Below are 60,948 nucleotides of genomic sequence, written 5' to 3'. Positions count from 1 at the left end.
TCGTGGCTGAATAGTCACTGAAAGGTTTCATATCACTTTCACATTCTCCTAAAAAGAGAACCGGTATAGTTTCAATCCTCCTGTTTCTCGGTGAGATTTTGTCTGTATTTCGCGCAGTGCTCTTAAAGCTTTAAAACTCTCAAAAGGAGATTTTTACAGCGCAATTCCGCAACGTGCTCAATTAAGTTGGCATTAAGTAAAGTATAAAAACTATTAACAAAAAAGAGAACATATAGTATAAAGAGGTTTCATGGAAATTGGACCTAGATTAGAAGCTTGTCTTTTCAAGTGTCAGTTTTCAGTGTCAGCTTTTGATATCAAATGGCTTTAGACGACGATAATATTATCGTGTCCTCGCAAGTGTCCTATTCACTTACGCACAAATATTACTAGATTTCCCGTTTTGACATGAAAGTACAAAGAAAAAAAATTACAGATCTCTGCATTATTATCTTTTTTTTTTTGTGCGTCTTTTTTATGCGTTGTAGTAATGTATATAGCAATGACAACTTCTGGCGAGGAAAAACTTGTCATGCGTCAGTTGCTAAATCATAAAGCGTATAATTTTCATGATAAAGTTGCGAATAAACCTACGGGAATTGCTATAATAAATATCATCGTCATATCAGCTAATTTGCCTATTACATTGTGATTGTACCGATATCACTGTTACGCAGTGAAATCATGGAATTGTAAAATTCTATACTAATTCCATATCTCAGTCCGATTTTGATGAAACTATCAGTCTGTTCGTCGTAGTTTTCCTCTGCTTTGAGCGTGGTGATCCTACTTGGTATATTTTTTTTTCTGTGCTTCTGGATACGCAGTGCTCTATCTGTCAATGAATTAGTTATTACATATATTCATTTATGTCCATCACTATTAAATGTTCGTTTGCTTGTTTGTTTGCTTTTTTTTAAAGTAAGTGTTTGAGTATACCATTTTTTCGCAGGCTCCCACTTAGTCATGACACTTATTAAACGGTTCACAGAAAGTCAACATATTGTTTCTTTCTTTTACGTTTACACGAGAAAATCTTATGAGCAAACGCAGTTCTTTTAGTTTGTTCTCAATTGAGGAAAAATGATTGAGTTTCTGCAAGGACAGCTTAAACATGATGACACCCACAGAAAATCACAAACGCTTTGCAGATGGGGTTCACTTGATTTAGTAACATGCGAAGTATAAGCATGGATTCGCATTTCTGACCAATTATCGTAAACAGAAGCAGTCCACACTCGTGAATGGCTCTATTGTATAGGCCCTGTAGATTTTTGGCGCGACAGGAGAGAATAAATAAAAATCTCCAATGTCACGCTCTCAAACAAAGCAAACAAAAACCAGCAGGCAAAACTTTAATAGGTCGCCGCACTATGGAAACACACTGCATCGATCCTCAGACGATTGTCCTTGACATTCGGGTAGTTTCTTGCTAATGTGACTTCCCATTCATTTCAAAAGTAAACGCATGGCTGCATTGTGTAACAAAAAAGCGGCTAAGCACTTGTATGGCGTACAATAATGTTTGTCTTTTCTTTCCCACAACTGCGTGCCAAGGCATTGTGAACTCAACACATGACTGTGCCTCACCGCCACGTGAGGTCACACTTGTCCGTCAATTTTACAGTCGTGGCGCTTGAAGTTCCCCGAATCAACAAACCAAGGAGCATAACTGACCACCGCACCCCTCCCAAAACTCATTAGGTCTTGTTTTTTAATACTCAATCCAAAAAAAAAAAAAAAAAAAAAAAAAAAGATATATTTATACATTCCTATCATCTCAATTGAAGGACATTTAAAAAACATGCATATTTTTACTAAAAGTGACGGACAAGATTACAACTTGTTGAATATGAAGATTTGGTCCCTGTGATATGGGAGGATCTGTGAGAAATGTAGAAACTACTGGTAAACAGGGGCGGATGATTGTGTTTTGTTTTTTGCTTTTTGTAGGATATGGGGAGCACTGCTGCCTGGAGGGAAGTCAAATTGTGATTCGTTTGTTACATTTTCTTTTCTCAAAAGAACTAAAAGTACAATGTGTGGGGCTGCATCCCCATGCGCAGTGCATGAAATGATGAATAAGAAAAAAAAAATTGTTCATCCACTCTGTGCCTCTGCCATGCCAGGCAAGGGCCACAGAATGTTTTTTTTTTTTTTTTTTTTTTTTTTTTTTTTTTAATGGGTGGCTAACTAACTGGGGGGGGGGGGGGGAGGGGGTCTCCAAGGTAGCGCTTGTGGTTGGGTCAAGAGTCAGTGCCAACCCTCATATAACCATTGTGGTTGTTGTTGTTGTTATCATTATTATTGTTATGATGATGATGATGATGATTATTGTTATTATTATTATTTTTTTTATTATTATTTTTATCATTATTATTATTATTATTATTATTATTATTATTATTATTATTATTATTATTATTATTATTATTATTATTATTATTATCATTAGTATTATTATTTTTATTATTATTATTATTATTATTATTGTCATTATTATTTTCACGCAACCACCATAGAAAAAAAATTCTGTTTGTCACATGTTCTCTGTAGTGTGTTATGCATACGCTGTTCTTTGAACAAGTGTTATTTATCTCTTGTATGTAACGCTGGTGGAAGGCACATTTCCACATTTGTACTTGTGGACTATAAAATATTCAGTTCAGTTCAATTCAAATAAATCATTGTTATTCCTATCAATTTTTCTGCTATTGTTATCATGATCATTCTCAAGCTTATCATGGGTTGTTATTTAGATAACAAGAGATATCTTTGACTTTTTATAGATTTGCCTGAAGTGGAAGCAACTGATTTGTGCAATTTGCATTTGACCTATTAAATTGGCTATTTTATGTTGATTTCAGAATATTACAAGCACAAAAAGTTGAATACAATACACACAAAAAAAGCTCACTGCTTGATAGCAATCTCATAAATCTGTCGTAATGTGAACATCATGATAAGTACAGATTTCATATATATCGGGTACAGCTCCATCACCCAAAATTCACAAAAAGATACTTTCACACAAGTTTTGAAATGGAAGAGTTTGATTGCAAAAACAGATTAAGTGCCATTTTGAAACAATTTAAAGAAAATCCATCATCACACAGAGCAATATAAATCTTTTCCAATGATCCTACACTTGTGACATAACAAGAAATATTCATGGAGATATCAGTGAAGATATCCCATATTATATTTTTATTATTTTCTTTGTTTTTAGCAGCTTTAATCAATATCATATTCACAAGAATGGTGTTAACTCATTTTGCCATCAAACTCGATTGTCGAGGGACTCGTGAGTGATATGAATGGGAAAAATAAAGGGGTATTGTAATCTTGGTTGCAAAGAATAAAACATGAAACATAGATTTTTCTTCCTTTTTTTTCCTCAAAATTTAATTACACTTCATGGGTTCATATATACAATATATTCTCATACTCATGTGATAAAGCCTTCAAGGCTGTAGTATAAAGATGAAACATGCTGAATCTTTATTTTTATCTTGTCAAAAGTTGCTTGGTCATGTAAGACAAAAGATTTGAATACCATGCTCATGTTGAGTCATTGGAATAGCATTTGAATGCACATTGAGAATTATTTACATCTTGAGATATAGAGTAAACAGTGGTGAAAAGGCTATGCATGCCAGAGTTTCATGAATACATACAAAAATAAATAACACCCTCAGCAAATGGTGGTATTGGTCATAATAAATTCATAGAATGTGTGCTTGTGAATACACATGCATTCTTTTATGTGCACTATAAACACAACTCCATCCCTATGGAAGCTTTTCCCACTTTAAAAAAGGAATAGATAGTCAGTTCCTACTCTTATATAAATTTATACAGCAACTGCTCTTTTGCATGGTCAGTCAGCTCACACACGCATCATGTTCGCACAACTTGCGAAAGGTGCCATACTTTCAGATCATGAAGTCAAATTGCATTTGAACTTACACACATCTGCAATAGATACGTTTCAAATAAGCATCAACATTTGAAAAACTAGTACACATTGTCTTCTCTTTCTTTCTTTTTTTTTTCGGTAGAGCAGGATGTACATTATCTAATTTTTTGCACAGTTAATTCCATAAAAAATGAAAGAAATGACAAATTTCTATTAAACCTATCCTCATTCAGAAGTTGATCAATGCTGGTAGTATTCATAAAAAATTTCAGGAATAATCATAGAAGAAAATAAATTCCTTTTCATCTGGGCACACAAATGACATAGACACAATGGCAAATAGGTAAGAAGGCATATTTACTTTCATTAATAGATGTTTCTTATCGTGACATCCACAATAATATAAAATATAATGGTAAATACACTTTGAAATGTCACACATATACACCTAAAGACAAAACTTTTATCTGAATTGAGTTCCAAAACCTTCTTCGATCATTGGGCACTGTCTGGAATGCTCATGTCATTGTCGACTTAAGTGGAAGTGTATGTCCCAAGTGGTTCAAATTATCAAAGCACATCTCATACTGCAATCACTGGAAAAAGTCAAATCAATGTCAGAAACTGATAGATATGACACCATGCCTGTAGTTATGTGAGTTATGAAATGGATAAAGTGATAACTCTGTGGTGTGGAAACTGAGAAGCATCAATAACTATTATGTATATATTTACAGTCATGCATGTATATACATAAAACAGAATCGCTTTTGTAACTGGCAAACTATGTGGGTCTGACCTAGCCACACAGTGCAGATTACAGCTGGACGAATTCAGCTTCATTTCTTCTTGCGTCATTTTTTCTTTCCATCACACAGTGTTATGATAAATGAGACAAAATATGCTTTACATGTCCTCACATCGTCTTTGGGCTAAAGCCTCAGTAATCCTCCAGAACTGCTCTTCCAGGGGGCATACAAAAGATGCAAAATTGTCCTCTTTTTTTTGGATTGGTTCACTGCATTTCCTGGGCTACTTGTAACGAGCCTTCTCATTGGCCAGAGCCAGCCGCCTGATGTTTCCTATGCAGCCAGCTGCAGCTTCTTGCAGGGCATGGTTCTGGGAGCCAACCATTTTGACCAGGAGCTGTGGAAAACATTGACAGGCAACGAGAGTGAACAACACATAACATCTTGTAGGCTTGAAAGCTGAAGACACATCTTCACTGAATTGTAGATTTTGAATATCACTAATTTACTTTCACTATTTCATATGAGTCAATCCAAAGGGGAGGGTTATTTCCTTACAAAACAGTTGGTCTCAGGAATATGACAAATCTTAATGAAACAAATATATATTCAGTGCTTGAACTTCACCTAAATCTATTGTTTAGGCTTTTACTTCTAAAGAGAGAGAGAAAGAGAGAGAGAAAAAAAAATAGGTCACTGACTGGTTGGAAGCCACTTCCATACAGTTTCACATTTATTCGAAATTAATATGTCCTTGAGTACATCCAGTACAATGATATACAATTGTATGATGCAGCCGCTGATGTCATTTATGCTACACTATACTCTACCCAACCATGTTACTGATTTATTTTATATCAGCATCTATACTTTTCATATTTTGATAGTGACATCATGCCCCTCATGTATTGTAAGGAGAATCCATAAAGATATTTTTTCTGTGTGTTTCATGAAGTAGTAGTTTATCTCTTTGTTTCACCATCATCACCATCATCACTATCACCATCACTACCACTTTCATCACCATCATCTTTACCATAAACATCACAACCATCATCACCATCACTATCATCAGCACCATCATCTTTACCATCACCATCATCATCCCCATCATCATCATCACCATCATCACCATCATCATCATCACCATCATCACTATCACTTTCATCACCATCTTTACCATAAATATCACAATCATCATTACCATCATCACCATCACTATCATCAGCACCATCATCTTTACCATCACTATCAAGATCACCATCATCATCCCCATCATTATCATTACCATCATCATCATCATCATCATCATCACTATCATTATTACCATCATCATCACCACCATTATCATCACCACCATCATCGTCATCACCATCATCGTCATCACCATCATCATCACATCATCTTCATCACCAAAATCACCATCACCATCACCTCCATCTTCACCATCATCATCATTGTCACCAGCATCATCATCACCATCATCTTCTTCATTGTCATAATCATCATTATCACCAGTACCATCACCACCACCACCACCACCACCACTACCACTACCATCATCATATCTTACCTTCACAACACCACTCTCATGCATGGTGATGCAGTTGTTGGGGTCTCTTGACAGCTGGTAAAGGGCCTCTGCTGTGGCGCAGTGGACCGCAGAGTCCGGTGAATTCAGGTAGTGGACCAGCGGGGCCACGGCCTGGTTCTGGCCAAAGGCAACGCGGTTGTTGCCCCACATGCAGCACCTCGCAATGGCATCAGCAAGATGTCTCCTCAACTTGTCATCAGGCTGTTGTGGGGCGGGAAGGTGGGATGGGTACATACGGAAGGAAAAGTGAGAAATATAGACATTTATCTCATTGAATAGATTGCTTTCATTGTAATATTACATTGACTTTGCTTGTCATAACTAAGTATCACTGGTCATAGCTTTGTTGATTTTCAATCAACGAGCTTTCAGTTAACCTGCCCTTCACTTTGACATATTCTACAGAAGTCTTTGAAGGCAGGACACTAAATGTCTTCAGATTATGATTACTATTATGCAGAGGTATTGGTAGAGCAGGAGAGTCGCATGAACACAGCGGCTAGCTCCTTACAGTGACAGCTTCAAATTTAGTTCTAAGGCACTGGATGATATAAAAGTGGATCACAGGATGGGTCATCAACTGACCGTTTTTGCCAGACGGGCAAGCATGGGAACCACTCCGTGGTCAGTGATGACGGCCAGATTCTCCTCGTCCTTGGCGATGTTGGCGATGGCGGCGCACACGCTGGCCAACACCTCCCTGTCTTCAGACTTGAGCAGGCTGACGATGAGCTCCAGGCCCCCAACAAAGGAGCGCACCATCTCACCAGCATCCTAGGTGGAGTGCAAAAAAGGGGTAGGGGAGGTGGAGAAAGTGAAGCAAGACATTAAGACCGACGCAACAACATAGGATGTGGAAATTTAATACATCATTCCCTTACATACTGACCATCTCCACATTAGGGAAACCTGTAATAACAACTACAGTTCAGAACACATGTTCAGTGTGACTATTCAGTGCCTGTTTTCTGTGTAAGCTGTTAAATTACACAATTGTGTAATGTTACATTTAATCATGCCATATGCTATAGAGAAACCTGCATTTATCCTACTTTGTACACAAATCCAAAACTCTGAAAAGATGAAGAAGTGAAAATGATTGGTAAATAATGTACCATAAAAGCACTTCGCCCAATTATCTACCATAACATAAATGAAACTCAATATTCCTAAGAATCAGTTTTAAAACAAAACAAAACAAAACTAAACAAAACAAAAAACCGAAATGCAAGACTTCTTTCAGTAAAAAATGAATTCCAGAGAAACACATTTGGTAGCATAAACAGCATGCGCTTCTACAAGATGAGCTCATCAGTATTGGAATGTAATCCTAATGCTGGATATTTGAACGACAATGGTCTGTCCACCAAAAAGCTAGAAATCATCTTTTGTAAATAACCTCCTCTCCCCACCCCTCCCCCCCCCAAAAAAAAAAAAAAAAAATCCACTGAAAAACAACAACCTAAACAAGAATAGAGCTTCATTAAGTTCATTAATGAGATAAAATCTTCAATGACAAATGAGTTTAATGTTGTCAACATGCTAAAATGTCTATATGCTGCACATTGTTACTAAAAAAAGTTCCACAAATACTGGTCTATTTTAGTGGTAAAGATCATGGGGACTCTGCCTGGACAATTGGCCTTCCATGGAGACAATACCAATACAGTATGTTGAATCATTCCCTATTTCTTCTTGCAGATATCCAAGTGATCTATGTGCTTTAACATAACAATAAAATCCAACAAAGTCATATTTTCTTTTCTCTTTTAAAGGGATGGTGTAGTTTTGGTTGTGATGGGGATTCAGATTTTAACTTTTTGAGAGATAATTTGAAACCACTTATGAAATACAAGCATACAATACCATTCCAACAGGAATTCAAAATTTATTTGATGGAAATCAGTTTTGAAATGGCTGAGATATCCAAAAGCAAAGTAAAACAAAGTGGTCCTATAAAAAGTGGGTCCTACCATTTATCAGAACCTCTTTGTGTTTGAATATCTCAGCCACTTCAAAACCAAGTTTCACAAATAAACTTAGAGTTCCTCTTAGAATAATACATTATTTCATATTCCATATGAGGTTTCTCATGATCTCACAAAAAGGAAAAAAAAAAAAAAAAAAAGGTTGGAAACCTGAAGCCTCATGTCAACCACAACTATGAATTCTTTTAATGTTTCTACCTTGGCATTTTCTATGCAGGGACAGATGGCCCAAGCAGCACTGGCCTGGACTTCTGGGTTCTGGTTCTTGAGGAGTGACCACAGCAGTCTCACACCGTCCAGCCGGTCAATGATGCTAGAGTCAAAATAGAAACAAAATACAATTGAGGCATTCTTTTTTTAGATAAGAAGACTCATGCAAGGTTGCGGCAATCTTGAACGGGAAGCGTGGAAAGTGTAGTGGCAAGCCTATAAAGATCTGCTTGATAGATTATATCACAAATACTTTGCTTGTCAGGGGAAATATGCAATGAAGCCTCCCTATAAGTGTATCCCTTCTTGGTGTGATGGAAGCCATATTTTACATCTCTCTTAATGGAAAGACTGCAGCAGTGACATTTAAGAAACAGCTGATCCCGTTTCACGGTGACATTTCAGAAAATACCAACACTGCATGCAGTAGATTCCTGACCACAACTATCCCTGTTGTGAGCTCCACATTTGGGAGAAACAATACGCCTGCAAGCATACCTCACACGCATGTGCAGATTTATGAAACTGATAGCTTACAAACAAGGGCTACTCCTTTTAATGAAAGGCATGTAGTTCGTAGCATACGGTAAGAAAACATGAAACAGTATCATCAATCAACCTACCAAAATTGTGTATTTCACAATACCAAATGTCTTTACAATATGAAAGTGTTGCAGACACATCCCTACAAATAGCTATGCTATAGCTGTGCTATATAGCACCTCTCAGGTGCATGCATACAGATTGTATAAACTTGACACTTTGGAAATGTGATCTCTGTTTGATAAAGTTAACTTATTCGTCTTAGGTGCTTCAAAATGCTTTACATGACATCAAGTTTGAAGTCTGATTCTTCGAGTATGGCCATACCCCATGTTATCTGCTTCTGTAGCGCATGCTCCAACGGCTTTGGTAACATTGACGAGTAGAGCCTGGTTGGTGCCCGTCAAGAGGTTGACCAAGGGAGGAATACCCCCTGCCTTGCGGATCAGCATTCTATTCGAGGGTTCCTGAGCTGCACATTCTCCAAGAGCTCCGACCACGTTCACCAGGACCTAGGCAGATATTAGTAAAAGGAACAGAGAGATATGGGCAATCCATTCCCCTTTTGCACGGACAGGTATGTATTTTCTGACTCAACAACGAAAATTCAAGATTATCAACAAGCAAAATAAGATGCTGTCATTGCAGATACTAGGGAGCTTTAGATTTTGACGCGCGGACATTTGAGACGAGGAGTGCGCTGGACGTTCTCCTCTCCCCTGCGTCGCGTTGAAAAGTAGCTTTAGATTACACTGGGATGCAACGTATAAAAAATAAAATCGCGCCCCCATACGATCAGTGCATGAAGTAGCTCTCTACGTTGCAAACTGTGCGGACGTAAAAATAGCCCAGTACGCGTAGTGAAAAACTCAGGCGACGCACGCTAAAAATAGATCGACTTGACGCGCGCTTCTGCGAACGCTCAGAACATGTTTTTTTCCATCTGAACGTCCGTGCGGCTAAAATCTAAAGCTCCCTATTTAACCCGTTGAAGACTAGTCCCTAGTATACTCGGGCAGGTGGCTATGGAATATGCGTGCTATGGCAAAAGCAGCTTGTCCTTAATGGGTTAAGTAATGTCAATCCTTGCTTTAAAGCTATGATGCCTGCTGGCAGAAACTCAAAATAAGAGAGTGATTTGTATTTGTGCCAAGGCTATTTGTTTGAATCGTTTATGATTCACTTTCACTCATTCTCTGCAAAGTTCTGTAGATTCATTACCACACAATGGCTGCTGAGTTACTGCATACAAGGACACCCATTCAGAATATGACCCTGAACTTTTAATCGCATGAGCTAAACTGTGAGACGTATATGTTTAGCATAATACTAGTAGATTGTTTTGTCATCTTTCATACTTGTACTTATGTGGGCTGAATTTAGTCAAGTGCTGCAGAAATCATCCTTCAAACTGTAAAGATTCAGTCTCCCCATCACAGGATAATGTATAACTCCCAAAATAACTTTTGGCCGAGTTGTGAAGCCAATAGACAAATACGTAGAAAAAAAAGGGCACAGTAGGAATACACAATGAGAGTTGGGACAATATAAAAAAAAAGGAATTCTATATGCGTCTAACAGGGTATTTTGGAACTGTAATCATTATGATGCTCGCTTAGTGCTGCTCATCTGTTCTGTACGAAATGAGGATTACTAAAGCATTTCCAGCAATGCCTCTGTTACGGGATAAAAAGTATTGCACTTTCCCACATTACCAAAAGACAAATAGAAAAATCACATCTTTTAATCACGGTGTGGACACAGGCAAGCGAGAGGGAAAACGGATGTGTGGAAATACAGAACGTAATGTAATATGATATCATGACATTAACACTGTCATAACTACTTTCCACTTGCTGGTCGGATTTTGCTCAAATCTACTGTGACCCTTTGCTTTCATTTGCTGTTTCTCTTCAAAACAACTTTCACGCGTGCCCACGATTCTCACCTCCTCAGGCTGGTCGTTGAGGAGTGCCACGAGTTTCTCGATGGCCTTCAGCTCCTGGAAGCGCATGACATTCTCGGGGCTCATCGCACACTTCCAGATGGCGCCGGTGGCTGCGGCCAGGAGTTCCTTGTTCTCCGACTTGTCCAGGAGGGACACCATGGGGTCCAGGCCCCCGTAGGTCCGGACCAGGTCCCGCGTCTCCTTCTCCTCGGCGCACTTGAAGATGGCGCTGGCACAGTGCATCTGCAGCTCCTGGTTCTCGCTGTGGAGGTTTTTGACCAGGTCCTCGATCATTCCCTCCGTGCGGATGGCCAACCTGTAACTGTGCTGTTGAGTGCAAGGAGAAATAGAGCGAGCGTTGAATTCATCCATAAACAGCATAATGAGCATCTTTGGAGCTATTGTAGAGGCACTGAAGAGCAAAAAAAAAAAAAATTGTTTGAGAAATGACAATGGAGATCTCCAAAAAAGTGATAATAATAAAAGGCAACAGGCCACGCCTTTTATTAGGATCTCGTCGTTTCACCTTGTTTTTAGATGTCTCAGCCATTTCAAAACCGATTTTCATCAAATAAACTTTTGATACCCCTTAGAATTGCATGCTCTTTGACATCTCATAGAGTGGTTTCTGAATATCTCACAAAATTTTAATAGCTAAATCCTCACCTCAACCAGAACTGTACACACCCTTTCATTTCGCGGTTGCGAGGGTGTAACTGAACTTAGTTATTCGCGCGTTGTTATTTTCGCGGTTCAAAGGCGATTCGCGAAATTCACGAAAATAAAACCACCGTGAAAATTTCAGCTCGTACATTATTCAAGTGCCTTACTGAGATCCAAAACCTAAGATTACGTTGAAAATGCAAAGGCCAAGTCATCACAAACAAAAACAAAACAAAAAGCCCTCATGCTTGCTATGCCGTGGTCTTACCTCAGAGGCACATTCTTGCAGGGTTCCCACGACAGGGATCAGCATGTTCTCATGGGAGGACTTGAGGAGACGCGCCAGGAGGGGGATGCCACCAGCCTTGCGGATGGTATGCTTGTTCTTGGTGCTCTTGCTGCAGCTCCACAGGGCCAGGGCCCCACTGCGGGCCACCTCAATGTCCTTCTCCAACTCAGCCAGCACCTGGGGAGAGCCCACGGGGGCTGAGCCCAGAGGGGCACAGTCCAAGAGCACAACCTGGAAAATTCAAGTTGATGTGTTCACACAAACTGAAGAATGCACTGACTCAAAAGTAAGAGCAATTACAGGGTTCACCACTAACTGTTTTTTCCTGATGTTCCTTTCGGCCACTACAATCTTTTAATCTGAAATTTTGATAGTCCGATGAAAAAATACATTGGCCAAAAATAAAAGGAAACGTAACAATCCATTTTCAAACTCAGTTACCCAATCGGCCACCAAAAGATTATCTTTTTTTCTTTTTTTTTTTTTTGCTGGCTCGATGTCAAGTTTTAATGGCCCTTTGCCAGAGCTAATGTCAAGCTTTGAATGATTCTTTTGATCAATCTGAACTTGACTTCCCTTTACTTTCTAATTGACCGATAAAAAAAACCCACATATTTCCCCTGACAATACTAATGATATCAAAATGTTGCATTGTTGTAAATTTCTTGTCCAATATCATTGGGAAATTTAACTACTACTGCAGACTGATATCAGTCTTAACTCACTGACTTACAGTGATCACAACATTCAACAACAAAAAAAAAAATGCACATATTGATAACAAAATACAATGAGCAGACAGTTTGTTGTACATAACTTTCAGTACACTATCACTTGTCTAAATTTGCTTGTTCGACTGACAATACCGTTTGCACATTCTATTATATTCTGACTCAACACAAACATGGCACTTTGGAATAGGTATCTCAGAACAAGAACTTCATGTCTCTGGAAACAGGGCTCAAAATATGAAGAGTTTGTTCGCAAAAACCGATAAGTCCATATTTGCCAAATGGAGATATTTGCGATTAAAGGTCAAGAAAAATAAAGAGAATAATAAAAAAATTGTTGCTTCTTTTGACCATAACTTCAAAAATGTACCTTTATATGTAGTGAACAATATATCATTTAAAAGGTATTATTTTGTACTTTATGACAAAGACCGTACTTCAAAATCTTCAAAAATGAACTTATCGGTTTTTGCGAACAAACTCTTCATAAATTTCTATGAGTCAGTGCACACTGAACAAAAATTCTATCCTCATAGTACATTGCTTTGTATGAAAGCATAAAATTCGGTGAAGCAGATCAGCGAGAATTAAGAAGAACTAACACACACATGCACACAAACAGTTATGAACTGTAAACTCTGTGATCTAGGTGTTGAGCAGCTTTCTTTTCGGTTTGTACACAAAAGTTACCAATTTTCATTGTTCTGAGAAAAATTTTCTTCACACCTGTTCCTGGTATACAATAAGAGTGCTGCATTTTTGCAAGTCCTACTCAGCAAAGAGAAGTTCTGTCTGTGCTCATATGTTTGAGAAAAATGAAATTAGCGAAATTTTACCAATCACTCCTTGCAAACTTTGGTGCACAGAATAACCAAATCCATGTGAACAGGCCCTGCGGAAATACTCCTGGAAAGACAGCTAAAAAAAAAAAAAAAAGGACGCATAGTGGTTGCTTTGTTTTGACTATCGTCTGCACAGCGTGGATAGTCTCGAGTTGAGACGATGTAATTACCAGTTTCCTGATCCCACCATGCTGCCGCACCGTCCTGCGGGCACGTCGAAACTTGGCTACGTGGGCGATAGTCTCCGCTGCCAGGCACCTCAACTCCTTGTTGCTGGACTTCAAGATCTTCACCATCGTCTGGAGGCCCCCAAGGTCAGCAATGGAGCGCCTGATTTGTGTGTTCTGTGAGATCTCCTTCAAGATCTTGAGGGATCCAATCTACGGAGGTGCACAACAGAGGGAAAAACTTACTCATTTCTTCTTTATAAAAGAGACAGAGCAAAAAAGGACTTGATAGCACACTACAAGTACCTTTTTCCTACATGCAAAGTATGCCGCTGGCTCTCCTAAAATCACTTTAAAGAGAGAGACAATAAAAACGAAAGTACATGGCCTTTTCTCTGCCTCTCATCACACTTATCACTCTATCTTGTAGCCATCAGCATACGAACAAGAGAGCAAAACGCACTTTGTGCATTAACAACACAAAGTCTAACAATATGAGTTTTTTTTAAAACAGGTGTCTTGAATCTTCTGACTTCTTACTTGAAATTACTCTCTTCACAATGTCTTAATCTGTAAAACACTTTAGGGGCCCGTTTCATAAAACTTGTTATCAGTGACAACTGCCACATTTCTATGACAAATTTGCTCTCAGCCAATCAGATGCAAGGATTTCAGTAGCTTGTCACATCTATGACAACTTGTCACTGATGACAAGTTTTATGAAACGGGCCCCTGAACTTATCCATGGCCCAATGCACTTGGGACCAGCTCGGATGTGTAAATGATGAGTTACAGAGGAAATCCACCCCAAAAATACATAAACTTCAGAAGAAAGAGAAAACTATTCCCTACAGAATGATACAAAAATGACAAATATTGGATAACAAATAAGGAAGATATGGCATTTTGAAATTTCAATATATTTCCGGAAAAACATTTCCTGACCAGTCCTAATGAATATTCAAATGAGCCAGTTGATGTCATACCCTCACAATTTTTCCATGTATGTTATATATGAAATTCGAAAAAAATTGTTATTCTAAGCTAATACAAATAAAAGCATGTTCTCCTATCAAGATATATCAGAGTCAACATTTGTTCATTTTTTTTATTTTGGGTGTTTTTAAGTTTAGTTTTATATTCATACAGCTGAAATATGAGATTTTTGTCATTTCTGAAAATGAAAAGAATAAGAAATTGTGAGAGCATGACATTGTCAAGTTGCTAATTTGAATATTCCTAAGGACTGGTCAAGAAATTATTTTCCAAAAAAAAAAAATCGAAATTTCACAATGTCATATCTTCCTTAATGCTATTCCAATTTTTGTCATTTTTGCACCGCTCTGTTGGGAAGAGCTTTCTCTTTCTCTGGAAATTTATTTATTTTTTGGAGCGGATTTTCTCTTTAAATTAAGAATAATGCCTTTACGATAGCTCATATCCATGACAACAGGAGAACACCTACCATGCACTTGATCTCTTGTGTCTCCAGAAGGTTGATGAGAACCTCCAGACCTCCCACATCCCGTATAGCCAACTGGCATGTCTCCTGCCCCAGATTGAAATCTCTGGTTGCACACAGGGCAATGATAGTGGCTGTCGGGTTGCCTCCCTGCAAATCAAATCATGACAATCACACATGAACAGCTACACTGATTTCCAACAAAGATACCCATACGTGTGCATGCTGAAAATCGCCCATTTTCCCAATATAGAAGCCTCTTGTTACGTCGTAAACTTTCAGCTGCATGGTGTGCCTCACCCTAGAAGAAACTGGAGCATATGAAAACCTCAAAATGTGCAGCTTGAACTCCCAAGTTCATTGACCCTACCTGCCAAAACATCGAAAATCCTTCATAAAATCCATATATACCCGATCACCACCAAAATTTCATCATCTGTTCCTTGTGTAATTCTCAATAAGTTTCATCTAAATCTGTTTGCAACTTTTCGAGTTATTTTGCACAAGGACAAAGAAAGCAACAAACCAATGCCGATGAAAACATAACCTCCTCCCTTGGCAGAGGCAATAAGTGGTGGGTAAGTATGTTACACAGGTTGATTCCCATTTTTACTTGTGTTTCTATATGAAGAGTGTAATCCTGAAATCAAATGGTATTGCCAATCTTGCATAGAGAAGAGTGTCTCAGCAAAACAATACAGCAATGACAATAGTGACTACAGCTATCCCTGCCCAAAACAGAATGATGCTCATGGAATCGCTGATGCAATAGGTCAGGTTTATGCAACAGTTGCTCACGCAGAAATCCACTGAAGGACAACTATCTTGTAAGTCTTTCTCAACGAGTTGCTAATCAGTGCAGAAAACAAGCAGTGGGGGTTAAATTGTGACACCAAAGTAATTTCAGAGTTGGAGCTCCTCAGATATTTAGCCAAAGGTAATCAACTGAAATGAAATATATGGTAGGCAGGGAGACGACACTAAATCTTGCACTCATCTCTGCTGCATTAGCAGAAGTGGGATAAACAAAAAACAACACCAACATGCTCACATGGTGCCCCATGGACAGAGATCTGATTCATACCTTGAGGTATTTGACGAGTTTCTGGATCTGCCAGTACTCGGAGGGGAGGTCCGAGTTCTGCTCCTGTCTCCGGTCTGTTGTCTCCTCCTCTTCTTCTGACTCTGATGAGCTGGAGGAGAAATCATCTTCCATTGCTGGTGTCTTGGATTTGATGCGATCACTGGGAAAGAACAAAATGACAGAATCCATGCATCATAATGTACCATATGTTTATTTCACAAAACACAGAGAAGCAAAAAAGAAAAAAAAAAGGCAAATTAAGTCTACAGTCTTTTCATTGAAGTCTAGATTAATAATGTAACTACAATGTTAACATTGTCCAATTATAGTACCTCTATTTGTTCTGAATTAAATGTAACTTCTGTAAGAACAGAATCTCTAGTGTAATCAAAATTTGTGCAGGGCCAATGTTAGTAAACTCTGCTTGTTTATAGCTTCAGACATGTTTTTATTAAGGTCATTATGTCCAAAAGTATTTGTGCACTACTATTTTCAAAACAGTTCAGTCCAGCATGAAATTTATACAATTTTTTTTTTAAGCTGCAATGTATTCCATGTTCACTTTATTTGTCTAGGTTAAGAACAAAACCTGTAAGTCATGACAACTGATCTACAGCTAGACTCACACCTTTTTTTTTTTTCTTTTTTTTTTCTTTTTGCTGTTTGACTGATGGTTTGTACATGAATTCACTGTCTATCTAAATAGAATATCCACAGAATGAAACCACTTCAACGTACAGCACACATACCTAGACATATCACTTATCAAATGATTGCTGTTATACTTGAGGTGGCAATAGTCACTGAACATCTCAGAAATTCTCCGTTTCAGTTAACTCGAGAAGAGTTGAGAGCCATCAAAAGGAACTGTTCTCTCCTTAATGATTCATACAGGTACTTCAAGTTGACTTCAAATTACAGTTGACTTCAAGTTACATATGACTTCGAGTTATAGATTTGGGGGTTTTTACCTTGTCTGCCTTGAAAGTTTCTCCGTTTTCTCTTTCTTCTCATTGTCAGCCTCCTTGTTCTCTTCATTCTTCCAGTTAAGGGTGGCTGGCATGCTCTTCTTGGTCGGCTTGGTCTTTTTACGGAATTTCCTCTGCCAATACAAAGATCAGTGAGAAAGAGTGAGCCTGAATTTACAAATCTATGATTTTTTTTTTTCTCGCACACAATCATGTTAAAAAGCACTTCCCTACTTCTTCGGACAGAACACAAGAAGAATGACAATAGAAAGATGTACTGTTCAATTCAAGAAGATATGATAAGGATGGATCTTACATGAAGGCCCAATCTTTGTGAAGACATGATATATGTGCAGGCAGTGTAATGTTGAGGAAAGACTTCTGGTATTACGTGGTAACCAGTAGCATTACGAATGAGCTATGATCTTCATATTTATGATAAATCAGTGGTGTTGAGAGGCAGTGCATGATACGATATGACATCCTGATTTGGTCACAACTATTTTAGTTTGTTTCTTTGTTTAGTTTGTTTAGTTCATTTACTACATTTGCTTGATGACGTGCACAATGTCTGTTACTGCTTGAAAGAGAATTGTCATAAACATGGTCATAAAGAAGAAACAAGCAGATGACAGATGAAAAAGTTGACTTCACATTACTTCAGCTGTTTCCCACACCCCTTACAATGATGCACAAACCAAATGTCCACATCAGGTGGATGAACACGCCCCTTCCAGAAACTTGAACCCGGAATTGTGAGCTTGCTTTAAAAAAAACAAATAGAAAACAAAGTCAATCTTACCTCTTTCCTCTTCCCTTTGCCGCCTTTCTCCTCTTCTTTCTCCTCCTTCTCTTCACGTGCTGTTCGTTCACCACCGGGTCCGTCTTCCTCTTCGAAGTCCTCCTCGTAGTTGCTGATCTGCTCCACACGGTCGTCACCGTGCAGCTGGAATTCCTTGCTGTCGATGACTTCCTTGAACTTCGCACTCTTCGCAGACAGCATTGCCACAAGGTTGCGGTAGACGTCGCCGACTCGCTCGTAATTGATCTCCTCGCCTTCCTTCTCTGAGCCCTGGGGTTGGAAAACATGGGGTCTGGGAAATCACACTACAGGCCATGGCTTGGCACCATACCTTTGAGTCATTTTTACTAGCTTTAGACAATGACATGACCTGAATTCAATTTGGAATACTGCCCTCATTTGTGCAAAAATATTGAAGTGCTCAGAGTAAGATTACATCTGAAAGCAAATTGACAACATTCTTGGGTAGCAACAGTGTTGATATTACAAAGTCTACATTCTGTTTCGCACTGCACTTAAAGCTACCACAAATTACGTTATGAATACACTATTTCACGTTACAGCACTATGCCAAATTCTGTAACTTATTTTTCCCTGTATGGAGACTGGGAAAGTGGGCATCAATAACATACAGATACACGCAAACCTTACTACAGCATACATTGTAAATGACAAGTAATAGGAAATGATGAAAACCTAGCTCATAAACCACCAAGTCGGTGCAAAGTCCCTGGGGTGACAAGACCTTGCATCTCAACTGGCATATATTCTAAAGCCTCCAAACTCAATTTTGAATATCAAATATATACAGATTTGAGTTTCAAAACATCACAATTACTAATGTAACCTGAAACAATGTTTCTACATTACTTGACGTCAACACTGATGTTATTTTGCAAAATCGTTGCAAAAAAAGAAGTGTTTTCGTGCTACTGAAAATTCATCATTTGTTAGATACTCAGTCGTGTCATGCCAGTGAAAATAAATGGATCGAGGCTCACCTTGTTCTGGTAGACACCCGATGTACTGGCTGTGATTGAGAGCTGATCACCGTCAAGGGGCTTGACGAGGAGGTAGCCGATATCGCCGTGCACCTGGCGCCAGGGAGGGGCGTGGCAGCCATTGTCAAACTGGTAGTCAGAGGTGAACAGGATGGATTGTAAGGCGCAGCCACTGTCTTCACCTGAGAACTTCTGGAGGAGAGCCACTTCATTGTTAACTTGCGCAGGTGTCAGGCGAATTTCTCTGTAGGCCAAAGAAACAAGATAAATGCTGACATAAGATTTCTCAAAGTAAAAATAAAGTCTCCCGAAATTACAATAATGATAGACAAGTCAATAAATAATAAGCTTCCTTTCCTAAAACAAAATTATTCAAAACTATGATCTTTTCAATCTAAAAGCACCAATGATTACTGGCTTCACAGTGTGAACTCAATAAATCAACCACCAACAGCACATTATATGACTGTCAATATCCATCCCCCCCCCCCAAAAAAAAAAATAAAAATTACAATTTAAGATATTAGTGATAACGTAAGTGTTTTAAAAGCATGGGAATTCATGTAATATCAAAATTGTACATGATCAAAAGACATTCATAGTTAACAGCAAAACACAAAAGATGGTGGTCACCATATCCAAAGCATCATAATCATAACCTGTTGTGACGAAATTAAAACTACCACAAAATGACACGAAATTGTAATCTCTTAGTCTTTGCAAAGTTGCAAAATTTCCCTATAATTGGGAAAGGACATATAATTTGCTTAGAAATTTGCAGTTTTGATGTAGTTTTTACCTCCATACTTTTGTTACCTTTGTAAAGTTATGAAATTGCCTACTATTAGGAAAGGGCATAAAAGTTGCTCACAATTTTGTGGCTTTGTAGCAATGTAAAACCAGAAATGTTCACATGCACTTTAATTTTGCAAATTTTGCAAGAGCCAGGATTTGCAAAAATTAAAATGCAAGCATAAGTTCTTGTTCTACATAATGTGCATTGAGTGCCAGTGGCAAATTGCCAAAATTTCATGCCACGAAAATATCTGCCTTCTACCTTCAAATCGAGAATGACATTTTTTAAACCAATTTGAATTAAACAGAAAAAGTTTTTGTTTGTAATTTTCTTGTAAGTAAAATACAATTCCACAAGAACTTTACATTTGTAAAGACAAAATGAACCATGTCAGGATCTCGTGAAGCACTGTCTCTTACCCAGACACATCTGCCAGGTACTGGTTCATGAGCTGCATGTCAAAGTCTTTGATGAGGAGCAGGAGTTTGACCTTGGTCCGCTTCTCCCTGGCCTCGTCCGACATGTCCTTCTCAGTTTCCTCCAGGAGTCGGATCGCCGAGTTGTCCTCACCCTCCACAGAAGCAAAGCCCTCCCCAAGGATCTTGGCCAGAGGATCTCGGTTTGCTGCTCCCCAAAGAGGAGTGACGTGAGGTAGGAAGCAAAATGCAATTGCAATGAATGATCAGACACAAGGGTTATTGCTTAATCAAACATATTGTATAGTTCCTTGATAAAAAAAAGATCTGACAATGAGCATGAAGCAACTGCTGTGGTCCTACTTAACGTTGTAGGTGTTCCTTGGAAGAATGTCACATTTTAAGCTGATTTATCACGGAATCAGTTCTGAGGACAATTTGTTTTTTGTTGGACAAAATGACCTTCTTTGCTAGCCAGCATTCAAATGTGTAAACAATGTCATCAACTGATCAAGTAAATGAGCTTTTGTATAACTGCAACCACATTCATATCAACATTGCACACTCTTTCTTAATCAGGACTAGATTCCATTTCACAATGAGCCTTAGCTTTGAAGTTAGACTCCATTTGTGTGTGCTTGTCTCAAGGCTAGTTATATCGGCAGCAATGAGTGTACATTTAACAGAAGAAAAAGAGTGTGCATGTCCGAAAACATTGGCAGAAATATTAACTGATCTGATATCTCACGAGTGACTACAGCAATACATAATTCTGCTTCTGAAAAATGTGGCCATTCCGTCAACTCATCATAACAAAATACCCCATTATTATTGTTGCACAACCTAAGAATGCAGAATTTGATCCATTTATGGTGCCTTTGAAAGTCAAAGACAAGATTCTAGTGACAATGACATTAATATCAAAATACAGTTCACAGTATGAGCTTATTTCAGCAGCAAACATTATGAAGGTTTCGGATTTGTGTGCATTTAAAATGCTATCATTCATCATAGCTGTCAAAATGAATTGTTTTACACATATGCTCGACCAAAATAATTTCATTAAATGTACCCTTCCTTTTGAAACAACTATCATAACATCAAATATTTGAATTCAGACTCACCTTCAAGGATAGTCCTGGTCTCTGACATCTTCTTATCTCCAGCATGTCTCAATACCGAAGCCAGCTGGTCCAGGCTTCTGACAGTGAGCTTGGAGTGAAGCTCACCCAATTTCTCCAGCTGAAGTAAGGGCTGGTCTTCTGAATCTGTGGCATGCGACTGCACTCCATTATCACTGTGGAGGATGGAAGCACATACAATTGTATGGAAGAATTGCTTGGGTGAGATTTACTGTATTATCAAAGGATTCCAAACTAGAAATGTCGCTACAGCGACTGGTTATACCCCCGCCAAACAACATTTCATAAGCTTTGGTCAAAACAACATTTCATAAGCTTTGGTCAAAAAACTGAGGAAGTACTTAAATCCGCAAGATCTTTCCTTGATCTTCTGCCATTAATATGCCGTTACCATGGCAACGTACTTTCGGGTACTGTCGAAAAATGCGTCTTGCACATCTACAACCAAAGGCACACATCTGTACCAAGTTTCATGGAAATTGGGCAAAAACTGAGGAAGTAGTTTGCAACACAAAATTTTCCATCATTTTGGCCCATAATATGTGAGCTGTTACCATGGCAACATACTTTTTGTCACTGTCAAGAAATGTGTCATGCTGACCTATATCCTAAGACAAACATTCAATATGAATTCCATGAGAATTGGAAGAACACTGATGAAGCAGTTTTGCCATGAAGCATTTTGCCCTATATTTCACCAATAACATGCCGTTACCATGGCAACGCACTTTTTGCCACTGCGGAAATATGTGTCTTGCACATTAACATAATCAGATGAACATCTGTACCTAATTTCATAAAAATTGATCAAAAACTGTGGGAGGAGTTCTCAACGCAAGATTTGTACCCATTTTTGCCCATAATATGCCGTTACCATGGCAACGTACTTTTGGGTACTGTCAAAAAATACGTCTTGCACATCTACAACCCAAGGCACACATCTGTGCCAAGTTTTATGGGAATCGGTTGAAAACTGAGGAAGTAGTTCGCGACGCAAGATTTGCAACGGACCGACCGCCCGACCGACCGCCCGACCGACCGCCCGACCGCCCGACCGCCCGACCGTCCGCTGATTCCTATATACCCCCTTCAAACTTCATTTGGCGGGGGTATAATGATCAGTTCTGTTACATTGCTCTTTTTTTTTTTTTCTCGCAAAAATTATAATTTTCTGACCATCATACATGTAACTGGCAATTTTTTTTTTTTTTTTCACAAAGAAAATTTATTCATGTAAACATTCAGGTACAAAATAAAATAATGTCACATGCAGTACATAAAGACAAATGATCGAAATTTGACAGGTAACTGCGAAACAGTTAAACAATGTAGATACGATTCCAATCAATATTAGATACAAAACCTTCGGTTTTCTCAGACATATATTCGTCTACTTTCTTTGCTTGTTTTAAGAATTGACAAAATTGGCTAAAATGTAACGATTTCTTTTTATTTTTGACAGAAAATATGAAGTATTTTGCGTACAAATAAACCACGTTGTAACATTTTGGATTTTCTGTCGAACCAAGTATAAAGGAACTTTTAGTAATTTGAATTTTATTCTGTAACATAATTTCTTGTATTTGAGCGATAAATCTTTGGGTAACGTCACATTCCCAAAATAATAACTGGCAATTTGCAGTAACTGTGCTGGTGACATGCTCTCAGAAATCTTTTGTTGACATGTACCGGTACCGTAACACAGCTCTTTTAGCATCCTCCTCCTCCTAATCATGGCCGCATCTCAGCCTTTTCGCAAATGTACGTGCCTCCGAAAACACTGAACCAGGCAAAACAATGGTGTCACCTCTCTACCACCATTTTAATAGTCCTCCCAAGTCTTCCTTTCTGCATAATGCTACAGCTTGGATACAATTCCCGTAATATTGAGTCCTCAGCACATCTCACATACTTACGTTTATCACAGATTTTCTCTACTTAACCCTTTCTTTGTACTTAGACTGACAACTAACTTGGAACTAAACGGATTTCATGCAACCGAAGCTATGCCATTTATGCAGCAATGATCATGGACAACAGTGACTAGTAACTAGCAATTTACTTTGGTAAAGAACATGGAAAATTGGTCTGAGAGGTATTTTCAAGAAACTTGTCAAAGAGTATAGTTGAGTGACCCGCACCTTGTCATAGTTAATGTTTATGCATGTTTCAATCACATTTTGTCACTTAAATTCTATGAAATCCCATTCACATACAGGAAAAATGCTGAAGTTTCCAATAGAATCACAAGTTCATTGATCGATACCGGAAATTTGCAGCTATCGTCCTCAAACACAAACGATGCGGAATAGTTGTGCGCTAAGGAAGGGGCCTGCAACTGTCACCAGTGTAAAGCACGTAAAAGACATGAGCGGGTGCCCTGATGCTCCCATACATTATAGACAAGCATGTAAAAGATATGTGCGGGTGACCGTGATAATACTTATATTAGTTAAAGCACATATTTCTGGAGTAAATGTCCCAGTTCGCGGCCACTACAGCATATTTGGTAATACAACGCTGAACACAGCAACACACTTTATACATGTATACCACACATTCACTAACACGCTGCCATTCTACAAAATTCAACCGATGACATGGAAAAAATCTCCAACAAAAATGAAATTTTCTCACTTAAATGATGACATCTCGCATCAAAAACTTCATTTTCGATACTTCTTAACATCATAGTTAAGGATCAAGGGTCTAAGAAACTGGATATTTTGTTGTTTTCCCGATGTTTGTGGATTTTGAATACATGTCCTCACGTAGAAATAGAACTTTCTCAAGCCGATGTGGGCCGCCATTTTTTTCCGGAAGTGGATGTTACGATCGAAAAAAATAGGAAAAACATGAGAAAGACAACAATAACACCGTCATGCCTGTTCGCGGTCGGTGCAAGCGCGCAAGCCCTTTTCACGTGCTTTCGCAATGGGACTTGGCGCTTATGCAACGTTCGCGAGCCAAATGAAGTCGTTCAGCAGAAGATCGCAGAGCACGTGTGTATCGCATAGGAATTGTACATCAGGCCGCAAACCGAACTACCACGGTCGCGAACTGGCGGACGCTGTACTGGATCGCGGTCATGGTCATTTTTTACTATCGCAATGGACATTGGTCTTGCGATTTTGATAATATTATAAATTGGTAAGTGGTCAACCTCTATGTTATAACCTTGGTTAAAACAATTAGCAAGTTTGCGTTTCAGAGTGGAAAAACCCTTATGCGGCCACGAACCGGGACTTTTACTCTTATAACAGTTTGTTTGTGGTAACCCTGCCAGGTTTCAAGTTTTTTTTAAGGGAAAGATCTACTGAACACAGTCCCGGCATAAATTTTTGTTCAGTGCGCTTATACATGTAACAATTTTAAGCGGGGTGACGGTTTTTGGGCCCCTGACAAAAGTGCGGGCACCTCGCTTGCTATAACTGGGCATCATTTAACATTAATAAGTAAAAAGCATAAAAAACATTAGAACTATTATGAAAGAAGGCAATATAATACCGGTACATTGTACCAAACTTCTGAGCGCAGTATCCATGTAAAACACATAGGCCCTAAAGACAAGTACATGTAGCTACTGCCTTTGCCCTTATCCTTAATTCATTAGTCTCAATATTTGATGGGCCGGCTTACGTGTGATCATAATCTCCTGAGAAAGCAGATGCCTCCAAACTCGTCTTCCACTGGATTGGGTTCTTGAACACCAGTGCAGCCTCATTGTGGTGCTTGTTAGGGAACAGCTCAACGAATTTGATGATGTTGTTGAGGAGGGCCTCATTGACCGGTGTGAACTCCAACTTGCCCTCACCTCCATCGCTCGCTGACGTCCACTTGGCTGCTCTAGTGAGGGTCTGGCCCATCTTTCCTCTCCTTTCTTGTTCTTTTTTTACTCTTGAACACTGCAGGGGGGAAACGTGGTGGTTCAATATAGACTCTAGACTCTACATATAGAAAGGTCTAGACTACAGCTGCGTAACATCTTAATCAGATGGACATCTGTCACAAGTAGGCCCTAGTGAAATGGAAAGACTTGAGTTGAACTGGCAAGACAGTTCAATCAATGCAGAAAAGCTGACTCCAAGTCTTACTGTAGAAACAAGCTCAGCTCAGGGACCTGGGTGTAAACAATCTTTGCCACGTTAGACTTCACAATATTTACACCAGTTAACACATCACAATGCCATGACTAATTTAATCATGGTCAATGCTAACGTTGGTCTAGACAGAAGTGTCGAACAATTGTGTTATATGACTTATGACTTATCAATGAGGTTCTGTGAGTGTGAAGTCCTTGCTCAAATTCAGACAGTGTGGTCTAGGCTAGACAGAAAGATCCGTCTGTCCGGAGGACTCTTTTTATATTTTGCCATTAACGCTGTCCTCCGGAGGGGATCCGTGAAGCCAGACGCAGTCTCCGCGGAACATTCCCCGACGGACAGATACAGACCGATCTTTCGGTCAAGGTCTAGGCTTGACCTTTTTTGGCCTGGTAGACTAGATACAAAATGTATCACACTACAAATCAACTTACCTTTTTAACGATGTTATTCTTCGGAAAACACGATTCTCTGTAGTTTAGCAGGCTATAGTTACGGGTAAGTTCTAGAGAGACACATACGATACTGCCCTGTACCTGCAACACGGCACTCACACAGATTTCCGTACAGTCCCATACATTCACAGTGTACACAAGCGCTGTATTTGGGTTTGGATGGAGACGACATGCAGCTGGTGTGGTTGCTATGCTGTCAGCGCGCATGCGTTGTGGCAAGATAATCGTTAACTCGACCCCAGCAGCTCGCCCATAACAATTCGCCCTTAATGAGCAACGTAACAGTGTAGTGTCCAGGCGAGAGAAAGAAAGGGTGAGGGGAATAGATTAGTATATATACTCGTAGTTGTATAAGAAGACTGCTGTATAGGTAAAGGAGAGATAGATGGGTAGACGGGGGAGGGGCACTCTGTTTATCAAATAGTTAAGCTAGGGACAATAAAGACAAAAATACTATTTAGGTTGAAGAACGTATAATAAGAGGTAAATTTAAACTGATGACGGTAGACAGGTTTATTGTTCTCACACTTTTAAGTGCACACCATTATTATTACTGAGTATATATATTTTTTCTAATATCGAGTCAAAAGGGGCCTGAGCTTTCGATCCTAGCAGAATCTTCGTCAGAGGCAAAATTTTGCCTCTGACGAAGATTCTGCTAGGATCGAAAGCTCAGGCCCCTTTTGACTCCATTTTACTCCATTGGCTCACCTTTATTGGATAAGCAGTTTTCAGCAGCCTTTTTTGCTACATTTTTTTCTAATATCCTTACATTGTACTATTCATCAGGGAAGAAATACACCTACCTATATAAATGAATGAAGTTTTTGATATGCAATTTCAAATCTGTTTGATTAGCACTACATTAAAACGTGCCAGCATTGCATGCTATCTCTCAGATGAAATGACAAAACAAAAACAATAAGGTTTTCACATAACAAACGATGAGAGCTTGGACTACAGTACTCGCTTTAGCTCATTGAAATGATAAGAAAATGATCTTTGTGCATTTGAATAAAAATGCAAACTATCAGACTAGAGCAATTTTCGTGGTTCATATTAACACTGTCAGGAAGGCATGCACGTCTTTCGGGTGACCTGGAGGCTTGAACTTCTTCACGGATTAGCTTTGTGAGTCACGGATCCCTGACACGGATGATGCTACATTGATCTTCTGTAGAGAACACTGAGGATCCCGAAGGTAAAGAATGATAAAGGTTGATGTTGAGTACAAGAAGCCTGACGTAGATGGCGCCAGACTCAAACAGGTGAAAGCAGTACTTGCACAAACGTGCATGAAAGCTGTCACGGGACCGGTACCTAAATATAGTTTTGCTGCGTGGAAAATTTTATGCTTTATATTAATTATGCTGTTCTTGATTATGACCATTATTTGGGGTTTTTAGGGGGGGGGGGGGTCTTGTTAAATATAAAGGATGAATCTCATTCCAAAAATGTATTTTTTTCCTGTCTGTGACTGGGTCTTTTTCTTTTGCGATATCGTACAGTTTTCCTTTGTGTTTGTTTGTGTTTTGTTGGTGCTACAATTCTTATCATGGGGATGTCGTTGTTGCTGTATTGCTAGTTTTAGTTTTTTTTTTTGTTTGTTTTTTTACGTCATTTTAAGTCACGTTCATTTTCTTTGCGTGCTTCCAGTGTCACAAGTCCAACACATTTGTTGCTTCCATATTGGTTTCTAATACATTTTCGTGTTCGATATTGCTTATCCTTTGTTTGATTTAACGTTCATCATTAGGATATGAAATGATTTGATATAATTTGCCATAAATTGTAAAGAGAAATGACAGAAAATGTTGGACAGGCAATAAGACGAACGAAGAAACAATGGCTCAATTGTTACTAAGTAACTAATTTCCAATATATTTTCGTGTTCAACATTGTGTTGTTGTTTTAAAGAACGAAAGAAGAGAGAGAGAGAAAAAAAAATGGGGCCCTATACAAATAATTTGCCCCAGACAGCACTTAACATAAAACAAAAATTATAAATCTTATAGAGATATAAACAAGAATATTAAATATATACCAAGTCTCCACGAGGGAGCTCATATTGTCTCCACGAGGGAGCTCATATTATCTCCACAAAGGAGATAATATGAGCTCCCTCGTGGAGACATGTTCAACATTGCTTTAAGCCCTTTGTGTGTTAGATTTAATGTCTCTTGCAAGATTAAAGTTAAACTTTATACATTTGCCAGGTTTGTGAAGAGAATAATTAGACGGGAAACTCTTAAACAGGGATGATGAAAAATAAAGCAACGGCTTGTTTATGAGCAGCCAACAATCGACTTTGCTACTGTTCCGCTTATCCCCCAACGAAAGAAAGAGACAATCACTTGAAAAACCAGAAATGTATTACGAGATCTCTTACACATACACAATAGGAAATACTTTCAGTTATATTTTCAACATTATGCGGTAATTGGCATGTATCTATTTCTTCCTGAATTTATTTATTTTTATATTTCAATTATTTCGGTGGATGTATATTGATTTTCTTTTTTTTTGTGTGTGCTATGTTTTGTACACTGACACTCTTTCTTGAAAATGAAAATAAATGAAAGAAGAAAAAATAGCTTGCACGGGGAAGCTCTTAGGGATAATATCCGTTTGTGAATGAGAAATCATGCAAGGGACATTTAGCAGTACACAAAATAAAAAAAAAAAAACGTTAAATAAAATTATATACGATTACAAATATCGATATCAGTTATGGTGGGATAATGCGTTGTGCTTTGCCTAAATTCTCTTAGCTCTATGAATAAACATTTAGTAAAAAATTCGTCAAAATACAAATAATTATCTGTACGGACGTTTTGAACAAACACTTTCCCATTCGCTTACTACCTTCTCTCATTTTCTCTTTTCCAGTTGACCTGTTCATTGTTATTTTTTCTTTGTAGTTGTAGATAGTCAGACATGCAATTTAGTCGACTAATCAAACTCGCAAAAGATCCAATTAAGGACTACCTGTCATTTTCTTTCCTGTATTTTCTTTTATTCATATTTATCATCATCCTTATTATTGTTATTGTTCTTCTTCATATCATTATACTAATGGCGGTAGTAGTAGTGATATCATTTTCATTATTTCAATTCAATTCAATTCAATAGTTTATTTATTTCCATTAAAAAGACATGATTAAAAATGGGACATGTGTCAATATGACTTTCATCGGAGTGATAAGAACAGTTCATCAAACACAATATGGAATATAAATTATTGTTATCATCATCATCATTATCATCATTGTGACTTCTGGACTTAAAATCATCATTGCTATCAGCTTGCATCCTAGCAAATCATGTAAAGTTTAATGATATATGTCTTTTCGAGACTTTTGATTTTCTTCCGTCATTTATATCTATCTCTGTCATTTATTCACACTAGTATTAAACATTACATCGGTTGGAAAACCAGAAGTACAAGTTTCAAGATTATTTTACTAGTATTTCATTTAAGATTTTTTTCCATAATCTCGTTCACGCAAAATGTTTAAAGGAATGAGAAAAGAAATCCATCCACTTATCAAAGGACGTTTTCCCTCTAAACACTGGAATTGACCGTTGTATCCTGCAGAGTTCATGTCAAGAGGCAAATCCAGCTGATGGTAATGTCTCCCTCTGTTGTTGGTGTCTAGTCATGTTTAGTCCCGGTTGACTGAGCATTCAGTGTTGATTGCAATGAAAATGGTAGTAAAACATACAGACCTGTTTGAAGCGTGCAGATAACAAAGCACTCCCTCCCACACACACGGAACTAATGAATACATTTTCACACATCAAAAGTTTGGCCTGGCTCTCCTAGAATATTTCTTACAAGAATATAACAGAAAGCCAAAATAATAACTTCGTGATCTCTTTGGAGAGCATAATCATTCTCCTTCCTGAAAGCTGGGACAACAAGTTTGCGCCAAATAGCTATCGGTAGATTTCCCGAAATAACCTATGAAATTAGCCTCCCTTCAAATTCCCTTGAAATCATTTTTGAAGATATTCCACAACTTTTCATACATGTTCTCAAAGGTGGAATATTAAAGAGGATTTAGCTTGTCATTTTTTTTTTTGTTTGAAAAGATTTTATTTTCTGCATTTCATATTTTCTTTCAGAATAACAAAAATAACAAAGGCAGGTTCAATTACAGAAATACAATTCTGAAAATTATTGACATATTACATAGTAAATCATATTTTGTATGTAAAGACAAATGAAACGTTAAATAACATACAAAATGTTTATATGGCCAATAATGACTTAATTCACAGTACAATATATAATATATACATATGATGCAGAGGGCCGCCGTTATAAGCCGTGCTTGAACAGACGGACAGCCAGAGTTAAATTACCATTTTTTATTGTAGTACTTGAACACTAATACAGATGGGCCATGTTAAAGTGCGCGTAAATCCAGTTTTATACAATTACTTGGTAAACAGGAGTGGTGCCTGTGAGTGCGTGTGCAGGTGATGAAGCGCGAAAGTGTTGATGGTCAGCACTTCTAAGAAAATGATTGGATATGTTATAATATGGGCGAAGGGTCAAGCAGCAAAGTAAAAGAAAAGGAAAAGGGGGTGGACCAAATATTGCCTTGTTGTTGAGTATAAGAGGTACATGTTTAATGATTACTGTACCGTATGATATTGTGCCAAGAAATATTTCTTTGTATTTGCCTTAAAGGAATAGAGAGATGTGCACTGTTTTATGTGGAGAGGGAGTGAATTCCAAATATCAGGCCCGTTATGCCGAATTGATTTTTGAGCTAATAGGAGTTTAGGGTTATTCAAATGGAAATCATTACGATGGCGCGTGGGGTAAGCATGGACATCCCTGTTAAGGGAAAATGCGTTGTGGAAGAGTGGGAGTAGATTTTGCGTGTATTTGAACATAAATATAGCTGTTTGAAATTTGTGTATATCGTCAACTTTAAGAACTTTTAGTCTAAGGAATAATGGATCAGTATGTTCTAGATAATGTGAGTTGGTACATATTCTTATTGCCTTTTTCTGTAAAAGAAAAATAACATTTACTTTGGTTTTATTACAGTTTCCCCAGACAACATTACAATAATTAATGTACGGTAAGATTAATGCATTGTATAACATAATGAGTACTTTTTCCGTTACAAAATATTTTAATCTCCGAAGTATTCCAATGGCTTTGGATATTAATGTGGTTATATTGTCAATGTGGTTATTCCAATTTAAGTTGGAGTCAAGGGTTACCCCTAAGAACTTAGTTGATTTTTTTCCAATAATGGGCATACCATCAATAATAATGTTATTAGGCATTATCGATTGCAAATGTGAAGTACATGTATTGAAATTTATAAAACACGTTTTATCTATATTTAGTGATAATTTATTGCATTTAAACCATGTAGAAATTTTTGCAAGCTCAGAATTAAGTATATCAACTAGTGTGTTTAAACAGTTGTGAGAGTAGAAGACACTGGTATCGTCCGCGAATAATACATAGGTGAGAAGGGTTGAGGAATTTATGATATCGTTGATATATATAAGAAAAAGTAGAGGTCCTAAAATGGATCCCTGTGGTACACCGCAAGTAATATATGACTTAAGCGAGGTACTTGAATGAAATGCTACGTATTGCTGACGTTGGGATAAATAATCTCGGAACCAGGAAAGAACTATTCCTCTTATGCCATAATTATGTAGCTTTTTTAATAAAATTCCATGATCTATTGTATCAAAGGCCTTGCTCAGGTCCATAAAAACTCCTATCACGTGCTGTTTGTTCGCAATAGAATCGATAATTTTGTCACAAGTTTGAATGATTGCAAAATCTGTAGAAAAACCTTTGCGAAAGCCAAATTGGTTAGGATTTACAAATTGCGTGATTAGCTTTTTTTTTTTAGTGTGTACATAATTATTAATTGAAAATGCAGGGATAACGATTAACAAAATAGTACCCACATAATACATTTTGCTCTTCCCATCTTCCCTTTTCCTTTTTAACAGCTAGACATGGTTAACGGGTGACAGGTAAAGCTACCTGGGGGTCATGGTAATTGCTCCTGGTAGCCCCTTTATATTGGTTCACAATCTCCTTTCCACTTCTGCTTTGTTTTGTTTTATTATACTTTTATTTCGTTTCTTTGTTGTGCTATATCGAAATTAGTGTGTGCTTTTCTATGTAAAAACAAACAAACAAACAAACAAACAAACAAACAAACAAACAAACAAAAAACGTTGTCTAAAATGCCAAATAAATAATGATACTATTATAATACTCTATCTTTTACGAAATTGAAGAGTGAAAAATCGCCTTACCTCACAATTTTATTTGCTTCTTGGGTTCTATATATGAGCGCTAATTCCCGCAGAAATGTTGCAGACATTCCTCCTCATAACATATTCATTTATGATCCTATAGATGTGTGGTTATAACATAAAAGTTTGTTGAACTGTTGATTTTACAGACATTGCTCCTTTTTCTTTTGCTTTCTTTTTCTTCGTTCCATGGTGGCTACTAAAAGAAGCAACGCTTGTTTGTCGCTATTTGCAGACCTCTGACAAAGGATAATTGGTACACTGCCAAGAAGCTCAGAGAATAGAACAGCAAGTGTATGTTCTCTCGTTTTTTTTTTCTTTCGTTTTTATGCATCGTACTCATTTCTGTAATACGTCCGCAACACAGAAACATAATCATGCAGATTGAATGAAATATCTTAGAATGATATTTTTTTATTTGATAGATACTTTACTTTCTGCAAATCAATATATATAAGTTACGTAATCATGAACATGTGGGAAACATACAATGTATATTCAAAACAGAGTCGTTTGACTTGCATAAACAACGATATAAAAGGAAATTAATGATATAATATACAGTATATGCATGTCTATGCAGCAGGGATTGCAATAACAATTGTAGTTAAGAAGCGATTATGCAGAGGGCCGCCATTGTAAGCATTGCTTGAAAAGATGGCCGGCCCGAGGATATCATACGATATGGATATCATACGCCATTGAAATAATTCATTATGATAATACCGACTTACCTCTTATGCAGATTACCAATGGTGATAGAATGTACCACCTGTCACTCTGACATCTATTTACACTTGACATGCGTGGCTATGGAGGGCACCGCAATAATTGATAGTCTTTATCACAGCATCGGGGCCTTTGTAACAGTTCCGCGACATGGTCTTTATTAGTTTTAAAAGATGAACTCCAGTCCAATTAGTCTGATAAGAAAGAGTAAAATCTTGCGAGTATAACAGTTAAAATGTGATCAACATTGAATAAAACTGGGGGAAGTTATGAAATTGTGAAATCTTGCTAATTTCGGCGGAACAGTTGATATGAATATTATGCAAACGAGTGAGCTGATGACGTCATCACCTCGCAATTATTTTCCATCGATGATCGCGTTAAAAAAAGGGCAAAATATTATTTGTTTCTGTAATTGAAGTGTTTAACATAATGTTATTCCTGATTGAATAACTTCAGAATAATGAGCAGTTATAGATATCGTTACGATTTGAGACTGGGGCGCAACTGCGTTTGAGTGAAAAAAGAAATGGAAACTTTACAATATGCAAGTTGTGATGGAATGACATTATCGATTTCACTATTTGCATATTCATATTTCCTCGAGAATTGATTTGTTTCCTGAAAAATTAGTGAAACTTCAGAATTTCAGAACTCTCTTATTTTTCATCCGATTTTTATCAATTTTTTTTATAGTTGTGCAAAGAAAACAATTTGCTCCTTCTTTTCAGACTAACTTTCGACTGCACTGAAATTCCTCTTTTATGAGCAAGCTAAAATCAGCTGAGCAGAATGGAAAGCAGTTTCGTGGAAATCTGGCTAAAATAAGAAACCAACAGAATTTTGAACTTTCGAATGCTTGTTGATCGGCAGAGGTGATGATGACGTCACATGACTAGTCTTCTTCTGGTCTCTACACCAATCATCACTATTTTAGTTTTTAAACATGAAATGAAAAAGAGTCATATCATATGTATTGCATGAAGTTAGTGTTGTCACGAAGTGACCGAGAAACAACGACTTGTAGAGGGAAAAGTGTGCATTTGCTAAATCATTTGATACCAAAGTATGTGAGATACACAAATACCTTAATGGCATTTTTGTTTTTAAACCAAAGCGAGAAATGTGAGGTGATGGCATCTTCCAATTTGCTTGCTCTCGGTGAAAACATGTGAAACTTCAAAAATTCCCTAACTGTTTGTCATCATATAATAACACTGTCTGATTTTCATGCACCATACTTCTGTCAGATTTTTATGAAACCTGCACCATTGCGTTCGTCTGATTCTATCCTCTTTACCAAAAGTCATCTTGAACAAGGTGTCACATTGCGCTTCAAATCCGTCCAAAATCGTCAGAAAACTGTCCTATATAATTTTACTGACTGTAGTGTCCCTGTGGGCGAGGTGCTGTGGTCGGGAAACGCGTAGTTCCCATCATGTCAATCTTATTGTGGCATTTTCCCGGCGATGTTGAACCTGTCACATTTTCACCCTTGCCCATCATTACTCAGGAGCTGAGGAACGTGTATAGGGAGGAAAGGGTAAATGTACCCCCCCCCCCCCACCACCACCACCACCACCACCACCACCCGCCCCTCAGCAAATCATGGATTTTGTGATATCTTTTTAAAAATAATTTTACATTTCCCCTCATTTTTGTCTTTTTTTTTTTGAAGAGCCAAACTTGTGTGTGTGTGAGTGTGTGTGTGTGGGGGGGGGGGGGAGGGTTGATGTGCAGCACAAACCCCCTCCCGGTTCCTCGACCCCTGAATTACGTATCGGCTTTGTCAGAACTTGAGCCCCACCTAAGCCCCTTTGAATATATATCTAAAAACGACGAATCTCTTCAAGACTTCGTAACATGAGCTCACAGTTTAAATGTGTCAAAGGCAACAACATTGAACCTCTATCTGGGTCATGCTAATTTGCTTCACTGACTTTTGCAAATGTATCTAAATGAGTTTCCCCGACTTTCCTCTCCCGATCCGAATGTGTTCACCACTTTGATCCCTTATTTGGATTTGACTCGATTTAAAGGTATTAGCCCAAATTTGTAAACCTGCAGCAATTGGTCTCATAGTTAGCATGGAGTTTGGGTATGATTGCAGTAACACCTGTGCAAAATTTCGCTCCAATTAGTCCATTACTTTCATAAAAAATAAATGAAAATGCACCGTATGCATGCGTATAAAAACGCTCGCTATTATAGCTCCGGTCCACGCACGTATAATGCATGCGATATGTGTAAGTGTACGTGGCTAGCCCGCGCTCGTAATTCGATTTCGGGTCGGGTTGACCCGGTTTGAAAATTGATTTTAAAACGATGATTTTCTCTCTTTTATCGAATGGTATAGACAAAGAGCAACAGGTGAGGTATGTTACTGTTATAACTTGTACTTGAAGTCATATTGGACCTGTTTTATGCAGTTTTGATTTTCGTGGGTTTGCAAATGTGGGCTAGTACCTTTAAGTGGCGAAGTACAAAGAGTGCGAAATAAAACGAGAGAAAAAGGAAAACACACAAAGAAGAAGGAAGGAGAAGAAAAAAGAGATGAATAAGTATATAAGCATAAATTCATACCGAAAACAATAGACTGGATTAAATCACAAATAGATTGTTATAGCTATAAGCCTACAGAGACGACTGTATAGCCAGGACTAGATAGTAAAACGTATTGAAGTAACTACGCAAGTGGGACTGGGTATCACTTGCAACAGAAATTCACAGCCAACTCCTTGCAACAAGTAGAATAGGTAGTAAGACTAATAATTGTATCATCTTATAGAGATGAAATCTCAACTCTCTCAACTCAACACAAACAAATCTCGTCAGACCGGCAAAAGCTCAGATTGGTGTTACACAAAGCTATAAAGATAGACATAAAATGTGATAATAGTATAGTTAAACGTATACTGACGGCAGTGTGTCGAAATATGACGAACTCGTCATCATCCGTACCGAACCTGATCACCGCCCCCTCTTCCCGCCAGAAGATGGAAATAAAGACGATATTTTGTTGGTGTAAATCATTGAACACATGGTCTCACACGTGAAACGCGACGCAAAGTAGAGAACGTTTTTGGAGCTCCTTACTTATTGTAAGAAGTTCATTTTTTTTTTTTTGTCACAGCTGATGAAGACAATATGAATGTGCAATCAGTGTAGTGAAAATTCGCCAAATTCAAATTTCATTTCGTCATCGAAAGAAACGAAACACAAAATATATGTACTCATGAATGCCTATCACAAGGTACTAATTCATTAATAGATGTTTAAATGAAATTATTTTCAATATGTATACGTTTTCCCCTGGTATTCTTGTGACAGTTATAGTTCGTTAGTCCAAAGCTTCGTTATTCCCCCCCCAAAAAAAAAAAAAATCGTTATTCCGAATGTTCTTTAAACCCGAAAACGAAATAAGGTTTGTTATTCCAAAGGTTCGTTAATCCGAAAATAAATAAGTTCGTATTTTTTTTAATCATTCTAATTTTTAATTTTCAGATTAAAGAGCGTGTGTTTAGCTGGTATTTTTAACACTTTGGTGTGTTGGTAAACCGTCTCTAGAATCCTGATTTCGCACGATGTCTTATCAGACGCACGTCTTTGTCCGTTATTTGCATAATTTAACATTGACGGTTTTTTTTTAATAATTATCATTATTATCATTTCGAAGACCCGGGTTCGGAGACCATTTTGTTTTTTGTTTTTAATTCTGACACTTTTGCCCCCCCCCCCCAAAAAAAAGGAGAAATATTAACTTGTATAATGACTCTAAAGCTACGAACTATTTTCTCTTTCTTCATTCCTCACATATACAGTATGTGAGCATATAATATGATATATATATATATATATATATATATATATATGTATGTATATATATATATATATATATATATATATATATATATATATATATATATATATACATACATACATATGTGTACAGCTGTATATACTTTTCTTCTCTGCTGATGGCACGTCCTGCCGTTTGGGCCACTAAAATCTTAAAATTTGTCATGTTAGAATAATTAGGAACTGACCAAAACAAACATTCATATAAAAAAAAAGAGAAATATTTCGCAGAGCTATTTCTGCATTGTATAAGCACAAACATGATTTGGCTTAGAGTATTAATTCACTGGCTTTCTATTGTTTAAAGAAACAAAAAAAAAAACTATCCTGCGGAAAAAAAAATCCGTCCATGTATACATACATACACATACACACCCACACGTACGCACACACACTTATATATATATATAGCGAAGAATCAAGAAATAAACTAGTAATGCATTATTTCGCCAATAAGAATGAGTTTATTGAACAACTCAATAAACTCATTCTTATTGGCGAAATAATGCATTACTAGTTTATTTCTTGATTCTTCGCTATATTGGAGCCAATACGTGAATTCGCAACATATATATATATATATATATATATATATATATATATATATATATAAAATATATACATATATCAAATTTTGAGAAATTGGAAATTTGAAATTGCCACATGGAATGTTTGAATTCATGATTTCTTTGGTCAATTCCAAACGCGGAGCCTGTTTTTCCAACCTCGGTTACCAAGTGGCGGCGTCCTACAGGAGAAGAGTTCCGGTTTTCGTAGGTGCTGATTTTAAGAGTGACTTGTTACTCATTACTACTTTGCCATTGTCCTTAAAAAATCAACATGCAAGTTCAGTCAGTTAATATGTGAAATCTTTATTCATGCAGCTATGAGCAATTCCATTCAACTTCCGACCACTTACAAGGAAAGCTATATCAGATGGTCTTAGTATTCTCGTTTGTGTCTCTCCGTTTCCAATCTCAATCGTATTCTCGAGCCACGCATCCCCTGACGTATTCCGAGTTCATTTCGAATCAGGACGTTGGCGTTGCCATGAGAACGCAAGAAAGGCTGTGATATAACCAGTTCGTCAGCGCGACACCAATTCTCGTAACCCTTTACTAGTACAGGGTGTGCAAGCAACCCTTTCACGGAAGTGCGTATACAGGACGAGCCTTAAAAGGCTGCTAGTTCGTTATCGACATGGTTTGGGGGAAACCCGAAGTTAGACAGACTCTCAAGGCAAGAATTACAACCATTCTTCTTTACAAGAATCGTGAATGATATATGTATATATGTATATATATATATATATATATATATATATATATAGAGAGAGAGAGAGAGAGAGAGAGAGAAAACCATCATGATTTTATCAACATGATAAAGATCAACATTAACTTTAGTTAATTAATGTTTGCAATGATGATGTCCTGTTTATCTGCTGCACATTTAGAAGTTTTATTTCAATAGTTGAACATGAATAGATTTTAGATGATGATTAGTAACACATTACACTTTGAGCGGTCCACGTTTTACAAACCCTGCTTCTCAGTGGACCACGCTTTTCCATATTCATTTTTCTGTCAACCTTGCAAAGTATGCATTGCTGTTCTTGGTTATTTAACATACTGGTATTTGTATTTTATTACGATCCACACTGCATTATGTGTATCTTACCAATTGGAAAAAAACCCCACAGTATTATTTGTTTACAATATATGATTTGTATTTTGTATTTTGTTCCACTCTTTTGTTGGGTGGAAGCAATGATGATTGAATTGAGAAAAAAAAAAGACACGAAATGAAAAGACTCGGCACTCTTTACTGCGCCTTTATTTTCACGCCACGCTAGCTTTAGAATGTGATTTTGTGTGCTATTGTACTTCTGCGCTTTTCTATCAATATCAACATAACATGAATATCTATGCCCTTGAGGTTACTCTATACTTGTAGATAAAAGGGTGAAACATGACGACAGAGTTATATTTCTGAATATTGGCGTGAGATCATTCACACAAGAGCAATTAAATTATATGTAAGGGAAAACATTGAGTTCAGTGAGATCTAATACCCAAACCTTTGACATCAACGAGTTTGCGGGCTGGTTGTTTGTTTGCACTTCGTAGTGTCCGCTATTGAATAGACTATTTTGCAGCCATCGATGGGAAAAATGAAATGAAATGAAATGAAATGAAATAAAATAAAATAAAATGAAATGAAATGAAATGAAATGAAATGAAATGAAATGAAATGAAATGAAGTGAAGTGAAATGAAATGAAATGAAGTGAAGTGAAGTGAAGTGAAGTGAAGTGAAATGAAATGAAATGAAATGAAATGAAATAAAATAAAATGAAATGAAATGAAGTGAAATGAAATGAAATGAAGTGAAGTGAAGTGAAGTGAAGTGAAGTGAAATGAAATGAAATGAAATAAAGTGCAAATGCAATTAAAACAATGATCCTACATTTCAAACCATAGAAGCAAAAAATGTAAATCTGGTTACCACTCACGCAATCCAACATGCCTTTATGTTAAAAAAAAAACCCTCACTTTAATTTTCAGAATTTTCATTCACTGTAACGCACAGTGGTGTCCATGGCATTTACCGTTACCCTTTACCTCATTATGTATTTCTTTTTCTAATTTGACCATTATCTGGTCACGTGCATTATAAACCGTTTATTTCATTATATTGTATCATATCATATTGTATGATATAATATAATTATAATATGATATAGTATAATATAATATAGTATAATATGATATAAAATAATATAATTTAAGTAATATAATGTAATGTATTATCATATTACATTATATTTCATTATATTGTGTTATATCATATTATGTTCATTTTACATATAGCAGGGAGGTGAGCCTACCGTATTTAAACAGCAAAAATTTATCGGTCTATGATATAACGGTTCGCCGATTAAATTTAACCGATCAGCTTTAGATATTGAGATGATTTAGTGAACTTTAGTAGCAGCATGGGCTCCCTTTTCATACGAACGACGTACATACTGAGAGGAACAACGGGAATCCGTCGATGATATGATATGATATGATATATATATATATATATATATATATATATATATATATATATATATATAATTGTATAACAACAACGCGAGTAAAAATGCTCACATTTATGTCAACAGAAATGAAATAATTAACTGACAGGAGCGCCTGTTGAGAACAGCAGGAAAAATGAAAGCTTAAACATGTCTTCGTCTCGGGAGACAGTTATGACAAACATGAAGACAGGCTGCTGGAAACTTGCAAAGCAGTTTTAAGGCATACGACAGAAAATATTGAATTATTGCATGTATCGTCATCTTTCGAAATTAGCATGTTGTACTAATCGCTTATTTTATAGCTTTCGAACCTACATCCTACAAGCTTTGCCTTTTAGTGGGTTCCTCGTAATACACATCATAATATCATTGTAATTATGTTCTTATACATTGTGCAATTTTATCTCAAATTGACTGTTGTGTTAACATATTTTTTTTTTCAAAATCAAATGGAATATAAAACCTGAATATGAAATGTGGAATATGGAACATTAATTAAAAAAAATAAAAAATAGAAGGGCTTCAATTTTTCTGTGAGATTTTGAAGGAATAATACTTCGATTGTGCTAACAATGAAGATAATGATTATCAACGAGAACTACCTACGAAAATACGTGAAGATAACAGATGATGTTTGTTTGAAATTTAAGTTCTTTCAAGATCGTTGTTATTCAGGTGTTCAACCATTGATATTTTAGCATGGTGCCATAACAGCAGTAGCAGCAGCAGCAACAACAGCAGCATAAAATAAAAAAAAAAAACCAAACCAAATGATATTGTGCATAAACTACTTATAATTATTGTGCGCAAGATGCGAAGTACCACTGCCGTATAAGGTAAAGGGCCTTCTCAGGGGATGCGGAAGCTCTGAAGTTCTTGCATGGTGCTCCCTGTGACTGTCATGTTAGATATGCCTTGTAACATTTCACCACAGTGAGAGTATTTTATCCAGTACGTGATAAGATCTTTTTTAATCAACTTTTTTTGTTTAGTTTTTATTCAATGCAATTCAATTCATTTCATTTTCTTTTTCCACAGAACATTAAAGATATAATTTACCATTTGCAGATGTCACAAAACCCCAGCATTAGTGCTTTAAAATAGTTCTAAAATGTGAGTTAGGGATAGAAACAGCCAGTGTAAAAATTTGAATCCGTATAATCGATGTTAATTATTGTTAAATACACAAAATGTGTACAATAGTTATAATAAAAATGTTTCCAGACTAAACCGTCCACAGTTATGGTTTATTGATATCTAATATCTCCTTACATTTTAGGCTTCATTGCGAAAATTTTATATGGTTAGATGTTTTGTTATACAACAGACCTATACACATGTGCATCAAAATGATATTTTGAACATTTTTTTTTCTAAATCACTGTTCCCAAAGGTAAACAGAACCTTTAGAAAGATAACAAATGATCTTGAGTACATACGCGTTCACTGTACCATGAAAATCGTGGTCATGAAAATGTTCAATGTACATTGTATTATGAATTAACAGCACTAAACATAGTTACAAATCAACCTTCGTATATTACATTGTCTATGCTCTGAGGAAAGACCAAACTTGAGAAGTCAACTAAAAAGCAGAGCTTCTACATTGTGGGCAACTCATACAATCGACTCAAAAACTTACAAAAGAAAAAAAAATATAAAGTGATTCTGAACAAGAGAGACATAACAGGACAGACTAGACAGATAGAACAAACAAACATACAAATACAAAAAATAAAAAAAAAACATAACATGACGAAGCATGATTGTATACAAGTACGAGTTGTAGTTTGCTAACACATTTGACTCATTTCAAATTTGTTCTGACCATGTCGTCATTTTTCTTTTCTGGCATGGCGTTTGGAATGTCGATCGTTTCGAAAACGTTGCCTGTTGCTGCGAATCGACAAACCCCTCATAGGCCACTCTCAACTTCCGTTTCCGACCACGGTAAGGTTGTGTATCAATAGCCATTGATTATTGATCTATCGTTATCCCACACAAGGCGTAAGTTCGTAAACCCAAAGACTGATTGTCTCCGTGTTTGTGCTTTAGCGTTTTGAGTGCTTGTGCGTGTATTATGTGCGAGGGAAAGGGACGATGGAGGAGCTAGCGCTCATGAAGAGGTCAGTTCCGTTTCTTGGACACGCTGTAGTCTCCAAAGCATCATCTCTCATTTGATTCATATTCCAAAAGTTGTTAATAGCAGATGACGATATGGGCCAAGCTTGCAGGGGGCCACTGAGCCCGAATCCTCCGAAAGCCTTACAAGTCGGTATCGATATCTGCAACCCGATTTTCGCCACCCGAAATAGACTTTCTCCCGTGAGTTCCGCTGACGGTATATGCCTTCTTAACGACGACCCTTTATCTGGAAAGTAAAATGGGTCATAAAAATTCCCAATAGTTTGAGAAAGAGTATAGTTAACTTGAGGCTGAGGGAACAGTAAAAGACCAGAGGCAGGTCTTAAGAGCAATATCTGCGCGTATATTGGAAGAGTCTTGAGGAATTGGGCATACATTTTGATAACTTCTCAATTTACTCTTTATAGAAAAGGAGAAAACGAAAAGAAAAAAAAAAAGGAGTGTACAATGGGTGGGATGGAGGCGGATGGTTAAAATGCCGTTGCATGCTCTGATTTTTACAGGTGGTATCTACTGATGGCTGTCGCCAATATCGATCTCCTACGTTCTCCACACTTCAGTTTATCTTCACTTCCATTTCAAGCTGGTGGGCGATGTGGAGGAGGGAAACCGCAATAGGGAGAAGATGGCGTCGTGGTGGCATTTTGTGGCGGTATTTAGTGGTGGGAGTTTACAAGCACAACCCTAGAGGGGCTAATCAATGTGTAGAGGTTTCACCGATGATTGAAAATTTCGAAACTATCATGTTTGTCTGATTTCACCACATTGTATACGTACTTTCATTCTATCTATATTCTCCCACTTGGGTATTCATTATGTACCATGTCATACAATATTTCTCTTATCATCTATCTTCCTTTGATTATGGTTGTATAATATATATATATATATATATATATATATATATATATATATATATATATATATATATATATATTCATATATGTTGTTCACACCCACAAATACACACAATCATCAAATGAGTCAGGAAAGTGTCAAGGCTTTTTTAATTTCATTTCAATTTAATCATACTTTATTTACATTCAGCAAAAGTGAACACATAAACAGTTCATATTGTTTAACAATCTGTAAGAAGTTCTAGTCATAAAGAATACTTGCTTGACATCACCTGATGATTAGCATCATTATCTACAGAATATTTGGCATTATTTTTCCTTTGTCGTCTGTATAACAGACAATTCATGCACTTAGTAGTGTTGCATCTCCTCATCAGTCTTTTATACTTTGTTTAAAAATCACACACACGCACACACACACACACACACACAGATGATTTTTTTTTTTTTTTTGCCGGTTTGTGGCTAAACTCTTGAGAGCAAAGGTTGCTCCAAATTAGACCTTACGTTGTCACAGTTATCAATTATGATTTTGATATTATGATATTTCGCTTTTGCAACTTATGTCAAGTTGTTTCGAAAGAAAAAAAAAAACGTAATGAAGATGAATGATATAGCAATTGCGATTGATTCAAAGGTTTTCCACTAACAATATTACATCATCTTAATCTTAACAGATCTGGATTTCTCAGGGCGTAAGAAGAGATGACCGCATGATCAAGCACGATTGATCTTTTAAAGCGTCAGAAATCAGTTATACAAAGCCAGGTCTGAGGATATTAAAGTCAAAGTTCTGTTTTCTTGATCTGTAGGCCCTCTAACATTGACTCATTTCATCATTAAATTCAAGACCCATTCGTGTCTCTTAACCATACATGCGTCATCAAATGACCAAGTAATAATAAACCATTTTTATAGAGCGCAAATTACATTCAAGTCTCTAAGCGCTTTTAGAAATGAGAAAAGACAGATTATACATGTGTAAGAACACACAATACAAAGTAGAAAGTTACATATCAACTTAAAACACATCATTTAACAATTTACAGAACAATGGTTACTTTACAAACAAATGAGAATTCAATAAAGACTTGAACTGATCTAATGATGAACATTCTCTGATATCATTGGGGAGCTGATTCCAAAGTTGAGGTATTGAATATTGAAATGATCGTTGACCGTATGACTTAGTCGATACATTAACCGGTTTTAACAATATTGTTTGGTGCTTGAGCGAAGTTGTCTGGAAGGTTGACATTCCTGGAGGAGCTGTTGCAAATAATGAGGAGCTAACTGATGTTGACATTTATATGCAATTACAAGTAACTTACACAAACTAACCTATCTTTGACTGGCAACCAGTGCATTTATAACATGTGTAATATTGAAGAAATAGAGTCATATGTGTGAGTTCGGGTAACCAATCTTGCAACTGAATTTTGAATTCGCTGCAGTCTACCTAACATTGAATCTGACGAACCATATAACAATCCATTACAATTATCAATTCTACTCATTACATAAAATGACCAACAAAACTGAAACATGTTATCTGTGTATGGGAATGACATTGATTTCAAATTAGTGCCCTTTTTTTTTTCAAAGTTATTCATTGCCATATTGGTTGGTGAAAAGATAAGTGACCAAATAGGTGAGGGATTTCATACTCTTATGGTGAACACCACGGTTAAACGAAATTTAGAAGAAAAAAAAAAGAACCCGGAAATGACGTAAAGTCCGATGACATTTGAATTGTTACATCTTTTTTCACCATCTCTAAAACTATTTTCCGATCTGCTGCTTCATTTTTCAGCAGCTTAAACTTGACATATGACGGAACTTATTTCAAGAGTAAATTTTCACCAACTCTCTTAGCGTGTTCTCATAAATTTCAGCTTGCCTGCAAGCGTTACAAGATAGACTACCTCTGTGCACCGTATCCCATTCGCTTTTTCAGTGTGAACAACCGAGGCGTTGGGAAGGGCATGGACACTACGAGTTTGAGCCATAAGGTGTCTCTCATTTTATGACATAGGCTCACGTGCGCCGCCTGTTCCTTCGACACAGATGAGAACAATCCAGGCACGCTGGCTGCGTAGCGATGCCAACAAAAGCTCTATCGAATGTATTAGCTGTTGCGCACGTTTGCGAGTGAATCGAGAAGTTGGAGTTCGTACTTGTCTCTTGCATGGTTTGATAGTTGTCATGAAAAGGCCGTTCAGGTGAGTGGAAAGACATAACAACGTGACAGCACAAGCACGTGTACCTATCTTAATCTGAGCTAAGAACGGAAATGCCATAGCACACAAGTCCTCTCCTCCAGCTATCCACACAATAACCTGTAAAAAAACAATGAAAAACTTCGAAGAGAAAGCTACAGAGATATGGTTTAAGAATGAGGTCGTAGAAAGGAGCCTATAAGTAGAGAAAAAATAACAAAGCTAAAGAAAATAATTAAAAAATATGAAATGATATGAAGCTACAACTCCTGTTTGCTTGCACTTACTTGCACTTGCACTTACTAATTTGTTTTCACGATTTCGTCATTCAAGCAGGTTGCGCCTCGTTGAATTTGCCTCCGTGACACATCGCACAGCACGACGGATGATAGCTTTGTAGCGTGACAGAATACGAAATTGAGCGAGCGAGTGGGCTGAGCTCTCTTGAGGATTGGGGTTAAGAAATATCACTGTTTCTTTGTAATCTGTGCTTGTTGTTGTATCAGTCCCTTCAGTCAAAGAAGGGAAGAAAACGTAAAAGAGTGAATTCAGTGAAATGAAGGTTAACATGAGTCCCTTCTGTATTATTTCCTTTTTCATCATTAAAGTGCTTTTTCTTACTTATCTTGGATAAAATTGGGGTGATCACAATGTGCCTAGAGGTACTCTATTTGTACCGACTGTATTTCAACGTACGTACTCGTCTGGTAAACACAGAGCGAGGCCGAAAGAGTACGGCTTGTTTCACTGTTAACCCAAAAAAGTACGACTTCTACCACCCGTTGCCAGCCCTAATCTATGGTTTCTTACATTAGGCCCTGGCTGCAAACTGAACTTCCTGTCTCAATGTCTTCTTTGCGTTAGATCAGGATGGAGGCACCTCCCTGGTTAGATCAAGGTGATACCTCCTTTAATATTTGGTGCACCTTCTTGGTATTGGTTGGACTATCCCAACAGCAATTATTGGCCCTCCACATACTCTAGATTAACACCCACATAAAAGTATAACCTCTTGTCTATACATTTTAATCAATTATAGTATGTACGTATTTTTACCATTCTGTATGCACTGTTCATTATGTAAAATTTGTGTATCATAACTCCGTTTCAAGAGGAGACTTTTGCCTGCGTGTGTTACGATTCACTGTTTGTACGGTGACCAAGTAGATCTGAAAGATTCTTATTTTTGTTCCCTCCGATTTGACTAGACTCCGATCATTGGAATAGAAGCACAGCGGCCACTCATAAACATCTCGGAACATTGAAGCCCTCCACCGCCAATCGAAGAGAAGTGCCACACCGGGAAAGTCAGTGTACTTTTGCTAAAACAACAACAACAACAACAACAACAACAACAACAACAACAGCAACAACAACAACAACAACAACAACAACAACAACAACAACTATAAGATAACCAATGTAGAAACAGAACAATTAATTTTAAGCAAGATAAAGATATAGTAAGATATTGGGTGTTTTTTTTTTTTTTTTTAAATTCACGGAACTGAAATCTCCACCACCAATACTGAAGCCCTTCATGAGTACTCTTGGGGGGAAAAGAAACCCACACAACGAAGTCAATCAAATTTTCAGTTTCAAACAACAAATTTAAAACAACAACATCAACAGTAACTATTAAACATGACCAATATATATAACAGAACAATTGATTTGAAGCAAGTTAAAGATAGTAAGATATATTGTTTATTTTAACATTCCACGAAATAGGAATCTCCACCACCAACATCGAAACTCTTCGAGAGCACAGGAAGAGAGCCGCCACGCCACGACGTCCATCTAATTTTTCTCAAAAGCTTAAAACAACAACAGCAACAATCACATGACCAATATAGAAACAGAGTAGTTGATTTTAAGCAAATTTAAGAATGTAGTAAGAATTTAGTAACGTATATATAGTTTCAAGATGTTACCAATATATATATTTAAGTCATTCACGAACACTCGAAGAGAACCGCCACACCACAGAGTCATTCAAATCTTGCCAGACAGTTTAAAACAACAGCAACAACAGCAACTATACATAACCAATATAATACCATAACAGACAATACTTTTTAAGCAAGTTGAAGATAAATTAAGATTTTTATCCAGTTTGTTAAAATTTCAAGAAAAAGGAATCGCCACCACCACCAGGCACTATCATTATCATTTTGAATTCATTCCAATTCAATTCAATTCATTTATTTTCATTCTTTTTTTTCCCCAACAAAACATAACACAGAGTAAATTAGGAATTATTATCATAGGCATATAACGTTATACATTAAAATGTGCAAAAGATAAATGATAGTTAACAAATAGAAGATATGCATACATACCAGCAAATAAAATACTGAGTTATGTTTGGAGAGAAAAAAAAAACTGACAGGTCCATTAAAAAGCATGAATGTATATTTTGAACCATTCAAAAATGAAATGAATATGAAACGACCTCTCACTGTAAATCTAAACCTCCTTTCGAATCGTACGATTCGAGTTAAATGTTATTTTTATATCGTACAATAACGTATACTCGCCATGCACGAACGCATTCGCAGCTCAACGCAAGATCAGCTTATTCAACAAAAACAACTAACCAAGCACCAATGGATTATCATACCGTACACAGGGTTGAGAAATACCAGCCAGCAATTAGATAAGTCAGCAGTGAGATATTCTGATTAATTCACTTTTCTTCTGCAAAAACGAGCCATTAGAATATTGTAAATCATAACTGTGCATTATTTTGTTTTATTCTTATTTTTTCCGAATTAATATGAAATGAATGGAAATTCAATAACCACATTTTCCGAAGGTAAATGTTGCCGCTCAAACACATGCCAAACGATACCAAGCAATGAATGGTGGTATTTTCAGCAGAATTGACCGTGTGTAATATTGCATGTATCCATCCGACGCTAAACACTGATGAGTTGTGATATTGTGAGGTTTCGCTAAATTTTACGAAACAGTTCTCGAACTGTCAATATGAATATGCAAATGATGACTTGATCTTGTCAACAATTTTCCAAACAGTCTGTGCATAAAATTGTGAAATTTCCAGCTTTTAGAAATGACATTGTGTTTTTACAACTTAAGTGCAGCGAAGTTAAATTTCAGTCATTTTTTTTTTAACACGGTCAATGGGAAATTGTGAGGTGATGACATCATCAGCTCACTTATTTACGTTTATTCATATCAACTGCTCAAGAACTACATTGTAAAATTGGCGAATCTTTTAAGTTTCATTACTTCGTTATACCTTAATTTAGATTTTCACCAAATCATATTTTCTTTCTTTTCAGACAACCTGTCCGGAATTCCCCTTTAAGTTACCAAATTATCAAAATGTCAGATAATGATTTTAGTTGCCAGGAACATATACAGGGAATATTATAATGTCAGGATTTGAAAAGGGATGGAGATGGATCACTTTGTACGGTGAAGTGGTCCCGCCTCACATCCAGCTGGACCCCATCATGGAAGACCAGCTTTATAGTGTAGCTGAATATGGGCTATCAGGCCGTCTTCTCAGATGGATAATGAACAAACAAACATAGAAACAAACAAACGTTGCCTCCCAGATATGTTGTGGGAATCGCACCATTTAACAAAAAGGCCAATGAAAGTGTCATATCACCTTATCATACTTCATACAGCGAACCTCGTGGAGTATACTACCGCTGAGTCAGCTCCATGTCTTATTATGTTCTATGTTCTATATGTTTCCAAAATCCTATTATTATATGCCTCCTATAGCTGGATGCCATGTATTATTCAATTTTATACAACGTCCAAGTAGATCCTTGTAATTTGATTGGAGGATTGTTGGTGACGTGATATTCAATAAGTACTCCATTCAACGCGCCGTGCAATTTTGGTTCTATTTTTGCGTGCAACTTGGTTCGATTTTTTCGTTCTATTCCACGGTTCGAGAAATTGTACGGTACTGCATGTACTGTGTGTTGCATATTGAGGATCGCATGCAGCTAGCGCAGTGTACGTGTGCGGTACGTTGTACATGCATGCGCGTATGTAGGCCTACGTAGTGCTAGTGTACGAGCGCTAGCTGTGACCTGTATCTACATTGATTGCACAAGCCAGAAAGAGAATCGCAGTGGATCCACATATAAGTATGGCTATATTTTTCATACATATATAGACTTCTAGGCCTCCTTAGACCTACCAATCCTCCAACCAAATAACAAAGATCTACTTGGACGTTGTATAAAACAAATAGTGTATGGTCTTTACTCGTGCAATGGAACGAGATTTCGCACTCTGTGAAAGATGAAGTGCACTATTCAACTCGGCTTCGCCTCGTTGAAAAGAGCGCCTTTATACAACACATGTATGGAATCTTGCCATCTGATTGGATGAATGCGGGTCACATGACATTCAGAGGAATCGGCTATCCAACGCTCACTCTCAATGGCAGTGCAATAGTCGACTATTGAACGGTACAAGCGAGCCGGCAGTGCAATAGACCGTAGGACACACTGAACTTGTGTATCGTACACTAGCTAGCTGGCATTGTATACGCGCACCCGTAGGGTTTGCGCTGCATGCGCCAGCCCAGCACGCAACCGGTTCACCACCAGTCGCCACCATGCGTACTCACGTACGGCCATGCCACTACTATACGTTATCATGGCTACGTAACCTACCTCTTCTCACCCGAGCTTTGTTCTCGTCTCTGATGAGGATCTCAGCGCATTGCTAATCATGAGTGAAGTGCAGCAGCAAATACTAAGAAAGTGGTCTAATACAGTATGCTTTAAATAGTGGTAAGCAAACTCTCTAGCCCTATATATATAGGGTTTAGTTAGACCTTTTTTCAAGACCTACCACAGATCGAGCCAGTGCAATGGCAGTACCGTACATTACGTATAGCTATAGTATAGGCATACAGTAACGTTAGGCGTAGGCTTTCGCATAGTTCTCGACCTACCTATTTAGGGTTAAAGCATATCTATTTTGGTCTAGACTCTAGACCATGCCTAAATATTTTGATATCACGTGTTGTATAAAACAAATATTCAATATTTATCATTCGTGCGACGGTACCGAATATTACATTCGGTGCAAGTTTAACCGTTCTATTCAACTCCGCTTCGCGTCGTTGAATAGAACGGTTAAACTTGCACGCTCATGTAATATTCGGAACCATCGCACTCATAAACATTGAATATTTGTATACTATCTTTCACCTCGTGCGAAATCTCGTACCACTGCACTCGTGACCATTCACTATTTGTATACTGTTATATATGTGATGTTTTTGTTTTTTTTTTTCACCGAGAAACATGAAAATAAATTGAAATTGAAATTGAAATTGAAATTATTATAATCATTACCCAGTTATGGAACGTCTTGAGCATATCTATATATACAAAACTGCATCGAATTGTTTTTTAATTCAATGGAAGTGGTTAATTGATTAAACAAACACACACACACAAGAAACTAAATGGTATAGACATAACAGCCAACAGGCTAAATTGCTGTTTACCTCATACACAGTGCCGACATTACTCACTGAGATATAGATTAAAAAAAAAAAAAAACTCCATAGATTGATGTATATAAACGTAGCCGTATGTACAAACTAAAATGAGATAACTGTAAAAAGAATATTGCAATATTTACACTAGTGGAACTTGAGAATACATGTAATAGTAATGATCTAGTCTTTGACGACATTTCACGTCCGGGGCCGGGATTATGCTCATGTTTGTTTGTTTGTTTGTTTGTTTTTTGTGAGTCGTCGTCACTGCTATATGTCAGCAACATGAATGTTGAAGTTTTCTTCATTTTTCTTTTTTTTCTTTTTTTTTTTGTCTTCGGCCTATCAACGTACTATCGGTACTCCGAATGGTTTTAATCTGACATGATCACACATAATATAACCTCATCGAACATTATGTACAGCCCCTAGCAGTGTGAAAGAACTTATACCCTCAGATTTAAAAAAAAAAATCGACACCCTTGAGAATGTATCGATTTAAGCTCAAGACATATATTTTAGTCTAAAGTGATTATTTTCCATTATCATTATTATTTGATCTGATGTGATCTGAACACAGTCTCAATTTATTTTTCCAGTGAGTGGACAAATGTCCAGGGTTTGTCCAGGGTCCTCTAGTCTGTTCTCAGTGACCTTTGTCCAGACAGCTAAGTTGTAATTCGGAGAAGCGATGACACTAGATTTTTAATGGCACGTGTCCCGATCACACTATATTGACTTATTTAGTGACCTTGCTTAAATCGTTGCGTAGCTTTCGACTGTAAGACGATGCTGTCTATACTGTGTTGTGCACAATGATGTGGGAGTTTTCCCTGTGTTGGCATGTAGGTATTGGTCATGTACACATAATGCATGTACCTATAAATGTATATATATATATATATATATATATATATATATATATATATATATATATATATTAGAAGAAAGAGTCTCAAGTACGCCATGGATCCAACGATTACACAAAAATTTTATTACAAAATTTTCGGTCTGCCTCAGACCTTCGTCAGTGCAAAGACACTGACGAAGGTCTGAGGCAGACCGAAAATTTTGTAATAAAATTTTTGTGTAATCGTTGGATCCATGGCGTACTTGAGACTCTTTCTTCTAATAATTACAACATTCGAAGTCCAACACGTGGAAAATTCCAAGATATATATATATATATATATATATACATATATATATATATATATATATATATATATATATATAATATTATGAATAGATAGGCATAATATATATATATATATATATATATATATATATATATATATATATACATAGTGTTTGTGTTCGTTCTTGTCTATGTGTCAGCTTGTTTGAGTGGAACACTGTTTATCCAGTAGTTATGTGAAATAATTTTGAACTTTGCTGAAAATCCAGAGAGTAAATCTGAACTTAGCACGCCGTGACGAGGTAAAGTGATAGCGATAGGGGTACGAACCCGGCGGAGACCAATTTTTCAACTCTTGCGCTTTTCCAAAAGAAGGAGGAACAGTAAGAGGAATAATGATGTCAAAGCTACGCACCGATTTCTCCTTCCTTTCTCATATCTTACATATGCAAAATTATTCAGGAGAAGCCAAAAAGCTGTTGTAGCGGTGACTTCTTTCGCAAATATATAACGAGAGTAAAGAAGAGGCGGTAGACGTTGCTTTTGAATCCTCACTTTTGTCCGATTTGTCCTCAGTCTTGACAAAGGGCAGAGCCCGAAAGCTCGAAGTAAAGTCAAATTGTGAGGATTCAAAAGCAACGTCTACCACCTCTTCTTTACTCTCGTTATATATATATATATATATATATATATATATATATATATATATAAGTACAAGTAACATGCGATCAATTTGAAAATGCTAGGGGCACATCTCTAGAAGAATGAAAACTTGTGACGAGTGTGCCTTTGATATAAATGACATTATATGCAGTATGATAGTGAAAAGAAATACAAAACCGAGGTAAGGACGAGAACAAAGACAGAGACAAAAACATAGACAGACAAAACAAAGACAGGGACGTACATATAGACACTCATGTTGACAGGGACATCAACTTCGACCTATACAACAATAATAGGATCATAGGACTCAACAAGCAATACAGAATGACTGTCAAGGGTACATAGAGAAGGGAAAATGGGGGACAACCATCAGACAGTGAAGCGAAACATGCAGCTATAGAGTTACAGCAAGAAAATAAAATGACGTACATTCACAACGCCATATAAGCTTAGTCATAAAAGAAAAGTTATTATAGAATTAAACAACATTATGAAAGCATCTTCGTTTATAAGCAGCATCTTCGACAAAAAAAAAAAAAAAATAGACGGACATCTACACAATATACTAGCAGTAATTGGTAAAAATCGGATCATTTGTGAGTTATTGGGAGATTTATCCGCCGGTCGCGTAATGCAGTTTATAAGCTGTCGGTGCCGGAGGGTATTTCACGTACGTTCACTAGTACTGTGCGTATTTTAAGTCCTTTATGAACCCTAATACCTTTGACCTTTGAACTCATGACCACAAATTAAATTGTTTCTTTCTTACTTCTTTGTTAACAGTCTGCAAATTTGGTGAAAATCCGATTATCCGTTCTTAAGTTATTACTTATTTTATGTCTTTATCACCACTATGACCTTTGACCTCATGACCACTAAATTTATTGTTTCTTTCATACTTCATTATGAAGACACCCTGCAAGTTTGCTGAGAATCCAATCATCCGCTCTTGAGTTATTGAGAGATTAAGCTTATTTTATGTCCTTTATAACCACTTTGACGTTTGGACTCTGACCTCATGACCCCCAAATTAAATCTTGTCTTTCTCACCTCATTATGGATCTATCCTGCAAATTTTGTGAAAATTCGTGACTCCGTAGCCGAGTTATCATGCACACTAAAAGACAAACAGACAAACATACGAAACCGAGGAAAGGGTGGAGGTAAACATCATACACTCGCGCACGGCGCGCACACACACACACATACACATGCACACACACAGGTAAATATATATATATATATATATATATATATATATATATATATATGTGTGTGTGTGTGTGTGTGTGTGTTTGTGTTTATATATATATATATATATATAATATATATATATATATTGTCCATAATAGTGCATGTTTCTTTCTGTTGCAAGAAAAGTTATGATAAGGAGCGCGAAAGGAGTAAGCACATTTTCGTGCCGTAACAACAACAGAGCCATTGGAAAGCTGTGGACACCACGGTGGAAGCATTTTGCTTCCATCTGCGCAAGCGGAGGCGCCACGCAGGCGCCACAACGCCACGGCATGTCGCACCTATCGTCTGGTTGTGGACTCTCCAAGACCTGGTTTCGTTCTGATGCACAAATATGAGACGTTTGGTCTTGTAACGATAATTCAAACTCTCTGAACAATTTATTTCAAGACCCACCCATTACATTCTCAATATCATTTTTTTTTTTATTGTCTGAAATGATTTGTTGTGAGTTAATGATTTATCTACCTATAATCTTACCATTTTTATTAATCATTTCATAGAAACAAACAATTCCTAAATGAACGCTCGACCGAGTATTGTATTACCCTATTGTAGGAACTATTCATGTTCAAAATTTTATTATATCATGTTCCTGTATACAATACTTTGGAATAATTCCAGTGATAGCTTGAATAATGTACCGAACAACAAAATTATTATATTTATCGCAGAGGCTGCCAAATAACTGGAAGGAAATCTGCTACTGTGAGGAATAAGCTCACAAAAAGTTTACTTGAAAAAGAAAATGTGCCAATAAAGAGTATAGTATTGTATTGTTTGTTTTGCGTGTTATCTTGGAAGCAGTGCTATATATATATATATATGTATATATATATATATACATATGTATACACACACATATATATAAAATATAATATGATATAATATAATATAATGTATATATATATATATATATATATATATATATAAATGGAGAAAGCACTCGACCTGTAGAAATAATAATACATACATCCATGGAGGGACGTCGAGAACAGTTTATTTGTTCACTAAATATTGTTTGTTTAAAATCACCGTCGAAACACACACACATATCTTGCACCGGTAAAATGCATACATTTTTGATTCAATTACTTAAAAGGTAAACTTTGCAAATCACCTTCAATGAACGCGCATTATTTTCGTCTTTGAGACACCTTTCTTGACAATAGATTCCCTATCTAAATATTTGGTCGCTCTTGTGAGTCTGTCCTTCCCGGGCTTTGACCCTGTTTCCATCACCATTTTTTTTTTTTTTTTTTTAAAGTTGAAAATACTTCTTTACCGCAGAGATCTGTTTGGTAAGGTTTGTTTGTTTGTTTGTTTGTTTTTTTATTGTTCCATATTCCACATTTCAAGAAATACATAAAACATAAACATCACAATACAAAAGCCTGGATGAATTGTCAAGTACAGCTTATAAGACAATAAAACATGTGAAATATGGGGAATCTACATAGAAGCATTGCTTGTAGGGTGTAGATTCCCAGATGCGGATGTGAGGTGATTTCTAATAATCAACAGTTGTGATATAATCATGACAGTATTATTTGCAGCACCGGGAATCAAGAGAAACTGTATCGAGTGAGCGTTAATTATTACGCACTTTATCATAAATATTCCATTTAAATTCTATACTCTGTGCGCCAGAACAAAATGTTTTCTACGCTGTTTTAATGTTTCCGGGGACTCTTAAATTAAGAACATTATCGCATTGTCGATTTTTGCCTGTTGCTTTCTCATTCACTTTCAACCAAGTCAGCAATGGCCGGGTTAGTGTAAGATGATTGAAGATGGGTCGAAATGAGGATGTATAAAATACCCCCATGGTCGAAGGTAATGAGGCACCTGTTCTGCGTTCTGCTGGCGGTACACGTGCAATACTTCTTTTGCGTATCCCGATATAACATCATCATTCTCGCGGAGGATGTCTTTTATTGTGCAATTGCAGCACTTCTTAAGTGGTGAGAGGCAAGGACGCAGCGGGTATACTGCTGTAGTTCTAGCCGTCACCAGCCCGGAAAGAAAACTCAACAAGTGCGTCTCTTGTCTTGAGAATCACGTGATGCTAAGAGTATGACAAACACCTGAATAAGTTACTCTTTCTGCAAATTTTGTTACTTCTTCAAAACAAAGAAAATATTTACCGAGCTTTCACACGTGATCATCGTACCACGTGGCACATATACTGTTGAACATGCTCAGTATGGAGGTCCCAGAAACGTAAGGAGAACCCTTACAGGAGAAGAGACTCGTTTGCTCATTTGTGTAGATTTAGATATAGAGTCAGACTTAAATGGCTGCTCTAATTAAACAGTGTTCACTGGCAGCTGAGTTTCAATCATAAATACTCCTTCCACGTCACATAATTTTATTACGCACGTTCTGAGGGGAAATCACACACGTGAATACAGTGTGTTTACTATTATTATATATGATATTTAAACAAACTTTCACTTCCAAGTTGTTTTAGGCATAAAATGTAATCGGTGACACAAAAACAACAAATCAGAGTAGGAAGCGAAACGGGCTATCAGTTTTTCATGATGAATCAGTATTTGAAGCTATAATGTCGCTTCACTTTTCTCATAATGAGAGCATTTTTTATAATCATAATACCGGCCTTGGCATGTGGCCTAGTTATTACATGCGTCATTGCTACTATTTTGCTTCACTTCAGAAACCTTAATTTCAGCCCCATTTTAGCTCACTGTCGGATGTTTAACCTCGAGCGATCCTTTTTTTTTTATGTGTATGAATCAGACAACTTGATTTGATATCACGTCTTGCGACGTTTCGCCGAATTAATAATCAGCTTCTTCTTGCGTCCATCCGGTGAAAAAAAAAAAATCTTATTTTTTATGGTATGAAGCTGCGTGAAAAACTGGTACATGTATCAAGAATTTATCCCAGAACTCCTTGGACCTACGGCCTCAATCAGTTCAGGTATCGAGTCGACGAGTCCGTGGTGTCTTCGCATCCAATGGCCCTCTAAAACTCCATTAAATTATATACAAGTATCCGCGGCACTCATGGAAGCACTATACAAATAGGAGCAAACGAATAGATTATAACACCACTCCTTGGTATGAACACATCATCATATAATTCTTTATGGACGCATAGTTCGCCCTCAAAACCAACTCAGACGCAGGCACGCATGCACCGACGAACAGGGGCCCGTTGCATAAGAGTTACAATTATGGTAACTTTGCCATCCAATGGTAACTTCCATGGAATTCTTGATTTTGATTGGCTGTTGAGAATTGTTGCCTAGTTATTACAAGCGTCATTGCTACTATTTTGCTTAACTTCAGAAACCTTAATTTCAGCCCCATTTTAGCTCACTGTCGGATGTTTAACCTCGAGCGATCCTTTTTTTTTTTTTATGTGTATGAATCAGACAACTTGATTTGATATCACGTCTTGCGACGTTTCGCCGAATTAATAATCAGCTTCTTCTTGCGTCCATCCGGTGAAAAAAAAAAGAAAGATCTTATCTTTTATGGTATGAATCTGCGTGAAAAACTGGTACATGTATCAAGAATTTATCCCAGAACTCCTTGGACCTACGGCCTCAATCAGTTCAGGTATCGAGTCGACGAGTCCGTGGTGTCTTCGCATCCAGTGGCCCTCAAAAACTTCTATGGAATTCTTGATTTTGATTGGCTGTTGAGAATTGTTGCCATGGTAGTTACCATTGAATGGCAAAACCATAATTGTAACTTTTATGCAACGGGCCACAGAACTCCAGCCGAAATTGTGTAGAGGGTCAAAGGGTATATGCCTTTTCAGTGTTAGCACGCCATGATCTTCCAGAGGGTAACGTCTATTTAATTACCTCAGCATTGCCAGGTACCATTATCACATCTTGGTCGAGAGGAGCATCAGGAGTGAAAACATTGTCTCTTTCATATAAGACGGGAGCACCAAGCAGGAATCCAACGCTGGTCCTCCAATATTCTTATCGAAAGCCAAGGGTCTTAGGCCTATCCATCTTAACACAGTACCACCCCTCCCCGCACACAATTAATTTAAAAAAAGTGAGAAAAAATTGAAGATGGCTTCTTGAAGAATTCGAATCAAACATGTCTCATCCAACTCTGCATATACAGAACTGCTACACGTCGGTTTCTTCAAGATTGTGCATACGATGTATATGTACAGTCCTTAGTGAATCAAGATGTATACTTCTACTGATCACGTGACATTTTGTTATGTTACAAGAATATATCCCATCATTTTGACGTTTGTATTATCCATGTATATTGTTTGGGAATGAGAATAAAACATGAATGAATGAATAAATATAAACAAACTAAGTAGAGAGGAGTACAATAGCAACTTGATGCACATATTACCCTGCACCTATTACACCCTGCTCAGGCTGTTTGTGCAGTATTTTCATGGTCAGCACACAAATCCTCTCAACTAATCACCATTCCTCTTATTACCATAATTATCATACTCATCATCTTCCCCTTCATGCAGGAGGAACCTTGTTTGCCCATCTCACATCTACGTATTATGTACCCTGTTCTGCGTGTAAAATTGACCAACAGATAAGTTATGGGGGAAAAAAGAAATGCGAGCAAAACCAGACGAGTAAAAAGGATACCGCCATTAAAGTTCAACAGTTGGATGTTGTATAGAACATTTTTTTTTTTTTTTTTTTGGGGGGGGGGGGACACTATGAGATGGTGGTGTAGATCCACGTAACCAAGGAATTTTCTGCGGAAAACTACTGTACCATCTTCACTTCTGTTCAGTTCATTTATCACTGTGTATGGTAAACGACGGGAAACGAAGAGATACAAACATGATTATAATTATAATATCAAGAAACTAACCATAAATAACACCATTGTTCAATTATGGCCAGCGGAATACTTAGTATCACTGGAAAGTATACCGAAGGAGGTAAGACAAATTTGCACAAGACGTCATATCTTCCCAAATGACGTTCTCTTTCCATTATATACAGGCCACTTTTTATACAATGTATTCTTGCTATCAGTTCTGATAATCCATTTTCACATACACTCGAGACATCACATAATATTAAAATTGCCGTCCCCGAATCGTTGCAGTTTGATTGACTATGCTCCAGATTCTCTTACTGCGCAGAGCCCCGCAGCCTTCTTCACGCACAGAGTATCATAATATAGGAATTGCTAAAAGTGTTATTTCATATCATGACATTGTACAACTTTAATAAAAAAAATTACCTTATGTTGTGCTATTATACATTTGGCATTAGCTACCTTGGTTAAAAAACCCCCACAAAGTTCAGTCTGTACACTGATGAATATTAACTTAGTTCTGCAATGTATAGTGTAACCCCAACCACCTCCTCTGGAATACCCCACCACACAGTCTGACTGCCAACGCTGCATAATCTTGCATGGGCTATACATGCATTAATGTACGCATGCAAGAACATTTCATATCCATCATTACTACAGAAAAACACAACGTGTAGTGGAGTATTCTATTGTTGTATCCGTTATGTTTTTTAATAACACTATCACATTCTATTACTGGATAAAAAGGCAGCCTAATTTCTAACCAGTACAGCTACACACACACGAGCAGAATAATAAATAGACGTCAGAGTCGTCAAAATTGGACCTTAACGAAGAAAGTTGTGGAATTAAAGTTTTTGATAAATAGCAACCACGATACTCAGATGAAATTAAAGGGCAGACGCGATGATCTCTCACTAAGTCTTCAAAAGATTCTCATCGAACTATTTTTCCAAATCTTTACTCAGTTTTCTCTCTTGACATGAAATCAAAGAAAACAAGTATTACAGATTAAATTTCCTGCATCAAACCATAACATATATCATTTCGATAACATAGCAATGATCACGTTCGGGGGGGGGGGGGGGGGGGGAGGATTACAGTAAGTTTGCCATATCGTCAACCAACGGCATAATGTTGTCACGTTTTCGTGTACCTACTTACCGATGGGATATTATGTAAGGAAATTACATTACCTACCGCCTCTTCAACTTTTCGTTGCTGAAAACAGTTAAACGCGTAAAACTTTGATGTTAGGATAACTTTCTTGTTATCTATACCCTAACTTTGATCTTTCTATTAATTGGTTTTGTTAATTATTGATAGTCAATTCAATCAGGTCAATTTGAACATGATGTGGAGTTGCGCGCGAATAATTTATTACTAATGCATGCTTGCAGAGCAGAAAAGCATGCCGAAGTTTCAGGCGGAGTTGGCGGTGGAAACTCCGGCTCATGCATGACGCCGTGCATGGTGATGGTCAGGCTACTGTAGTGGGCAAAGCGCCATCTCAAGCTCGTGACAAAGTGAGTCTCAGATTGACCTGAAATCATGGAGAAGATGATAGTGTGTACAGGTCAACATGGTCACTCTGAGACTGTATAGAGAGACTATGACAGTATCATGTCATCTAATTTGCATAGATGCAGTACGTGGTTGCTATTCTAATGGTTAAATTCGTTAAAACATATGAAACGTTTACATACATGTACCACAATATAGCTATACTTTTTTGTTGTTGTTGTATTTCTTTTTCCATAAAACTTATATTCTCTATGTTCAATTTGCCTGTCTTCATATATACATTTTTAGTCTTGATTAGATGTACTTGTTCTTTGTATGACATAGCTTAACAATTTTATCAATTTGCAGCAATTTTGTCAAGGATATACAATATGGTACAATATACTGTGTGATACAATTTCGTCAAGTATATGTGTATAGTACAATGTATCACACAGTATGTGTTTTTGTACTACAATTTCAACAATGTTTACTTAACATCTATGTGATTACAAGCTTTATATATCAATTTCCACACAAAACAGTTGCCAAGAACGAGTAAAAAGCTTAACATGAACATCTAATGGAAGTGCACACAAACCGTTTCTTTCATTTTATTTTATTTATTCTTCATTTTCAACAAAGAATGTCAGTGTATGATATTAAGCATAAAAAAGGTCATAAGAACAAGGTGAGAAGAGCAATATTTGTTTTGCAATCTGAATTTCCAAATACCAAACTACGCCTAACATTGATTTATGGATAAAAATAATAAACAATTTTTGAATCGAAAAAAGACAGACACATGTATAACAATACGCAAAAACAAAAAAGAAAAAGCATATATCAACATAAAAACACATCACTACATAGTTTACATAATCATAAAAATTACTTTTCAAACATAATTCATGTTGTATATACAGATGTACATTATTATGTATACCGAGCTGTAGTCGGTTATCAGTATAGGCTAGCTATACTCACCTGCAGATTG

At 37.1% G+C, this 60,948-nt stretch overlaps 1 protein-coding gene across 1 annotated transcript; it reads right to left on the bottom strand.

Annotated features, from left to right (window-relative positions):
* Positions 1-3,082: 3,082 nt before the first annotated feature.
* On the bottom strand, positions 3,083-25,977 carry LOC140245044 (outer dynein arm-docking complex subunit 2-like). Its single transcript, XM_072324637.1, has 17 exons — positions 25,852-25,977; positions 24,954-25,219; positions 21,297-21,469; positions 20,176-20,380; positions 18,961-19,204; positions 17,960-18,229; positions 17,161-17,291; positions 16,190-16,349; positions 15,109-15,255; positions 13,647-13,856; positions 11,883-12,134; positions 10,952-11,278; positions 9,331-9,515; positions 8,449-8,563; positions 6,848-7,036; positions 6,242-6,463; positions 3,083-5,065 (listed from the first exon to the last, which is right to left on the bottom strand). The coding sequence occupies exons 2-17, from the start codon at positions 25,178-25,180 to the stop codon at positions 4,952-4,954; spliced, it is 3,171 nt and encodes a 1,056-aa protein (XP_072180738.1). The 5' UTR covers positions 25,181-25,219; positions 25,852-25,977; the 3' UTR covers positions 3,083-4,951.
* Between the last annotated feature and the right edge of the window lie 34,971 nt (positions 25,978-60,948).

This window comes from Diadema setosum, chromosome 22 (assembly GCF_964275005.1).
Source record: "Diadema setosum chromosome 22, eeDiaSeto1, whole genome shotgun sequence".
In the NCBI taxonomy this organism is placed as follows: domain Eukaryota; kingdom Metazoa; phylum Echinodermata; class Echinoidea; order Diadematoida; family Diadematidae; genus Diadema; species Diadema setosum.
This window is presented reverse-complemented; position numbering and strand designations above follow the sequence as displayed.

Bases quoted from the DNA above. Each gene is read 5' to 3' on its own strand.
- LOC140245044 (XM_072324637.1), bottom strand. From the start codon at position 25,180: ATGGGCCAGACCCTCACTAGAGCAGCCAAGTGGACGTCAGCGAGCGAT. The intron at 19,205-20,175 runs GTAAGAGACAGT...TTTGGCCTACAG, and splicing joins TACCTGGCAGATGTGTCTGG to AGAAATTCGCCTGACACCTG. The intron at 8,564-9,330 runs GTATGGCCATAC...TTTTGACTCTAG, and splicing joins ACAGAAGCAGATAACATGGG to CATCATTGACCGGCTGGACG.